General features: G+C 42.8%; 1 long non-coding RNA gene across 1 annotated transcript; it reads right to left on the bottom strand.

Moving 5' to 3' along the window:
- Positions 1-4,796: 4,796 nt before the first annotated feature.
- LOC117667733 (uncharacterized) lies at positions 4,797-60,261 on the bottom strand. Its single transcript, XR_004592117.3, has 5 exons — positions 60,120-60,261; positions 21,801-21,842; positions 20,414-20,465; positions 17,298-17,409; positions 4,797-4,951 (listed from the first exon to the last, which is right to left on the bottom strand). It is a non-coding gene; the product is annotated as an uncharacterized LOC117667733 (long non-coding RNA).
- Positions 60,262-72,089: the final 11,828 nt, after the last annotated feature.

A 72,089-nucleotide genomic window follows, 5' to 3' on the forward strand; every position in this document is an offset into this window, starting at 1 on the left:
TTTGGATTTATATACCGCCCTACTCCCGAAGGACTCAGGGCGATGAACAGCCAAAAGATAAAACACACATAATACAAAATTAAAAAAAAACAATGTAAAAGCACATTAAATAATTTGGCCCATACAGATTAAAACACCCCTATTGTTTTAAAACAAATTTAAAATTAACAATTAAAAGGAAGTTAGGCCAGGCCAGCCTGTTGAAATAAAAAGGTCTTGAGGGCATGGCGGAAAGTGCGTAAATCCAGGATCCTCTGTATCTCCAGGGGGAGCTCGTTCCAAATGGCAGGTGCCCCCACAGAGAAGGCTCTCCCCCTGGGGGCTGCCAGTCAACACTGTTTGGCCGACGGCACCCTGAGGAGCCCCTCTCTATGGGAGCGTACTGGCCAGTGAGAGGCTACTGATGGCAGAAGGCGGTCTTGTAAGTACCCAGGTCCTAAGCCATGGAGCGCTCTAAAGGTGGTAACCAAGACCTTGAAGCGCACCCGGAAGACCACCGGGAGCCAGTGCAGCTCGTGCAGGAAAAGTGTTACATGGGAACCACCCACACGGCCGCATTCTGGACCAGTTGGAGCCTCCGGGTGCTCCTCAAGGGGAGCCCCATGTAGAGAGCATTACAGTAGTCCAGGCGGGAAGTGATGAGGGCATGAGTGACCGTGCGTAAGGAGTCCCGATCCAGAATGGGACGCAACTGGCGGATCAGGCGAACCTGATAGAAAGTCCTCCCGGCCACAGCTGTCAAATGCTCTTCTAAAGACAGCCGTGAATCCAGGAGGACACCCAAGTTGCGAGCCCTCTCCGTGGGGGCCAACGACTCGCCCTCAATAGTTAGTGATGGCACCAACTGACTATATCGGGACACCAGAAACCACAGCCACTTGGTCTTGGATGGGTTGAGCCTGAGTCTGTTTCTCCCCATCCAGATCCGCATGGCCTCCAGGCACCGGGACATCACTTCAAGGGCATCATTGGGGTGGTCCGGGGTGGAGATGTATAGCTGAGTGTCATCAGTACAGTCTCTTGCATTCTAGTTCAGGGGTCTCCAACCTTGGCAACTTTAAGACTTGTGGACTTCAACTCCTTTAAATGGGTTGTTGAAGCACTTGGAGGTTTATCTGTATCCTCAGGGTCCAAGGTTGCAAATGACCAGGGGTCTGCAAGGAATATAAATCCTTCCATTCCCCACCATCCAGTCAGAGCTGAAGAAGCTTCTTGGATGAGAAACGAAACGTCTTCAAAGGAAAAAACAAGAAAGTCCAGTTGCCTCTTGAAAAAAAGCATCTTTGGGACAAGGTGACCCAACCTGGTGACATGACCTGGATGACTGAGAATCTCTACAGACTGTTGTCACTTTGAACTGCCTGAGGAGGGGTTGGACTAGAAGACCTCCAAGGTCCCTTCCAACTTTGTTATTCTGTTATTATACATAAGATTATGCTGTAGAGGAAGGAACCTCATCTTGTAGGTCTTGAATTGGTGGAGAAAAGGATCTCGGCCACAGTTCATTGTGAGCAGTTTATTTGTGTCAATCTATCTATTCGTTTTGAGTGATGGGAATGAGGTTCACCCAGGCATCAATGGATCATTTCTCGTCTAGCACTGGAATTATTAGGGAGGAGAAATGTTAGCTGTTGGAAACAAAAGAACCAGGGTCCTTTTGCATACAGATTTTATAGCACAGTTATTGATGTGTTATGAGTTATTCATAAGATGCACAGTTTCCACCTATATTCCTAGTTACAGCCATGCACTTGAAGATTCATCATTATGCTTATATTCCTCCAGGGTTTATAAGAGAACAGAAAATAATTTTCCTCCTCCTTAGTATTATTAGACCAATTGTTACTCCTGGCTTCTTCTGCAGACAAAGGAAAAGAAAACCCACAGACTAAAAAAATATATTAGCCTCCAAACTGCTTTCCTTCCAATCAGGAAATCTCCAAGCTTGATTTTTTAGCTGATGTGGATGGTGGATTAAAAAAATAATAATAATAAATATATGGAGTTGCTTTTCTAAATGTGTTCACATCTCATACAAATCCCGATTTATTTAACCATGGTTTGTTTATAAGACACAATGGGCTAGGTCCATACAATGTGCTAAGGTATACATCCTGCTCAGTGGTGGGTTTCAAATTTTTTTACTACCGGTTCTGTGGGTGTGGCTTGGTGGGTGTGGCATGGCATGGCTTAGTGGGCGTGGCTTAGTGGGCGTGACAGGGGAAGGTTACTGCAAAATCCCCATTTCCTCCCGATCATCTGGGACTTGGGAGGCAGAGAATAGATGGGGGCGGGGCCAGTCAGAATTTTTACTACCGGTTCTCTGAACTACTCAAAATTTCCGCTGCCGGTTCTCCAGAACTGGTCAGAACCTGCTGAAACCCACCTCTGATCCTGCTTTGCAAAACTGGAACACTTGTCACTCGATAAATAACAAATAATCCCTCCTGATCACATTTGGTGCAGCAGTCCTCGAATCCTATCAATTTGGTGAGGTTTTCAGTACAAGAAATTGCCCTCGAATGTCACAAATATCAATTCTCATCTGTCCAAGATATCACGACCAATTGGTAAGGGTCTCTTGGGATCTGTCATGCAAAACACTTGGAGGGTTTTATAGTAATTATAGCAATAGCAATAGCACTTAGACTTATATACCACTTAACAGTGCTTTACAGTAGTGGTGGGATTCAAATAATTTAACAACCGGTACTCTGCCCTAATGACCAACTGGGTAGCTGTGGCTCAGTGGTCATGTGACCATGTGGGTGTGGCCAACTCAACATCACTCACGTCGATGGGCGCTTCGCCTTAGCTGTTACAATGTAATAAGGGTTAACCAGAGAGGCAGTTTCTGTAAGCAAGGCAATAAAGTTTAGGCTAGAAACAACACCAGAATGTTTCCTTCCTGCCTTCCTTACAGGATTAGCCCTGTAAAGTGGAAAAAAACAAAATAAGATTTCTTCCAACAACCGGTTCTCCGAACTGCTTAGAAAGTTAACAACCGGTTCTCCTGAATAGGTGTGAACTGGCTGAATCCCACCACTGCTTTACAGCCCTGTCTAAGTGTTTTTTACAGAGTCAGCCTATTGCCCCCAACAATTTGGGTCCTCATTTTACCCACCTCGGAAGAATTGAAGGCTGAGTCAACCTTGAGCCTGGTGAGATTTGAACTGCCATATTCAAATCTGGCAGGCAGATTTGCAGTCAGCAGAAGTAGCCTGCAGTACTGCACTCTAACCACTGCACCACCGTGGCTCATTATGCCTGGATTATAAATTAGGCACTCTTTCATGACGATGATGACGATGATAATGATGACGACGATGATGACGACGATGATATCCTCCATTTTTTTTAAAAGAAAAAGCAAGTCTACATGAGAAGTTCAGTTCAACTGAACTGGGTTGATTCCTGGACTCCGTATGGAGAAATGCTCATTATTTTTGACTTGTAGTGCTGCTAATAATCTTTATGGCATGGACCAGGTTATCTGAGGAACCGACTCACCCCAATGGCCCACACACCACTTGGTTCTGCAGAAGGAGCCTGCTGAAAATCCCGTTTGTCAAGGAATTTCAGCTGATGGGGTCTAGGAGAAGAACCTTTTTCTGCCATGACCCCCAGCCTTTGGAACATCTTGCCATTGGAGGTGAGTTTACCACTACCCTTTTGGCTTTCCAGAAGGGCATTAAAACCTGACTCTGCTGGTTGTCTTGTGGCCCTGATGAGGGTACTGTATGCTGATGGATAATAAGATCTCACCACTATACTCTTGGTTTTCTAGTTTTTTCCTAATTCCTGCTAATTTTAATCTTTTTATATTTGTGGTTTTTTGTTTTTTGTTTTTTAATTTGATTTATATGCCGCCCTTCTCCGGAGACTCAGGGCGGCTTACAATGTGCTCAGCAATAGCCTTCATCCTTTTGTATATTTATACAAAGTCAGCTTATTGCCCCCACAAACTGGGTCCTCAATTTACCTACCTTAGAAAGGATGGAAGGCTGAGTCAACCTTGAGCCTTGGCGAGATTCGAACCTGCAGTAAGTGCAGGCAGCTGGTCCTAATAACCATCTTAATAACAGGGTGCCTTAGACCACTGTACTACCAAGGCTCGTTTTATTGTAAACCTCCCAGAATCACATTTGCTAGTGAGATGGGTGTCATACAAATTTAATAAATAAGTACATCTCCAAGATCTTGCCCATCTACTACATTTGTCATCATTGATTCTAGTCCATAATTTGCTTGTAACAATAGCTTCTGCTTCTGCTTCTTGAAGAACATCTCAAGGGAGCAGCCAATCTTCATTTGAGCCAGAACTGATTGACCGGCTCCTCTTATGATCTATTGTAGGGCCCATCTCCAAATTCATAATTCATCTACCTTTTCTTTCCTTTTGTTCTCAGTACGTTGCCACTGGGAATACATTGCTTTAACATGCTTTAACTGTATTGAATTTTGCTGTCATTAAAATACCCTCGGCTTTCATGATCTTTTCTAAATTTGTTTTTTATCTTCCTCCTTAGAGTTAATCATCTCTTCTCCAGCACAGGCTCCATCTTTATCTGCTGCCGAGCCCAAGAAAAATCAATCTATCTGCCGTGTTCACTTTTCTACCAATTTAATGAGAATGCCGGTTGACATTATCTTTGTATTTTTCCAAGGTAGTATTAGCCTGAATTTTCATTTTTTTTAAACTCTCAGTTTCCAATTATAAACTTGCTTTCTTTTGAGTTGACAAAATGATATTATCTGCATGTTTCAAATCATTAATGTGTCGAGCCTGAATCTGATCAGGTTGCGGGATTGTTTATTTCCTTGGTTACTCTAATATGAATTCAGTTTGACACAGCTTTGGTTGAAGGCTCCATCCTCCTCAGCTCTCCCCTCCCTTCAGCTCCAAACGGTGTCTTCAATTTTGATTTCAGTGCCATCTCTTTCAGTCCTGCTGTAACACAAGAATATAACACAAGTTATTGTAAATATAATATTCAGTGAAGATATGTTAGGGGAGACATGATAACAGTGTTCCAATATCTCAGGGGCTGCCACAAAGAAGAAAGAGTCAAGCTATTCTCCAAAGGGTAGGACAAGAAGCAACGGGTGGAAACTAATCAAGGAGAGAAGCAGTCTAGAACTAAGGAGAAATTTCCTGACAGTTAGAACAATTAATCAATGGAACAACTTGCCTCCAGAAGTTGTGAATGCTCCAACATTGGAAGTTCTTAAGATGATGTTGGACAACCATTAGTCTGAAGCAATGTAGGGTTTCCTGCCTAAGCGGGGGGTTGGACTAGAAGACCTCTATTCTATTCTATTCTATTCTATTCTATTCTATTCTATTCTATTCTATTCTATTCTATTCTATTCTATTCTATTCCATTCCATTCCATTCCATTCCATTCTTCTGCTCTATTCTATTCTATTCTATTCTATTCTATTCTATTCTATTCTATTCTATTCTATTCTATTCTATTCTATTCTATTCTATTCTATTCTAAATAACCAAACTTGTCTTACCCTCTTTTCTATTGTGAAAAATGTTGCTTCTCCATATCCCATCCTTATGGTTTCTTCTCTGTTAGTGCACTCCTCAGAAAAATAATCCGTTGTTCTTGTTTGCTATTTATTTATTTATTTTTTCATTTTGTGGCGTGATCGACCAGACCTTGCTGTAGTTACTGAAACATAAACTAAAACTACCTCTTATATTCTCTTGCTCTTTACATTTTTTTCATTATATGTTACTCCTCAAGCTCACATCCTTCTGCCTTTCATGAAATCTGCCTTTCATTTTGTGTTTCACTCTAGAGACGCAAGCAAAACTTTCCTTGCTTGAAGAATCGGTGCAATGGATGGTGATTTGACTATTCTCTTATATTTCCTTCATCAGTGGGCATGGCCAGCTCAACGTCACTTATGACAGGTGCTCCTGTGATGGCCCAGGTGCTCTTCCAGCGAAAATGGGGTCCCAAGCTCCATTTTCGGCTGCGATGGCCTCCTGCAACCCTGTGCCAGTGAAACAGAGCTCAGGAGGGTTGTGTGTGGCCCTCCCGAGCTCCGTTTTCACTGACAGAGGCACTGTGGGCCAGTCCTTCACTGTTTCCAGGGCAGATCCGCAAGCCAGATCTCAGTTTGACATCCCTGGTCTAGATGTATAGTATATGGCTACAAATGTTTGTTTGTTTTTTTTCATACTGTTTGTAAAGAGGTTTAGGATCGTTTTCATCTTCCTTTAATTTCTATCAGGTTGCTCCCATTATTAGTCTTGTATGTTCTTCTCTTAATTACATTTTTTCCCCCTATGACTTCACTGATCTTAAAATTATTTCTCATTTTCCCGCCCTTGCTATACTGCTCCGTTTGTTGGCGCTTTTCAAAACGTGGAGCGATTGCTTATTTCATTTAAAGGGAACAAAATTGTTCCGCTAATTTTAAGAAAATAATTCAGGGAAGGGCTGTGAGAGCAAGAGCTTATCGGGCCCCATACTGGTTCATAGGTTGCCCACCCCTATTTCTACACTCTACAGCTCCTAAGCATTACTCTGACATTTCCTGGTCTCCATTTATTAGAACTGCTGTTTTCTCAATGAGAAAATTATCGGAGAACAGCTCTGCTGTATACCATTAGCAGATTTTTCTGAACCGAACGTGAGCAAAATAGCTAAACAGGTGGCTCCTGGAGAGACCCAGTGAGGACAACAGATGGAAACCCAACCAGGAGACACTCACAGAATTCATTTGCATGATAAACCTATATCCTCCAGGCAATCGTTCCATACTGCAGCATGTATAATAAATATTTGGGCGCCTTGATTCTCCCCCTTCTAAGGAACTGAATTCCTCGGTTTAAAGAAGTACCAGGAATAGAGCTCAGTTATAGACCAGATGTTTTCAATGTGTTGGGTTCTGGTTGCAAACCGTGAAGGACAAAAGGCTACAGGATAGGAAGCAAAGAATCATTTGACAGAAGAGAAGATGTCTGGATGGCTTAGTTTGCATACCTGTTGTGAAAGTCTCCAGGGTAGCCTGTTTTGAAAGGTGGAATATTCATTTTCGTGAGAGAAAGTGAAAAAATGCTCAGTCCTGTTGTGTGTAAGGGGTGAGGTTGGGGTTAGATTTTGTTGTGACCTAGGCCCAAGTAGTTATTACCAGGCACAATTAGTCCTAAACAAACATATTTTATTAGAACAGCTGAGAATTACTTCATTCTCAGCTTAGTCCAAATTAAGTCCAAAACAAATTATGTTATGTTATGAATTAAGTTCATAAACAATCCTTCGGCCTTATCACCAACCTTTGTCTACTTTGGCATCCTGCCAAAGGCTTTTCTTGGCAGACATTCCGAAGCAAGAGACACCAACAAGAAACAAATGTAGCAAGACAAGAAACAAATGTAGCAATATTGCTTTCCTACAAAGATCCCAAGAGCTGTTGATGCTCTTTTAAGCCTTCTGGGAGGGGCCAATCATCTCTGGCCTTACTCCCGAGTTGTCCTTTTTGCTTTAGCTGCTCTTGCCTTCTGGCAGCTCTTTGCATGCATGTACTAGGAACCAGCTACTCCTGTTCCTCTGCCTCTCTGCTATCCGCCTCTGGAGGCAATGGAGTCCGTGCATCGCTCCCAGATGGCCCTTGCCCCATCTCTGCCTCTGACACAGAGCCCTCATCTGGGCCTTCCTCTGACTCCAGGACTGGCCCATTGTCCTCCCCAGCCTCCTCACTGTCCAACTCCACTGCCAGCTCTGCAGGCTGCTGGCAGACCACAGCAGATTTTTTATCCCGTTATTTTATAAATAATTCAAAGTTGCAAACATATCCAATACTCCTTCCTCTTCCTATTTGACCCACAACAACCACCCTGTGAAGTGAGTTGAGCTAGGAGAAGGCGAGTGCCCCAAAGTCATCCAGATGGCTTTCATGCCTAAAGTGAGACTAGAACTTTCAGTCTCCTGGTTTCTAGCCTGGTGCCTTAAGCGCTAGACCAAATTGGCAATTTTTTTCATGGCAGTTTGGCTAAGTGCATAAAATGAACAGTGAAATATTGGTCAAGTGGACCTCAGCGCAATGGACTGTGGATGCAACGGGATAAATTCTTGTTGCATTGACATCGTTTGCATTGCATCACGATGTCACAACACCAAATACACAGATGACATACCTTGCATCTTTTACATAATAATAACATTAGCTGCAGAAGACATAATCTCTGATTTAACAGACCATCTAGAATAACAGATACCCCTTCCCTTAGCTCAGAGGTGTCAAACTCAAGGGCCGCGGGGTGCTTAAATTTGGCCCATGGGGCCGGCCTGGAAATATCAAAGTACCAGCCTACAGTGCCTCTGCCAGCCAAAACGGGCCACGGGAGGCCTCTGCGTGGCCTGTTTTTGGCTGGTAGAGTGCTGCTGGAGGCCATCCAGGCCAAAAATGGGGCACAGGGGGGTGACACAGTTTAACACCCCTGCTTTAGCTGGTCCATTGTATCAAGCTTCCACTGTACCAAATTATGCTGAACCAGGTTTGGATAGTGTTTGGCTTGGTATATTATAAGAAGTAGAGGCAATCACAGGATATGATGGTTCAATCAGAATGACAAAGTAAATGTTGTGACTAGAACTTGGATCTCCTTACGGCTAATTCAGGGGTTTCCAAGCTTGGCAACTTTAAGACATGGACTTCAACTTCCAGAATTCCTCAGCCAGCATGGAATTCTGGGAGGTGAAGTCCACTCATTAAAGCATCCCCTTGTGGAACACCATGATGACTTAAGTAGGAGTGGGATTTGAAGTCTAGTTAAACTTCTAGTGATTTTATGTAGGTTACTTAAGTTGAGTGAAGAGAGATCAGAGGTGGTATTCAACCGATTTGGACCAGTTGGGGCATGCGTGGTGAACTGGTGGTAACAATATGTGAAACCCACTCCTGAGAGAGATGCAATGGAATCAAGGAAACACATATAACCACTTTCCATGATTGAATGAGCTGCATCAGTAGTGGTTTTCTAAAACACTAAAGTCCTCTAAATAGGAGACCCCAAAATCGGAAGCTTTGATAGGGAATGGCCTCCAGAAAACCATAAAAGACCAATTTCAACTGATGGCTAAATTTGACTAACTGTTGTGACCCAAGCCCAAGTAAGTAGTAGGAAAATCAGTCAGTGAAAAAACAAACAAACTTTATTCAAACAGCTGAGAATTACTTCATTTCCAGCCTCATTCAACTAAATTAAAGCAAATTCCTCCCAACACAAATTCCTTAGTCCTATCACAAACCTTAGTCCAATTAGGCAAACTGCCAAAGGCCTTTCTTGGCAAACGTTCAGAAGTCACAGATACAAAAATAAATACAAGACGTAGACGAAGAAGAAGACGAAGCTACCAATGTTGTTTTCCGGCAAAGCCCAAACGCCATTGCTGTTCTGTTTTAAGCCTTATGGGAGGGGCCAATCATCTCTTTGCCCTACTCCTGAGTCGTCCTCTTTGCTTGAGCTGCTCTTGCCTTTTGGCAGCTCTTCTCATGCGTGCATTAGGAACAGGCTCCTTCTGTTCCTCTGCCTCACTCCTATCAGGCTCTGGAGGCTCTGGAGTCTACACCTCACTCCCCGATGGCCCTGGCCCCATCTCTGCCTCTGACGCAGAGCTCTCATACGGGCCTTCCCCAGCCTCCAGAACTGGCCCATGTCCTTCCTCAGCCTCATCGCTGTCTGACTCCGCTGCCAGCTCCACAACACCAACTTTTTGAAATCAGTGAAGGAAATCAGGAACTTCCACAATCCTGCAAGGAATTATTTTGAGAGACTCGAGGCTTTCTGATATCTTCATGAAATAAATAACTGATATTAGTTACCTTCCATGTGTAAAGGATTACCTCTAAACAAACAGAATGTCATTCTTTTGAAGAAAGCTCTTTTAAAAAGATTAAAGCTCTTTTTTTTAAAAAAAAATACATAAACAAGCATGTCCCTAGTTTTTGAAATACAAAAATAAGAGTTGGGCTACTTTTATTTAAATGTCGCATCTCTTATTTAATTTTCATTTATAATAGCAATGGAACTTAGACTTATATACCGCTTCAAAGTGCTATTACAGGCCTTTCTAAGCAGTTTACAGAGTCAGCATCAGTGGTGAAATCTGAACCGGTTTGCTATTGGTTCGCTGGCTGCATATGTGTGCTACGCGCCAAGTGAGCGCTGCACGTTTAAAAAGCTACCACTAGCTTTTTTTTTTACTACCGGTTTGCCCAAACTGATAGTTTTTATCACTACCAATTCGCTCGAACTGGAGCGAACCAGTAGCATTTCATCCCTGGTCAGCATATTGCCCCCAACAATCTGGGTCTTCATTTTACCCACCTTGGAAGAATGGAAGGCTGAGTCAGCCTTGAGCCTGGTGAGATTTGATCTGCCAAATTGCAGGCAGCTGGCAGTCAGCAGAAGTATCCTTCATTCTAACAACTGCGGCACTGTGGTTCATAATGAAAGGTATTTGCTGCCCATCTAACATCCAATAACTTTTTTTTTTAACTTCTTCCTTCTCCTTAGTGCTCATAACAAGTTTTGAGTAGAAGAAAACTAAAAAAAAAATAAAAAAATTAAAGTGATGTGTTCCAAACTTCTTAATACCTCTGGGCAAGTTCATGTTTTATAATTACATCTGAAATATCCTCAAAGCGGGGAGGGAATGAAAGCAAATCCTCCTAATTTGAATGAATTTACTTGCAAATATTTGAGTCTATTTCCCTGCCGTTATTACACTGTACATATAAGAAGAAAAGGGAGGGAATGAAAAGGGCTCTGACTGTAAATTGAATAGCATGAATTAGAAAGGATTTAGGAAATGGTGTGTTATATCACCTGTCGGTAAATTCATTAACTTTGCTATTTGCCTGATATTAATTTGCAAAAGTGTTGTTTATTTGTTTATTTATTAAAAATTTAAGGCTCCCCAACTCCCTGGAAAGTCTAGGCAGCATACAGTAGTAAAACGATTTAAAGATACAAGTGAAAGAACAACAGGCAGCCAAGAAAAAAAAATGTTAACCCTCTTTTCAACATTACAAAAATTAAAAATCCAGAAGCAGAGATTATATTTATTATCTTCCTCTATCTTCCTGTAAAAATCTCCTCCTCTATACTTTAGCTTCGCAACAGGTAGAACAGGCCAAGACACAGAGGCTGGCTTGGAAAATTTTAAGCCATGGCTTGTTATAATCTTGGTTTCTCAAACAAGCCATAATTGCTTGGTTCCAACATAATGTTAACCATAAACCATAGATTACATGATGGTTGGTTTGTATGGTACACCTAGTTAAAAAGTAAAAGTTCCCCCTTCTCTCAAGTCATCAGTCGCATTGGCCAATCGAGATGCTGGCCTGTTGCTTGGTTACTTCACTCCTTCTCTCCCCAGCCACCTGTTGGAATGTCCTTGGTTCCCACAGGAAAACTTTTTGTTTTGACTACAAACCCCTGGCTAGTTATTTTCCCCCTCCCTGTCCTGTCTTCTTCCTTGTGGCAACCCTGAAGCCTCCAAGATGGCCTCAGCCAGGTTCGCTTCAGGATTGACAGTGACTGCATTTCAGACGCATTTTTTTTAAAAAAAAATTTGATTTATATGCCGCCCTTCTCCGGAGACTCAGGGCGGCTTACAATGCGTTAAGCAATAGCCTTCATACTTTTGTATATTTATACAAAGTCAGCTTATTGCCCCCACAAACTGGGTCCTCATTTCACCTACCTTAGAAAGGATGGAAGGCTGAGTCAACCTTGAGCCTTGGAGGGATTCGAACCAGCAGTAATTGCAGGCAGCTGTGTTAATAACAGGGTGCTTAGACCACTGTACTATCAAGGCTCTATTGCAATAGAGCTTGCAATTGGCTCGCCTTTATTTACTAGTTGCAGTGTCCCAGGGACACACGACCACCATTTGCGATGGTTTTTTTGCCAGCCTCCAGCAAATATACCCATTCAGAAGAATGGGGTCACACTTACAACCACAGCATTCACTTAGTGACCACAGATTGGCAATTTGTAATTTGCTTAACAACCGATGCAAAAAATGTTGTAAAATAGGGTCCTGTCACATGGGTGTCTCCACCTATGACAGGGATGGCTAACCTTTTTGCCATCGCGTGCCAAAAGCGGGGGAGGGAGCGCGGGGGTAATTCAATGTGCTCTGCCCCCAGGCATGCACGTGCAACACCCCCCCACCCGTGCTCCCCCCACTTTTGGCACGCAATGGCACAGTGGGCCCGGTAGGCCTGTTTTTTTGCCCTCCCCAGGCTCCAGAGGCTTTCTAGGGGCTGGAGAGGGCAAAAATGGACTCCCCACCCCCCAGAGGTCAGAAACAGCCCGTTTCCCGATTTCTGGTGGGCCCGAAAGACCCGAAAATCAGCTGGCTGGCATACGCGTACACGCTGGAGCTGAGCTAGAGCAACACTCACGTGTCCACAGATATGACTCCACGTGCCATAGGTTCGCCATCACGGATCTAGGACCATAATAACTTGTGAATGGAAATCTGGCCTCAACTGCAGTCATACACTGAAGACTATTTGTATTTACCTTTAACCAACTAGCTTCAGAGGTGGTATTCAGCCAGTTCAAACCAGTTCGGGCGAACCGGTAATGGAGATCTGGTAGCGGAAATTGCGGCCCGCCCACCCACCTACCTGTCCTGGCGCTATGCCATCCTATTTAGGCACGTTTTTGAGGCTGGGCACATGCATGGAAGGTACACACACGAGCAAAGCACATGCGCGGAAGGTGAGCATGTGCATGAAGTGAGCATGTGTGTGAAATGAGCATGCACGCATGGGGCAAACCAGTAGTAACCAAATGTGACCCCCCCCTCCGCTGACTAGCTTGTTTATGGCTATTGTGGAATGGGAATTAGCTTGGTCTTGCTTAACACTTGGATGGAAGACCATCAAGGAATCTGAATGTTGTAGGTTAGATGAGGGTTCAAAAACCAATAACAGAAGAAGACCATAACAAGCTCCTTGAATATGGTGCCTGATGTTCACAGAATCTGGAAACTACGAATAGATTTCCAGTACGGCATTAATAAGTTGCTAAAAGCTGCAAGCTACTTGTGTTATTCATATGCGCGGGATTATACTTGCAGATTCTCCCCCCCACCCCTCTGGGAGCAGAAAGGCTGGATGGATTTGTAGAATCGCTGTTTGTGAGGCCTTTCTCCACATAGATCTTGATTTGCCTTCAGAACAATGCAGTCGCCTCTTGAAACTGCCACATCTATGCACTGTCAAAGCTGCATAAGAATGAGATCGCCTGCAACTGCAACATGATGGAGATAGCATTTCGGCTTTAGATGCCACTTCTGAGAAGATGATAGTAAAAAAAGTAAAAAAAAAAAAAAGAAGAACCTTTTGATCAAAGGTTCAGCCTTGGTGGCGCAGCAGACTAAAGCACTGTTAAGTAACACCAGCTGCCTGCAATTACTGCAAGTGCAAATCTCACCAGGCTCAAGGTTGACTCAGCCTTCCATCCTTTCGAGGTAGATAAAATGAGGACCCGGTTTGTGGGGGCAATAAGCTGACTTTGTATAAAAAAGAACACCGCTTTGGGGGGGGGCGAAAGCCCTACTAAGCAGGTATATACAAAAGTATGAAGGCTATTGCTTAACGCGTTGTAAGCCGCCCTGAGTCTCCGGAAAAGGGCGGCATATAAATCGAACCAATAAACAAACAAACAAACAAACAAACAAACAAACAAACAAATAAATAAATAAATAAATAAGTGCACTTTATTCAGACATACCATTTCAGACAAATGGCTCTCCAATCTCTTCTTTAAAATCCTCCAGTGATGGAGCACCCACAACTTCTAAAGGCAACTTCTGTTCCACTGGTTCATTGTTCTCACTGTCAGAAAATTTCTCTTTAGTTCTAGGTTGGTTCTCTCTTTAATGATCTTCCACCTGTTCATGTGTGGTGGATCTTCTAGCAGATCTTCACCAGTTATTCAGGAAGGAAGAGGAGGAGAGCAAATGGTTTTTGAAGGATAGAAAACAAACGGGCTGAGGCAGGGGTGGGTTCTAATTTTTTTTACTAGCGGTTCTGTGGGTGTGGCTTATTTTGTGGGTGTGGCTTGGAGGTCATGTGACTAGGTGGGCGTGGCTAGCTGCTCAGAGTCATTTCTGGAAGGTCCTCGCACTTACAACCAGTCCTCGCACTTACGACCCAACTCATTTGTTTGCTTTTAACACTGATCAGCTGTAGGACGGCCCTTTGAAGCCCCATGGCAAGAGTTTAAACAGTTTTTTTTCCCTCTAGTCATCAGCTGGGACTCAGGAGGCAGCAATAGATTGGGGGTGAGACCAAATAAAAGGTAAGAATAACGTGGGGGGGTGGGAGGGCGGGGGGGGGGGAGAACCGGTTCGATGACATCATATCGTCACTGCTACCGGCTTGGCGGAACCGGACCGAACCAGGAGGAACCCACCACTGGGCTGAGGTGGTATATGATATAACACATGTGTCATGCGCCAGGACAAAACAAATCTGCTGTCAGGTTCCAACGGATGCCCTAATTCAATCATGAGCTTTGAGCCAAGCTTCAAAAGAAATTCAGTTATTTATTAGGAGCTTCATGTCAAGATAACAGTAACAGAGTTGGAAGGGAGCTTGGGGGTCATCTAGTCCAACCCCCTGCTCACGCAGGAGACCTATACTATGTCAGCACATTCCAGGTGAAGCCAACTCTGACCCCACGTAATTTACGGTCTCAATCATGACCCTGTTTTCCCCCTCCCCTCCGGGTGTGTCACCAATCACATTTGCCAACGGAGCAAGTTCATGGGTTGTAGAGATCACTCCCCTCTGGCCGCTGTGAGTAACCCTGGGAGACAGCCTTAAGAAAGATATGTCTGGAATGCACTCCTGTGTTTGGCTGCTGGCTGCTTCATCTGTTTCTCATCCCCCTTGCCTATGGCAACTTGAGAGCAGGCCAGGGATGCTTTGCGAGTTGACGTCTGCATTCTTGGCGAGCAAAGAAATTGCTTTCATTTTTTTTTTCTACCATGAAGGAGAAAAGATCATTGAAATTCTCTTTAGAATAGAATAACAAATTTGGAAGGGACCTTGGAGGTGTTCCAGTCCAACCCACTGCTCGAGCAGGAGACCTTATACCATTTCAGACAAATGGTTGTCTAGTCTCATTTTGAAAGCCTCCAGTGATGGAGCACTCACAACTTCTGAAGGCAAACCGTTCCACTAGTTGATTGCTCTCACTGTTAGGAATTTTCTCCTTAGTTCTAGGTTGCTTCTCTCTTTCTTGCATTTTGTTTAGTAAAAACATACACAATATTTGAGAAGTTAATGTGAGAAGTTGAGCCAGTGTTCGGTTTCTGCTGCCGCAATAATCTCTTCCAAAGTAGGAAATCTTTCAAGAACTTCAACCTCTGCTTAAAGAGATAAACCCATGGCCTTCCAAAAGCCATATATGAGAGCCAGTTTCATCTAATGGTTGAGATGTTGGATTTTGACCCATTCTGCGCCTCAACCACAGGATATGCTGCAAAGCACATTATGTGGAAATTTGTTTCTGAAAAGAAACAACGACTAATATTCTATTAAACCAAGTTGGCATAAAATGTACACTATAATGAAAACCAATACTTCCACAGACAAGAATGTAAATATATAAACAGCGGAAGAATACACATAAAATTAAACTAGATTTTTTAAAGAGAGTTTTTAAAGACTTCATTAAATGGATGAATGGCCAGTTAAATCAGTCTTGCAGTATATCATCTTAATGGTTCTCACACTATCCCAGAATGGAACATTATGTGGCAATATCATGGTCCATATATATTCCAATTCACATATCTCTGGATACGGCACAACATTTTCTTTTATTTTGCTTATATACTGCATGTAAACAGTTTTTGCAGAGTTTTCCCTAATATGTATGTTTAAATGGAACACTGCTTGGCCAAATTCAAAACACTGTGATTATTAAAGGATCATGGACTTCTAATTCAGAGAAGTGCAAAGAAGAGAAACTAAAGCCTGGAGACTAAAACATAGGAAGAACGGTTGCCGGACTTGGGTTTGGCTAGTCTAGAGAAAAGAAGGACTAGAGCTGACATGATAGCAATAGCCCTTAGACTTATATACAACTTCACAGTGCTTTACAGCCCTCTCTAAGCAGTTTCCAGAGTCAGCCTATTGCCCCCAACAATCTGGGTCCTCATTTTACCCACCTCAGAAGGATGGAAGGCTGAGTCAGCCTTGAGCCTAGTGAGATTCGATCTGCCAAACTGCTGGCAGCCAGGGATCAGCAGAAGTAGCCTGCAGTACTGCACTCTAACCACTGTGCCACCGTGGCTCTTATGATAGCAGTATTCTAGCATTTGAGAAGTTGCCACAAGGAAGAGGGGGTCGATTTATTTTCCTAATCAGCAGAGGGAAGGACAAGAAACAATGGATGGAAACTAATCAAGGAGAGAAACAACCTGGAATTCCCTGGGTATGGCCCAGTAGTGGATTCTAACTGGCTTTACTATCGTTTCTCTTCGTGTATGCGCTTCGCACGCAATCGCCGCATGAATGCTCGCTTTGCTCGCATGTGCGCCAAACTTGCGCTCAGCGCAAGCGCGTTAGGAATATGCCCAATTCACTCTGCCGCACCTATCAGCTGGGCTAAAAATAAAGAAATAAAAAGTAGGAATAACGCGGAGGCGGGCGGGAGAGCCCATCTCCCAGACAAAGAGAACCTGTTCGGTGACATCATATCATCACCGCTACCAGCTCATCCCAACTGGGAGGAACCAGTGGTGGGTTCCTCCCAGTTCGGTCCAGTTCGGCCGAGCCGGTAGCGGTGACGATATGACTTCACCGAACCGGTTGTCCCCCCCCCCCGTCCTCCCCCCCAACCCACCCACGTTATTCTTACCTTTTATTTGGTCCCACCCCCAATCTATTGCTGCCTCCTGAGTCCCAGCTGATGACTAGAGGGAAAAAAAACTGTTTAAACTCTTGCCGCGGGGCTTCAAAGGGCCGTCCTACAGCTGATCAGTGTTAAAAGCAAACAAATGAGTCCGGTCGTAAGTGTGAGGACTGGTCGTAACTGCGAGGACCTTCCAGAAATGACTGACCAGCTAGCCACGCCCACCTAGTCACATGACCTCCAAGCCACACCCACAAAATAAGCCACGCCCACAGAACCGGTAGTAAAAAAATTTAGAACCCACCCCTGGGAGGAAACCACCACTGGTATGGCCCCAGAAGGTGATACCAGTACCATAAAAGCAGAGGTGAGTTGTACTTACCTTTACTACCAGTTTGCAACAAGGCTGTGTAGAAGCTCCCTGATGATGTTGCGGTTGGTGGGCGGAGCCTCCTGCCAGTTTACTACAGGTCCGAACCGGGGGCAATCCACCACTGCATAAAAGAATCCACTAGAGTTAGGCAGCCAATGAATTTAAATAATAATTGCAAACAAACAAACAAAAGCTATTAACAAACAACAGCAAATGTTGCCTTAGGGATAAAATCACTAAGATAAGATCAAATAAGAGCCATAGTGGCAGTGGTTAGAATGCGGTACTGCAGGCTATTTCTGCTGATTGCCACCTGTCAGCAGTTTGGCAGTTCGATTCTGACTGGCTCAAGGTTGACTCAGCCTTCCACCCTTCCAAGGTCGGTAAAATGAGGACTCAGATTGTTGGGGGCCATATGCTGATTCTGTAAACCACTTAAAGAAGGCTGTAAAACACTGTGAAGTGATAAATAAGTCTAAGTCTAATTGCTATCAAACAGAATGGAGGTGGACGGGACCTTGGGGGCTTTTAGTCCAACCCTCTGCTCAAGCAGAAGATCATATACCATTTCAGACAAGTGACTGTCCAATCTCTTCTTAAAAATCTCCAGTGATGAAGCACCTACAACTTTTGAAGGCAAGCTGTTCCACAGGTTAACTGTCCTCACTGTTAGGGAGTTTCTCCTTAATTCCAGGTTGCTTCTCTCCTTGATTAGTTTCCATCCATTGTTTCTTGTCCTGCCCTCTGTTGCTTTGGAAAATAAGTTGATCCCCTCCTCTTTGTGGCAACCTCTCACATACTGGAATACCACTATCATGTCCCCGCTAATCCAGGGGTGAAATCCAGCAGGTTCTGACAAGTTTTGGAGAACCGCTAGCGGAAATTTTGAGTAGTTCGGGGAACCAGCAGATTCCACCTCTGGCCAGCCCCAGAGTGGGGTGGCAATATCCTTCTCCCAGGAATTGGGTGGGAATGGGGTTTTTGCAATATCCTTCCCCCAGGAATGGGGTGGGAATGGGGATTTTGCAATATCCTTCCCCCAGGAGTGGGGTGGGAATGGAGATTTTGCAATATCCTTCTCTCAGGAGTGGGGTGGGAATGGGGATCTTGCAATATCCTTCCCCCAGGAGTGGGGTGGGAATGGGGATTTTGCAATATCCTTCTCCCAGGAGTGGGGTGGGAATGGGGATTTTACAATATCCTTCTCCCAGGACTGGGGTGGGAATGAAGATTTTGCAGTATCCTTCCCATGCCACACCCACCAAGCCACACCCATCAAGCCACATCCACCAAGCCACACCATGTCCACCAAGCCATGCCCAGAGATCCAGTAGTAAAAAATTTTGAATTTCACCTCTGCCCTAATCCTTCTTTTTTTCCAGACTGATCAAACCCAAATCCTGCAACCATGTACACAATCATATAAGTGTAATCATGTACTGTATGTGGATAAAACAATTGACCATTTGATCAGTGGCTTTCACAAAATTTCACCGACGACAAGCAGCGTCAAGACCAAGTTGACAGAATTATTCATTGGAAGCTTGGCCAGAGGTTTGGATTTGAATCTAACAGGTAGTCCTTGGCCTCCAACCACCAGAATTTCCATTGCTAAGCAAGATGGTTGCTAAGAGAGTCATGCTCAATTTTACAAACATTTTAGTCAGGTTTGTAAAGCGAATCACTACAGTTAAGTGAATCATGTGGTCATTAAATGAATCCAGCTTCCCCCATTGACCGGCTGGGAACATAAGTAAGGAATTTGGTTGAATATTGGGAGGCGTTTTTAACAAGCCTGGGACATTCTACTTCATGATACTGTATGTTGTCTTCTCCTTCACTGCAAGTCTTCATACAGGCTAGATCAGGGGTCAGCAACCTGCGGCTCCAGAGCCCCATGCGGCTCTTTGGGCCCTCTGCTGTGGCTCCCTGTCAGGTGATCCCACCACTGGCTGGCCCCGCCCCTCACCCTCCCCTCCCAGTCACTCCTCACCTGGCGTGAGAAGGTAAGGGCAACGGCGGGAGATGGAGAAGCAGCCAGGGCGGAGAGGGGGTGGGGGAGAGAGGAAGGGAGGGAGGGGAGAGCGAGAGATGTCAAAAGGATTTTGTGTTTTTTAACAACTGGTTCTCTGCCCTAATGACCGGCTGGGTAGGCGTGGCTGGGGGTGTGTGTCATGTGACTGGTGGAAGTGAGTGACATCGAATTGGCCATGCCCATCCAGGTTTTGTGGCTCCTGGTGTTTTCTTTTCTGTGGAAAATGGGTCCAAATGGCTCTTTGAGTATTTAAGGTTGCAGACCCCTGGGCTAGAACATAGAATCAGATCATAGAATCTGATCATAGAGTCATAGGGCTGGAAAGCACCATGGAGGCAGTGGTGAAATCCAAATTTTTTTACTAACGGTTCTGTGGGTGTGGCTTGGTGGATGTGGGAGGGGAAGAATACTGCAAAATCTCCACTCCCACCCCACTCTGGGGCCAGCCAGAGGTGGTATTTTCCAGTTCTCCGAACTGCTCAAAATTTCCGCTACCAGTTCTCCAGAACCTGTCAGAACCTGCTGGATTTCACCCCTGCATGGAGTCATCTTGTCCAATCCCCTTCCCAATGTAGGAATTCACATACCATCCTGAACAATTGGCTGTCCAATCTTTTCTTCCATGCCTCCAGTGATGAAACATGCATCTGACCCATGTGCCAAAAATTAAAAGGGCCAGAGCTTCAGTCACCCAATTGCACCATAATTAACCTCCCTTGTGAGTCCCTCCGGTTAACCACATTAAATATATTATGCAATTACAGTTACCGAACCTCTTTTTTTTTGACTTTATGGAGTAAACCATGCCTGATCTTCATGACTGTGTCATAGCTAACCCGCTACACACTCCGCTCGCAACCAGATAACAAAAACAGGGAAAGGCGTGGGCAGGTTTGGAACATAAGAAAGGGGTTGGGAGGGAATTGTGGAATGCAAGGGAGCTGACGGTTGCCTGGCAACATCCTGGTCCCCAAGGTCAAATGATGGGGAAGTTCTAAGGCGCTTAGACCGTTTCCCAAAACAAATTGACTGTCGTTGATGGGTGGACAATGAACAGTGGGTGGCCCAGGGGAGAAAAGGGGATTTTTACCTATGCTGCTTCGTGCATGAAAACTTCAGAACCGGCTTTGCTTCTTCTCTGCCTATGTGGAATGATCAGTAAAGTTATATAGTAAAATAATGTCCCAGGAGTTTCCTTTGCTGCATATGTCAACGGGACGATTGACGTACCATTTTTTTTTTTTTAAAGCAGCATGTCCCACTGAAAGACAGGGTGGGGAAAAGGTGAGATTGCAGATAATTCCCCTAATCATTTGCTTTGCATCGCTATAACCCCCCCTCCCCAAAAAAATAAAGTATAAAAGACAAGAAGGATTATACGCCATCTTTTTGATAAGCTGTCCTTAAGGTATCATTATATGCGCATGAAAGCTGAGCATTAGAAAACCTGCAGGGAAAGATCCCAACCCATCAAATCCCTCCCAAGCTAAGCCGTATTCCCTCGCCAAAACTAATATCCAGCTCAGGACAAAAATAAAAGCTTTTTTTCCTCGTCTTATGCCTCGTTCATCATTATTAGGATGCTTGCCTGCTCATCTTAATTAAAACTTGTCTCTGAACATGTAATCAATGATTTGGCCATGCATTAGAGCTCAACCTACAAGGTTTAATTTTGGAACCTACCACTCTTATCTCCAGGATTTTCTTCCCTTGCCAAGCATGCCTTAAGGCAGTCTTTCTCAAACTTGGCAACTTCAAGACGTGCGGACTTCAATTCCCAGAACTGCCTAGCCGGCATGCCGCCTAGGGAATTCTGGGAGTTGAAGTCTGTAGATCTAAAGCTGCCAAGTTTGAGAAACATTGCTTTAAAGGATCAATCATCCGAAACAGCCATTTCCCACAGCAACCTCTCCAAGGGTTTCTGTGTTCCAGCCTTCTCTTCTGTCTTGCAAACTTTTTAATCGTAGTTTTTTGTAAAGAAAATTATTATTAGGAGGGGAAGCAGGGAAGGATAAAACAACGCAGCAAGATTCTGGACCTCTTGCTGTTTCTTCCTGGAATCTGAGGCCAGCTCATCTCCAGATCACAGCAGGTTTCATTCCTCTTCTCTCTCTCTCTCTCTCTCTCTCTCTCTCTCTCCCCTCCACCTCTCTCTCTCTCTCCTCCCTCCCTCCCTCCCTCTCTCTCTCCCCCCCCACACACATCAGTCTCTCCTTGCAAGCTTTCAATCACCTTCAGCTTTTCAATCTATGCTCATCAGGCTGTTGATGTGTTTGTCCAGCATCTACAACCTATCAGGTCAATGATTTTTTTTAAAAAAAATGGGTCACACTTTGAAAGAGATTTCTTTATCAGAGCTGGAAAGAACCTTGGAGGTCTTCTAGTCCAACCCCCTGCTCAGGCAGGAAACTCTATAACATTTTATACAAATGGTTGTCCAATCCCTTCTTAAAAACCTCCAGTGTTGGAGCACCCACCATTTCTGGAGGCATGTCATTCCGCTCATTCATTGTTCTTTCCTGCAAGAGGAAAAAAAAATGGTTTAAGAATGATAGAATCTCGGTTTGGTTGATGTGATTATCTGTGTTTCTTCCCTTTGCAGGCAAATGAAGAAAATAATTTCCTTCCTTTTTCAGAGAAGAGCTGAAAATCAGAGAATATCTCTTGATAGGAGATAGGAAGTAGGAACTTGTACCAAAAATGAAGAATTCTTGGAGGGTTTCAAGACAGATCAATAGCAATAGCACTTAGACTTATATACCGCTTCACAGTGCTTTACAGCCCTCTCTAAGCGGTTTACAGAGTCAACATATTGCCCCCAACAATCTGGGTCCTCATTTTACCTACATTGGAAGGATGGAAGGCTGAATCAACCTTGAACCTGTGAGATTTGAACTGCCGAACTGCAGCTAGCAGTCAGCTGAAGTAGCCTGCAGTGCTGCACTCTAACCACTGCACCACCTCAGCTCTATTGTGCCACCTCGGTTCTATGTAGATCAATATGTATTGATCTATTAACTCTCTATATGAGACTCTGATAGCAGCTGTAGATATGCTGGGAAGGGGGGCGGGATATCCTGGATTGGTTAATAAAAATGCTACTAATTTAACAATTTCAATGATTCACTTAACAACTGTGGCCAGAAAGGTTGTAAAATGGGACAAAACTCACTTCACGTCTCTTTTAGCAACTGAAATTTTGGGTACAATTGTGGTTGTAAGTCTAGGACTACCTGTAAATGAGCTTGCTTTTTACTTATCATAGAATCAATCAATCAGAATAGAGCTGGAAGGGCCCTTGGAGGTCTTTTACTCCAGCACCAGTGGTGGGTTCCTCCCGGTTTGGCCTGGTTCGGCCGAGTCGGTAGCGGTGACGATATAATGTCACCGAACCGGTTCTCTTTGTTCGGGAGCTGGGCCCTCCTGTTCCCCCCCCCCCCGGCGTTATTCTTATCTTTTATTTGGCCCCACCCCCAATTTTTCACTGCCTCCCGAGTCCCAGCTGATCAGCTGGAAGGAAAAAAACTGTTTAAACTCTTGCCGCAGGGCTTCAAAGGGCCGCCCTACAGCTGATCAGTGTTAAAAGGCAGTGTAGTGGTAGACCGGTGCCTCCAAAAACAAATGGGTAGACCGGGACGCTTGAAAAACAAATGAGTAGACTAGGACGCTCCAAAAACAAATGGGTAGACCAGGACGCTCGAAAAACAAATGGGTAGACCAGGACGCTCGAAAAACAAATGGGTAGACCGAGATACTCTAAAAATAAATGGGTAGACCGGTACAGCTCTACAAGCAGTTAAAAGCCTGGTAGACCAGTACCTCTGCTAAAGCCTAAAGAATTGTCACATGACCATCAAGCCACACCCACAAAATAAGCTACGCCCACAGAACCGGTAGTAAAAAATGTTAGAACCCACCCCTGTCCAGCACCCTGCTCAAGCAGGAGACCTTATACCATTTCAGACAGGTGGCTGTCCAGTCTCTTCTTAAAAACCTCCAGTGATGAAGCACCTACAACTTTTGAAGGCAAGCTGTTCTACTTGTTAATTGTCCTCACTTTTAGGAAGTTTCTCCTTAATTCCAGGTTGTTTCTCTCTTTCATTAGTTTCAATCCATTATTTTTTGTCTTGCCTTCTGATGCTTTGGAAAATAAGTTGACCCTCCTCTTCTTTGTGGCAGCCCCTCATGTCATCTCTAGTCCTTATTTTCTCTAGACTGGCCATATCCAATTCCTCATATGTTTTGGTCTCCAGGCCCTTAATCGTCTTAGTTGCGCTTCTTTGCACATTTTCCCCCCAAAGTCTCAACATCTTTTTTGTAATGTAGTGACCCAAGTTGGATGCAATATTCCAGGTGTGGTCTTACTAAGGATTTATAAAGTGGTACTAATACTTCATGTGATTTTGATTCCATGCCTCTGTTTATACAGCCAAGGATTGCATTAACTTTTTTGGCTGCTGCCACACACTGCTAGCTAACGTTTAAGTGGTTATTCACTAGGACTCCAAGGTCTCTCTCAAAGTTAATGTTTTTGAGCTAGGTTTCACCTAATCTGTACTTCTATCTTTGGTTTTTCCTGTCTAGCTGTAAAATCTTGCTTTTCTCCACATTAAATTTCATGTTGTTGGATAGGGCCCATTGTTCAAGTCTGTCAACATCCATTTGGATTCTGAGTTTGTCTTCTGGGGTGTTGGCTATTCCCATCAGATGTGTCATCTGCAAATTTGATGAGTTCCCCTTCAATTCCCTTCCCTTCCCTTTTATTATTTTGTCAAGGTGATAATTTAAGAGCTGACCAACTGATGCAATGATGGGAATGGGTCAGCAGGATCTTTGACTGTTATCCCTGTAAGAGCCTACCTATCCCCGGCCTAGCCTAAATGGTTTTTAAATTGGGATTTTAAATTTTATGGATTTGGGGGTTTTAAATTGGGAAGCTAGTGATTTAATTCTTTTTAATTATCTTAACTTTTGTATTTGTATGTTTTTTAATTTTGGCTGTTCACCGCCCTGAGTCCCTTCTGGGAGAAGGGCGGTATACAAATTAAATAAATAAATAAATAAATAAAAATAAAGAGCCTGAGTAATAAAAGGAGGCCCTACTAGAGTATTCATTCATTCGTTGAGTTTCTTCCCTGCTGTAATTGCTGTTTGTTTAAATAATGCTTGTATCACGTGTATGTATAGTATTTCTATATTCCTATTGTAGATAAAAACCACTATTTGAACCAAACCACTGTTGGCTGTACTTGTTCCTGGGTTGATACACATGAAAGACCTGTGCACACTCTGACAGCAATAGCAATAGCACTTAGACTTATATACCGCTTTACAGTGCTTTACAGTCTTCTCTAAGTGGCTTACAGAGTCAACATATTGCCCCCAACAATCTGGGTCCTCATTTTACCCACCTTGGAAGGATGGAAGGCTGAGTCAACCTTGAGCCTGGTGAGATTCGATCTGCCAAATTGCAGGCAGCCGGCAGTCAGCAGAAGTAGCCTGCAGTACTGCACTCTAACCACTGCGCCACCAAGGCTCAAGACATATAAATATAGTTATAATAACAATAATTCTATTGTTATTTGTTAATCCAGAAGCACACACACACAAGCACACCCCTACACGAACCATCGGCAATTCAGGCAAGCTATATTGTAATACCGGTGAGCGGAGTTTATGTGTATGTGTGTGAATGCCTGGGTGAATGTAAAAATGCACGTCCCATTCTTGTTTGATGTGAAGGGGGAGAGGGGGCGGTTAGAGCATCCATGCCTACACTTAGAGAACATTAACTGCGACATCTGGATGACTAGTACAGCTTGCAGCAATTTTCATACAATTGCTTTGAAAATCCCAGGAGCAAATAGCATCACATTTAATTTATACTGTAATAACATCTCCTATTGATTTTAATAAAATTGAAGAGGATTGTTTTGAATGAAATCCCTGAGGCATTTATTCCATTTTAAAAGCTGCAACAACCCAAATCCTTTCTTTGCTTTACCGTACTCTTTGGGCGTGTTACGATTCCTATTCTTCTAATGAGCACCAGCATCTATTGTTCTTTTTGAGAGTGAGTGAGTGAGAAAGAGAGAGGGAAAGAGAGAGGGAAAGAGAGAGAGACACACACACAGAGAGAGAGACAGGCAGAGAGAGAGAAACAAAGAGAGACAGAGAGAGAGATGAGAAAAAGTGCTTTAAAGAAAAAATAACCTGAACTTCAGAAAGTGCTTTTAAAGGAAGAAAATAAACAATATAACTAAATGCGGCGATGTTATTCTTCACAACTTATTTTCAGCAGGGTTTCCCTGGAAAGTCACACAAAACCTCTGGGCGCAAGTAGAAAGAAGGTGAATGAATGATTGCAGAGTGCGGTGGTGAAAATAGTGGAATAACGCTGAAGAGAACGGAGTTCAAATCTTCCTTTGACTGCAGAACTGAAGAAATCATGGATATCAGTTACAGGAAGGCAGATTCTGAGGGAATGTTAGAAAAATTGTCAGGGACAGTTCAACAAGGAAACCAATTATCCAAAGAAGGTGTTGACACTCATTTCCTGAATAGGTGGGAGTAGGGAGTAGAAAGCCCTCTATCAAGATTGCTTGATTTTGGATTCCTTCGTTGAGCAGGACTTTGGGCTCAACAGCCCTTCTCCACTCTAGCATTCTGGGCGTGCAAGCGAAAAGAAAATGAAATTTGTCAACTGTACAAGATAGACAGAGCCATGGTGGCGCCGTGTTTAGAATGCAGTATTGCAGGCTGACTCTGATCACTGCCATGAGTTCGATCCTGATCGGCTCAAGGTTAGCTCAGCCTTCCATCCTTCCAAGGTTGGTAAAATGAACATTATGCTGACATAGTAAACCACTTACAGGGGGCTGTAAAGCATTATAGACCTTAGTATATATAGTATACTTATAGTATATAGGTCTAAGTGCTATTGCTATAGTTAAACTGACTCCCCTGGATTACTAGAACTATACTCTTTTGAGATTGTCTGTAGAAACTCGGTTGAGAGAATCAGAGAAGAGCCAATCTAAGTCTAATGCTTCCTCACCTCCATCACCCCAGGCTTAATGGATGTGTGTTCTGCACCAGTTGTTGTCCTGACAGCTTCTGGATGCTTTCTCCAAGGTCATTTTCATGACTCTCTACATGATTGCAGAATGTGTTGGTGAAAGCAGTAGGTTAAAGAAAACTGGGTTCAAATCTTCATTTATAGTAGTTTGATGTCTATAGAGATTCTCAATCATCCAGGTCATGGTTGTTCTATAGATGCTTTTCTAGAAGGCAATTGGACTTTCTTGGGTTTTTTCTTCTTCTTGAAAACATCTCACTTCTCAGCCAAGAGAACCGATGAAGCTTCTTGGAGTAAAAAGCGAAATGTTTTCAAAGGGGAACCCGCCCGCCCCCTCAAGAAAATCCAGTTGCCTTTTGGAAAAAAAGCATCTTTGGAATTTCCTTTGGTTTCAGTGCTATAGAGAAGTGTTTCTTAAGCTTGCGAACTTTAAGAGGGCTGGATTTCAACTTCAACTGGCTGCCTGGGGAATTCTGGGAGTTGAAGTCCAGACCCATTAAAGTGCCAAAGGTTGAGAAACACTGCTATAGAGAGAATGGATGTAAGCAGGGGTGGGATTCAGCCGGTTCAGACCGGTTCGGGTGAACTGGGTGTTAATTTTACATCCAGTTCAGCGAACCAGTAGTTCCAATGACCGGGTAGCCCCGCCCCATCCCGCGCCTCCCAGGAATCCCCACGTGGCCCATTTTGGATCCCAGGTAAGTGCAGGGGCGTGGACCATGGGGAGGTGAAAAACGGGCCTCCCAGAGGCTCATGGAAGTGGAAAACGGGCCTATTTCCGACCTCCAGACAGCCTCCGGAGCCCAGGGAGGTGGAAAACGAGCCCTCTACAGCCCATTTTTGCTCCCAAAAGGCTGCAGGGAGGCTCCTAGGCCCAAAATTAGTACCTTCCAGCTAAGTGAGAAGCCTTGCAGTCCCTCCTTTATTCAGCTCTGTCTGCTAGAGAAAAAACAAATCAATTCTGCCTTCATTTGCTCTTCTTTAAGCTCCCCGAAGGAATGATAGCTCATGCATACACAAGTGCAAAAGTGTTAAAAAACTTTTGTTTTAAGTGCCCCCCCCACCCCCCGTGGCCTGTTTTTGCTCCCAGGGGGCTGCAGGAGGCTGAGTGCTGCCTGTCACACCCCGATCACGCCCACCATAGCCACGCCCACCCAGCCTGTCATTAAGACAGAGAACAGGTTGTTAATGTATTTGAATCCTACCACTGGATGTCAGATACTGGAAGGCAGATTCTGAGGCCATGTTACCAACATTGGCAACAGCGGTTTGATAATGGAACCAATTATCTAAAGAAGAGGTTCCTTCTCGTTCCCAGGATGAATTCAAGCAGAGGATAGACAGCAAACCTAAAGACTCAATTTGGATTCCTTCACTGAACGGTTGAATCCAATTCTGCGGCTGCCCCCTGCGGTAATTTCATCATGCTTCTTGGTTAGCTTTGATCCATTTGATAAGAATGTTAAAAGTTCTATGCCTTAGATAAGGAAAAAAAAAAACCCTCATAACTTTGGGATTTGCTGATTAAACTTCTTGGTTGTTATAGAAATGGCTAGCGGTTACTAAATACATAAGAGTAAAAAGTTGAGGCTGCAATTTTATTTTGTATTTTACTGAGTGGGAAAAAAAAGTTGGAAAAATGCTTTTTCCCCCCTCTTTTCCATTTTACCCTACACTTCCCCCCCTTCTTAGCCATCACCATTTCCCTATTATCTTTATTTTCATTTGTATTGGATGTATTATTTATTTTTATTTTTTTATTTGTAACCCACCTTTAATATTTTTTCTAAATAATTCTAGGCAACAAACATATCCAACGCACATTCCTCCTCTCAACAACAACCCTGTGAGGTGGATTAGGTTGAGAGAAAGTGACTGGCCCAAAGTCACCCAACTGGCTTTCATGGCCAAGGTGGGATTTGAACTCAAGGTTTCTTGTAACTTCGAACAGTCACTAAACGAATGGTTGAAAGTCAAGAACTACCTTTTTACATCTATCTTTGCACCCTCGGGAGCTGTGCTATTCTACTCTACTTTAACTATCTGACCCCAGATAGTTAAAGTTCAGGGGAATGAACTAGACACCTCTGAGATACCTTCAAATCCTATCCTACCTTATCCTATTCTTATTCAATTTCATTCTTCTATTCTATTCTGTTCTGTTCTGTTCTGTTCTGTTCTGTTATGTTCTGTTCTGTTCTGTTCCGTTCCGTTCCATTCCGTTCCTCTATTCTATTCTATTCTATTCTATTCTATTCTATTCTATTCTATTCTATTCTATTCTATTCTATTCTATTCTATTCTCCCATCCCATTCCATGAGCTGTGATGGCATGGTAGTTAGAATGCAGTACTGCAGCCTAATTCTGACCACGCGGGAGTTCGATCCTGACCAGCTCAAGGTTGACTCAGCCTTCTTAGGTGAGTAAAATGAGGACCCAGATTGTTTGGGGTAATATGCTGACATCGTAAACAGCTCAGAGAGTGCTGTAAAAGCTCTGTGGGAGTGGGGGGGTATATAAGTCTAAATGCTATTGTTATTCCATTCCTTTCCATTTGGTATAGTGGTTAAGGCACTGACCTAGAAACCAGGAGACTGTGAGTTCTAGTCCCACTTAGGAATGAAAGCCAGCTGGCTGACTTTGGAGCAGTCGCTCTCTCTCAGCCCAGTCTACCTCACAGGGTTGTTTTTGATGTTGGGAAGAGAAGAGAAGCGGAGTTGGCTGACTGTGAGACCAGCCGTAAAGTTTAAAGAATAGTTGGTATTACACTTTCTCTGTGCCCTATATCTGTTTCAGCATTAGGCAAGCTGTTTTCTCTTTATCAAATTACAAGCAAAGTGCTCAGCCTAAGTGAAAAAATTGGCTCACATTTCCAATTGCAATTTTAACCATCCTTGAGAGGCTTCAGCGCCTATGACGCTATGACATACAATGCTATTAAACACTCTTTCTCACTGGGGTTTATGAGCCAAAATGAGATTTCAGAGTGTTTTATATTGCAACAATCATGGGCTTCCTCCAGCTGATATTTACTTGCATCAAAATTCAACAACAAGGTTACCGTCGTGCCAAATATAGGAATGTGCTATAGGGCTGGGGGTCCCTTACATGCCATTTATTTTCCAGGAACGGATTTAATCCATTGGCACATTGCTTAGATTACCATATTTAAAAAAGATTTCTCAAGCCATGTGCAATAAAAATTTGGAAAGCAAACTAATGGTAAAAAAAGAAAAAGAAATAGACAACAGGCACCAACAGCTGTCAACAATGCAAACATTGAAAACCTGACTGTGGAAAGAAGCTCATATAGACGACTTTGGAAAAAATGCAAACTCTTCTTTCCATGTTGCACACATGTTGATTTGAAGGGGTATCTGTCAAAGATATAGCCCTTTCTCCCCTCTGGTTATTATTTATATAGAATAGAATAGAATAGAATAGAATAGAATAGAATAGAATAGAATAGAATAGAATAGAATAGAATAGAATAGAATAGAATGATAACTTTATTGTCAGTTTGAATGTACACTAATCAGCATACATTAAAATGAAATTTTGTTGCATATAGCTGTCAAAGGGTCCATCTTCAATATATACTACATAAACATGACTAAATCAATCAATAAATAATATTAAATTATGTATATACCTATATATATATTTTATGACATAGAGAAACAACACAGTCTAGTTCAGATGTATACATGTACATGGTGAGAAAAACAAATCTTGTGAGTTTACCAGACAGATGGCACAGGGAACAAAGCTGTTACAGAATCTGGAAGTCCTGCTAGAAATACTTTGAAACCTCCTCCCAGAGGGGAGCAACAGAAACAGACTGTAAAGTGGGTGTGTGGGGTCTCTAACAATGCTTCGAGCTCTAAGCACATAGTGCTTATAAGCAGTATCCTGAATAACGGGAAGGGAGCTTCCTATAATCTTCTTGGCTGTCCTTACCACTCTCTGTAGGGACTTTCTATCTGAGGCACTGCTGCCACCAAACCAAACAGTGATGCAGTTTGTTAATTTAGCATTTAGGAGCCATGGTGGTGCAATGGTTAGAATGCAGTATTGCAGGTTAATGAGGACCTAGATTGTTGGGGGCAATATGCTGATTGTGCTGTAAAGCATTGTGGAGTGGTATATAAGTCTAAGTGCTATAAAACCATAATAAAATCATCAAAATATGACACCATAGAGTTGAAATAGGATATATGCTGTAGTTCAATACTGTGTTTCCCTGAAAATAAGACTCTGTCTTATATATTTTTTTGCCACCAAATAAGGCACCGGGGCGTATTTTCAGGGGGGGGATGTTATCCATTGACTCACCTCACTTGCACGCGTTGCCCCGGGCCTCCTTTTCACTGTTAGAGGCCTTCAGGAACGTTTTCTGCAACCAGCAAGGCTTTCCTGAAGGCCTCTGCAGCCGATAACAGAGTTCCGGATCGATCCGGACCTCTGTTATCAGCTGCAGAGGCCTTCAGAAAAGCCTTGCCAGCCTTGCCAGCTGCAGAAGAAATGGGCCGGCAAGGTAGGTATTGGGGTGTGCGGGGCCTGGCTAGGTCAGATTAGGTCATATTTTTGGGAAAAAACGGCATCTAAGAAAGGTAATAATCTAACTGCTTCTGGTATGGCTGCAAGGAGATCATCCCTGATGCCTTGAAATTTCCTGAGGAGACATTCCTGAGAAATTTCCTGAGGAGACATTCATATATAGTTTGTTCCAGAGCAACACAGTTGCATTGTTGGCTTTTGGCTATTCCCCACTGAAAGACCTTTCTTTTAGTTCTGGCATAGCCTATCCTGATTCTGTTGAAGTGGCTCCATATTTTTCAAGGCAACTTGCATTCCTAGAAGTGGTTTTGTTGGATCTGCGTGATCTGTTTGGTTGTGGCTATTAAAAGTCGCCCATCTTAACTGCCATTCTTCATCTAGATTTCAACACTGTGGTAAATTATCCCAATTTGTCCCAAAACTGCTTTTTCAAGAGGCAACTGTGCACGTTGATTTGAAGGGATGTCTTCCTTCAAATGGCTTCATTTGTTTTTATTTTTCCTTGAAGACATTTCGCTTTCCATCCAAGAAGCTTCTTCAGTTCTGACTGAGTGGCAGAGAATGGAAGGATGTATATTCTTTGCAGCTCTTCCATTCCCCTTCCAATAGCCATCATTCAGTCAGAACTGAAGAAGCTTCTTGGATGAGAAGCGAAACGTCTTCAAGGAAAAACACACTCCAATTTCCTTTCCTGTCACCTTCAGGACAACCATCACCTGGATGATAAGAGAATCTCCATAGGCAATTTATTCCAAATTGGTTTCCCCTCTGGTTAGATGCCAAGACAGAATTTTTGGAAGATGCAAAGTCAGTAGAGTAATTTCATAACTGTTCTCAAAAATGTCAGAATTTTTCAACGTGCCAGACATTTAATTAATAATAGGGCTGTGGCAGATTCAAGAGGAATGGAGGAAGAATTGTAAGTTGCCATGTGTGAAGACTTCACTTATATTATAAGAGTGAATATATGAACTTATATAAAAATTTATATGAGCTCTAGTGGCACTGTGATTAAGTGCAATTTTGCAGGCAAACTCCCAGCCTAGAGCTCAATCCCGATGGGGTTCAAGGTTGATTCAGCCTTCCATCCTTCAGGAAAACGAAGACCCAGATTGTTGGGGGCAATGTGCAAATAATACTTACATTGTAAACAGCCCAGAAAGTGCTGTAAAGTGCTCTGGATCAGAGGTGGGTTTCGGCAGGTTCTGTCCAGTTCTGGAGAACCAGTAGCAGAAATTTTGAGTAGTTCGGAGAACCACCTCTGACTGGCCCCACTCCTATCTATTCTCTGCCTCCTGAGTCGCAGCTGATCGGGAGGAAATGGGCATTTTGCAGTATCCTTCCCTTGGATTGGGGAGGGAATGGAGATTTTACAGTATCCTTCCCCTGTCATGCCCACCAAGCCACACCCACCAAGCCACACCCACAGAACCTGTAGTAAAAATTTTTGAAACCTACCACTGCTGTGGATGGTATGTAAGCCTAAATATTATGCTATTGCTTTATTGCAAGGAAAAAGCAAGAATCTTGGAAGAAGAGAATTGGAGCAGCCAGGAGGAGGAGGAGGAGGAGGAGGAAGAGGAGGAGGAGGAGGAGGAGGAGGATAATAATAGTAACAATGACAACTTTATTGTCATTGTACGTGTATACACATTATACCCATACAACGAAATTCACTTAGCACCCAAAGACCAGGTTTAACACACATAACAATCCCCAAACACAGCCCCACCCACCACAAATTCTCCACCCCTAAACCACCCAAACATCCACACAACAGACCAAGTAATGCTGTCCAACAGCTCACTGATGGTGGCCCTTTAGTTCATTGTTGAGTGCAATTATAGCTCTGGAATAAAAACTATTCAGAAAACGTGTGGTCCGAGTTTTAATTGTTCTGTATCTTCTGCCAGAAGGCAACAGTCTTCTGTTGTAGCAGTAGCTTAACATGATGGGACGGAGGAAAAACCAAGCAGAGGTAGCTGAAGGCCTCTACTAGGCAAAGAGAAAAACAGACGTGCCACAGAAGAATCCACAAAGGCAGAAGAAACAGTCTGTAGAAGATATAAATAAACTCTCTGTAAATAAGGCTAAAGCACTACCAGTGTGGAAGAAATAAATAAAACCCTGTCAGATAAAGTATCATCCTGCTTATCATTCCTGCTTGTCCCCAACCCATCCAAATTCAATCCATGACACTGATCCAGATTAATTTACAAACACTCAAAAAGAGGAAGTGTCCAGATGAAGAAAGATGGCTTCAACGGACACCTTGAGATGCTACTGTGGGGGATTCTTAAATTGTCGCTTGAAAACCCAGAAGGAATTACACTTTTTGACTGGGTTTTTACAACAGGCTAAACGAGGCAACAGAAGAAATAGATGGGTGGTGGGAACTCAAACACTGTTTTAGCAAGCTGTTGAATAAGGCCATCTCAACATAACTGATACGTTTGACCAGGCAAGGAATGTAGCACATTTTACATGAATGTATCATATCTACTATGAGCCGTGGTGGCACAATGGTTAGAAGAATGCAGTATTGCAGGCTAATTCTGCCGACTGCCAGCAGTTCGATCCTGACCGGCTCAAAGTTGACTCAGCCTTTCATCTTTCTAAAGTCCATAAAATGAGGAGCCAGATTGCTGGGGGCAATATGCTGACTCTGAAAACCGCTTAGAGAATGCTGTAAAACAATGTGAAGTGGTACATAAGTCTAAGTGCTATTGCTACTTTCTAAATTTAAAAAACTCCCTTTTTACGATCCTATAATCCCTTAATTTGGTGTAGAATCAGGGCAACTGGATGGAGCTGATGAGAGTTTACTGGCCCTTCCTGATACCACATGGACTTTGCAGCAAATATTTTTTCTTTGTGCCCTAGGAGGGAAACATCTACTGCCACCAAGGATTGAACAGTGGTGGGTTGCCCCCGGTTCACACCGGTTCTATAGAACCAGTAGTAAAACCAGCAGGAGGCTCCGCCCACCAACCCCGATGTCATCAGAATGCTTCTGCGCATGTGCAGAAGAGTGCGCACGCGCGGCCCCGCTGCAAACCGGTAGTAAAAGTAAGTAGAACCCACCCCTGGGATTGAACTCTCAACCTTCTGAGTGGGAGGCAAGTGTCTTCACCATTAGGCCACCAAGCCGTTCAATGTACTTTCTAAATTAGACTTTGGCATATTGTGTGAAGCCAATGTTTCATCTCTTCTAATCTTTGGGTTTCATGGTTGAGCTCTACTTAGCAGCTGCGGGTGGGGCTACAACCACAGTGGGTCGGGCATGAATGAAAAGTGGGTGGGGCCTTCAGCATGTGGGCGGGGTGACAATTTTCTGACGGTTCCTTCTGCTTTCCAATCAGCCTCCAGCCTCCATTTTGTCTGCAGTGCCTTTCTCCCGGATTGGAACTGAACCAGATGAATATTTCTTCCCACATGACCATTAGGGGTAGGAGCAGCCATTTTGACTTCAAAATCGGGTCAGAAGTAGTGAGGAAGTCTGTTGTAACTTTGAACAGTTGCTAAGTAAGAACTACCTGCGGGTTCTATGGCCTCAGAAAGTTTTTAAATCATGATCTATGTTGATTTAATTAATCTTTGCAGTATTTTTAGAGCAGATCTTTAATCCCTCAATACCACAATGGATTCATTTCTCATCTGACTAACCTCAACTAAGTTAGTCATATATAGCTAAACATTTTCATATCTCACCAAGAAACTTTTCATAGACATATTCATGCAAAGTAGTTTAGCTTTTTAAAACAGAAAATGAAGCGACGGCATCAGTTTCTCATTAAAAATAAAACAAAATCTGTACTGAGCATTTCGTATCCACCATTTGTCTACTACAGGATATATTGGTACTTTTCTGTGTGATTTTCCCCTGATACAAGCCACTATTAAGGTGTGAACATCACATTTAGAAGCCTTGGTAGCGCAGTGGACTAAAGTGCTGTTAAGTAGCACTTAGCTGCCAGCTGCCTGCAATTACTGCAAGTTCAAATCTCACCAGGCTCAAGGTTGACTAGCCTTTCATCCTTCCGAGGTAGGTAAAATGAGGACCCGGATTGTGGGGGCAATAAGATGACTTTGTATAAAAAAGAACACCGCTTAGGGGGGCCCCCGAAAGCCCTACTAAGCAAGTATATACAAAAGTATGAAGGCTATTGCTTAAAAGCATTGTAAGCCACCCTGAGTCTCCGGAGGAGGGCGGCATATAAATCAAACCAATAAATAAATAAATAAATAAATAAATAAATAAATTAATTAATTTAGTTAAATCCCAAATCCCAGGCTGAATTAGGCCACCCTGGACTAATTCTGTAGCTTCAGAAGGCAAAGGGAGATTTCTCTGAAGCAAACAGAGCAGATCAAATAACCAGAAACTCTACAGAGCAGTGGGCCAGTTAGAGACCATCTGCATCCATCTTAGCTTCATCACTGGAGGGTTTGAGAAGTTGCCAGTATGGAACAGCTGTGTCCTTTTTAGTTCCATGGCATACAGTGATGTGAAGACCTGGGGGTGCACCAGGAAAATGATCTTGTCTCCCAAAATATAAAAGCCTACATTTGATAGGTGCTGCAAAGCATCCTCATGTTATCCTAGAAATGTTGCTCCAGAGAGGTATCATCTGGTACAAAGTATTGCCTTGCGAATAAACTGATGGACTTGGTCTGATGCAAATTGCTAGAGTCTGACATAGGATTGAACCTAGTTGAAAAGGATTTGAATCCGTTACTAGAAGTTGGCTGCTGCTGTTAAAATAAATCCAGGAAATAGGATCCTTGGAGATGAAGCATATGTAGATGGAGATCAGAGGAAGAGATCAAGTCTTGCTTTTAGGCAAGAAGGGAGGGGAGGAAGGAAATAAAGAATAGAATAGAATAGAATAACAGAGTTGGAAGGGACATTGGAGGTCTTCTAATCCAACCCCCTGCTTAGGCAGGAAACCCTACACCACTTCAGACAAATGGTTATCTAACATCTTCTTAAAAACTTCCAGTGTTGGAGCATTCACAACTTCTGGAGGCAAGTTCAAATGATTAATTGTTCTAACTGTCAGGAAATTTCTCCTTAGTTCTAAGTTGCTTCTCTCCTTGATTAGTTTCCACCCATGGTTCCTCCATGGAAGGAAGGAAGGAAGGAAGGAAGGAAGGAAGGAAGGAAGGAAGGAAGGAAGGAAGGAAGGAAGGAAGGAAGGAAGGAAGGGCTTTGATGGTCAGAATGCCAGAATAACAGAATTGGAAGGGAACTTGGAGGTCTTCTAGTGCAACCCCCAGCTCAAGCAGAAAACCCTATACCATTTCAGACATGATTGTCCAGTCTCTTCTTAAAAAATTTCCACTGTTGGAGCACCCACAACTTCTGTAGGCAATTGGATCCATTGTTTCTTGTCCTGCCTTTAGGTGTTTTGGAGAATAGGTTACTCCCTCTTCTTTGTGGTAGCCCTTCAAATATTGGAACACAGCTATCAGGTCACCTGTAGTCCTTCTTTTCATTGAACTAGAATTCTTCTTCTTCTTCCTAGAGTATTCCCGCAGGTGCAGGGTCTGCTTTTTGGATCATTGAATGCCACTTTGCATGGTCAGCTGTGTTTCCAGGGCTCAGGCCCATGGCTTGCATATCTTTGTAGATGGAGTCTTGCCATCTCTGTTTTGGACGCCTGCGAGGTCGTCAACCATTGACTTCTAGTTGGTAGGCATTCTTGGCCACAGTGGAAGATGCTGTTCTTAGGACATGTCCGTACCAGCGGAGTTGATTTCTCTCATCTTCTCTATAATTTAATCTAATTCCTGCAACCGTTCTTCATATGTTTTAGCCTCCAGTCCCCTAATCATCTTTGTTGCTCTTCTCTGCATTCTTTCTAGACTCTCAATATCTTTTTTACATGGTAGCAACCAAAACTGGTGTCGGGTCTCCGAAGCGGTCACCCCTGTATCCTGCCAAGATTGGACTTCCGTAAGTCTTAATAGGGTTTGGGAAGGTGCAATTAGAGGTTCTATCACTTCCTCTTGTTTGCTATTATACTGTGGCATCCGGGACAGCGCATCAGCCAGGAAGTTTTTCCCAGCAGGAACATACCGCAACCGGAAAGAGAAACGCTGGACATATTGTGCCCACCTTATCTGTTTGGGAGATAGTCGCCTGGGCGTTTGTAAGGCTTCTAAGTTTTTATGGTCCGTCCATACCTCAAAAGGATGAGACGCCCCCTCCAAGAGATGTCGCCATGTCATCAACGCCCAACGGACCGCGAATGCCTCTTTTTCCCAGATCGCCCATGCCCGCTCTGTCGTGGTTAACTTTTTTAGATGTATAGGCACAAGGTTGTAACCCTCCCTGCTGTGTTCTTTGTAGGAGTACTGCTCCTACAGCCACGTCGCTAGCATCTGCCTGGACTACGGATGCCTGCGTTGGGTCTGGATGTTTGAGTACTGGTTCTTGAGCAAAGAGTGTTTTTAACTGCTCGAAAGCCATTTGACACGCTGACGACCACGTGGCCGGTTTGGTCCGTAACAAATCCGTTAGTGGTAGGGCTATTTCAGCAAATCTGGGAATGAACTGCCGATAGAAGTTGGCAGAGCCAAGAAAGCTCTGTAATTGCTTTCTAGTTCTAGGGGCCTGCCATTCAAGCACTGCCTGGACTTTTCTGGGATCCATCTCTACCCCGCTCTCTGATATTCTATAGCCTAGATAGTCTATCCTCTTTTTGTGAAACTCACATTTGGATCGTTTCACGTACAGCCTAGCAGCTAATAACTTGTTTAAGACCTGTCGGACCAGAGATATATGTTCCTCTTCAGTTTGCGTGTAAATCAAGATGTCATCTAAATATACAAGGACACCCCTGTACAGATGTTCATGCAGCACTTCATTGATGAACTGCATGAACACCGCAGGGGCGCCCTGTAGTCTGAACGGCATGACCTGGAACTGATAGCTTCCTAAGGGACAATTGAATGTTGTTTTCCACTCATCCCCTGGTTTGATTCGTATCCTATAATACGCTTCGCGTAGGTCGAGTTTCGTAAAGATACGACCGGTGGCTAGGGCAGCTAACAGGTCCTTCATTAAGGGAAGTGGATAGAGGGGCTCCACACACACTGCATTGATACCCCTGAAGTCAACGCATAAGCGTAAACCACCGTCTTTCTTCCCCCGAAACAGGACAGGGGCAGCCATCTTTGATCGACTAGGTGTGATAAAACCCCGGGCCAAATTCTTGTCTATATATTTTCTTAATTCTTTTAGTTCGGGTTGTGTCATTGAATACATTCCGAATACATTCTGAACGAACGACAAGCCGAGAACTGGATGCATTATTCAAAGGTGGTATTTTTGTTATTGTTAGTTGCGAAGTGGTGTCTGACTCATCGCGACCCGATGGACAATGTTCATCCTGGCCTTTCTGTCCTCTACCATCCCCCGGAATCAGATGTGGGTTTCACATAATTTTACCACTGGTTCACCGCACACCGAAAATGCACGCATGCGCGCAGCTTAGAAAATGTGGCTAAATAGGATGGCATAGCTCTGTTCTGTCCCCGTACCCCACACGCACCCCCAGAGACGGCCCAGAGTTAATAAGCCACACAACAAAACTCTTTGAAGATAAAGCTGGCAGCAACCCAGTGGCTAGCTGCCAATTCAGACTTTACTCACACAAAACAAAGATAAGACTGCAAGCATTCCGATAAAACAGGCAGAGTGTCAACAATACAAGGATTAATCCAAATGCAGTCCGATAAAGCAGGCAAAGTCCAGTAATACAAAGATCATGGAGCATTTCCAGTTTTTGCTCGTCACAAACTGAACCGGCCACCACACCCACATTTATACCCTGTGGGGTGTGGTCCAGTGACTCAGCTAATCTCTGGCACGCCTTCCCCTCTGCTGTGCACGCTTCTCCCTGCACCTCTGTCGCGGGTCCATCCAGCACTTATCTTCTTCAACGCTGTCCACCTGTGGCTGTGGGGACGTGCTTGGCTCTGAGCCTATCATTTGGCCTTCGGTGTCCTCCGGAGGCATTGCCAGAGAGGAGGGTCCTGGAGAGGGAGGCCTTGCCAACTCCTCTCCCCCACTCTGTCGATAGCCCAGGCTCAGGCAACGGAGCCACAACAAGCACAGGTCGCCACTACCGGTTCACCCAAATCGGTCTGAACCGGCTGAATACCATCATTGTCCAGAATCCATTTAAGCTCACGCTGACTGCTTCAGTGACTCCATCCAGCCACCTCGTTCTCTGTCATCCCCTTCTTGTTTTGCCTACAGTCATTCCCAGCATTAGGCTCCTCTCCAGTGAGTCCTTCCTTCTCATTAGGTGGCCAAAGTATTTGAGCTAAGGTGGTCTTACCAAGGCCTTATATAAAGTGGTATTAACACTTCGTGTGATCTTAATTCTTTTTTTTAAATAAATATTTTATTGATTTTCAACAATTAAAATACAAAAAGAAGAACGTTTGTGCATAACTGTGACCATTTACAGTACATGACATATTACTATATTTCACTTCTACTCTATACCTTCTAACTAAATTCAATCCTACCTTATCTAATTTTTTTCTATTCTCAATCTCTTTGTACCGCTTCTCCCATGTTATATAATATTCCAAATCCATCAATGCTTTCAGCTCAAGTGTCATTTTGTCCATTTCAGCACAGTCAAAGACTTTTTTAATTATTAAGTCTTCCAAGGATATATTTGTGTTTCTCCAACAATGTGCAAAGGCTAGTCTTGCCGCCGTTATTATATGCAGAATAATGTACGTTGCTTTTTTGTCGTATTTCTTTTTCGTTATCCACAGAAGATATTCTATTTGGACGCCACTTAATTCCTGTAACCAGGGGAGATATATTTTTTTTGAACCCAGAAATAAGCATTTGGCCTTATTGCCATGCACTCAAAAGCTTATTATCAGGGGATGTCTTATTTTGGGGAAAACAGGGTACCATTGCAGATAAATGGTTTATTTATTATTTATTTATTAGTTCGATTTATATGTCGCCCTTCTCCGGAGACTCTGGGCAGCTTACAATGCGTTAAGCAATAGCCTTCATATTTTTGTATATACCTGCTTAGTAGGGCTTTCGGGCCCCCCTAAGCGGTGTTCTTTTTTATACAAAGTCAGTTTATTGCCCCCACAATCCAGGTCCTCATTTTACCTACCTCGAAAGGATGGAAGGCTGAGTCAACCTTGAGCCTGGTGAGATTTGAACTCGCAGTAATTGCAGGCAGCTGGCAACTAAGTGCTACTTTAACAGCACTTAGTCCACTGCGCCACCAGGCTCTTGGCTTGGTTGTCCAATCTCTTCTTAAGATCCTTCATTGTTGGCGCACCCTCAACTTCTAGAATAGATGACCTACAAAGTCCCTTCCAACTCTGTTAATCTGTCACTACAGATTGCTGTAGAAGCTGGTTCAAATCTTGAGGCAAGTAGTCATTCCACTGATTAAGTGTTCTCATTGTCAGGAAATGTCTCCTTAGTTCTAGGTTGCTTCTCTCCTTGATTAGATGGAAACATGTTCTGCCTTCAGGTGCTTTGGGAATTGGTTGACTCTCTCTTCTTTGTGGCAACCCCTTACATATTGCATTCGGAGGTGGTATTCAGCCAGTTCGGATTGGTTCACCCAAACCAATAGTGGAAATTGCCTTGGCTCTATGCCATTCGATTTTTGAGGCCGGGTGCATACACAGAAGGTGTGCACACGAGGAAAGTGCATGTGTAGAAGGCCAGGTGCATATGCGGAAGGCAGGCGGGCGCACAAACTGGGTGCGCCCACATACACACACAGCGAGCATGTGTGCAGTGAACCAGTAGTAATATAATCTGAAACCCACTGCTGATTGCATTCAAGTGAATTTTCATCTGAATGCATGAGAGGCTAAAAGGGGTAAGGGATAAGACATGCATACAAGCCTGTTCTATATTCATCCTGGACTTCTATGTACTCAGTCAGTTATATCCACTCTCAGAATAAACGTAGCCTGAAAATTAGGAGTGACAATAAAGCAAATCATCCCAATGGATCTCCACTCTCTTTAGAAAGGCAGAAAGCAACATCTGTATGTGTTCCACAATCCAAACAGTTAGTGACAAGCAGCTGGTATTAGCGAAAATAAATCAGTTGGCAATCCTTTAGAACAGAGGTGTTCAACCTTGGCAACTTGTGGACATCAGAATTCGAAGGGAGTTGAAGTCCATAAGTCTTAAAGCTGCCAAGATTGGACACCCCTGCTTTAGAATCTGTTTTCTGATTATCAAACACATGCAAAACATTGGCCCTTAAAAAGAGAATTCCAATCAATCTGTGTCTCTTTGGGGTTTTGTTGGGTGTCATTCAGTGGTGAAATCCAAATTTGTTTTACCACTGGTTCTGTGGATGTGGCTTGGTGGACGTGGTGTGGCTTGCTGGGCGTGGCAGGGGAAGGATACTGCAAAATCCCCATTCCCTCCCCACTCCTGGGGGAAGGATATTGCAAAATCCCCATTCCCTCCCCACTCTGGGGCCAGCCAGAGGTGGTGTTTGCCAGTTCTCCGAAATGCTCAAAATTTCCGCTACCGGTTCTCCAGAACCTGTCAGAATCTTCTGGATTTCATCCCTGGTGTCATTCCTTCACTTTAATCAGGCAAGAGGGATTCATAAAAGCTTCAGTAAATGTTGAAGCAGAACAAACCACTGCTGTTCTTGTGAGTTTGGGGAGGGGAAGCAGAGGTGGGTTTCCCATAATTTTACCATTGGTTCGCCACGCACCGAAAATGTGAGTGTCCGCGTGTGCACGTCAGCTTCACTCGTGCATGCACCTTCTGCGCATGTGTGCAGCCTTCCACGCATGTACTTTGCTCGCAGGTGGGGCTTGCACACATGCATGCAGCCTAGAAAACGTGGCTAAATAGGATGGCATAGTGCCAGGAGGGCCCACCCATAGGCTGCAGGTTGCCACTACCGGTTTGCCCGAGCCGGCCTGAACCGTTTTGAACCGGCTGAATACCAGCACTGGTGGAAAAGCATTCATTTTTCTTAATTGTCAAAAAAAAAAAAGTACTCTGACAACACACTGATTATTTCTGGCTCATGGCTGTATTTTTATTACGTGACAGCGTTGAAGACGAAAAGATGATCCCTCCTAAACATATATTAGACCTGGATGATTGAGAATCTCTACAAACATATATTAGAGAAACAATAGGGACTTTTTTTTTGCATAGGGGAAAAAGATTGTTTCCACGGCGTGTATTGAAACGACAATTTGAGATAAATGTCATTGCAATCTGTGGCGTGGTGCTCACCCCATGGGGAACATCTCAGGAAAACATCAAGAGTGTTTCATAAATTAAAAGGGAGGGAATTAAAGTGGCAACGGGTGGAGGACCAGTCAGAAGGTGGGATGCCCTGACAATTGATTTCCTGTGGTTTTGAGGGATAAATGCACTGTTAATTTTTTTTAAGAGGACAGATTCCCATGGTTTCTGATGAAATGGTTACTGCTTTGACTTTTGATGATGGCAATTATATCTAGAACACAGATGAGCTTGATAATGAGGGGTCTTTGGTGCTGTAGGAAGTTAGCACCCACCCCTCTCCTAGGAAAATGACATATTTTAGGGAATATTAAAAGGGCAGAATATTTTCCCTAAAAGGGAGGCAGAAACTCAGCCCCCCCACCCCCCTTGTCAATGGGCCATTAAGGCCTGGGCCAGTCTATTCTACATAACAAAGACCTACCTCCTTTAGGCAGAACCATAGTAGGAATTGCCCAAAGCTTTTTCATTACATCATCACTCAGCAAGGCTCAACCAAGCCTGGGACACAGACAACTTACAAAGTTACCCCTGCATGGCCCCATGGGAGTCTGACAACCAATCAGAATACAAGCTCAAATTCAAAGCCCAACAAAGGGTATAAATCTCTCTCACCCATGTGCCTTTTTTGCCTGGGATCTCAAGCCATGTGATCCTGTCCACCATTAAACCATCTTTCCAAACAGCCACCATGAATCCAGTGTCTTTCCCCCCACTTGGAACTGAACCCAGATGGACATTTCTTCCAACAGTGCTCTCAGAGCTTGGTTGTGTTCTTGCAGGCGTTTCATTACCCGAACTAGGTAACTTCATCAGTGCTGAGCACTGAACTCAGTAAAGTTTTTAAAATTTTGTATGCTCTGTTTTATCTCGGCTGTTCACCACCCTGAGTCCTGCTGGAGAAGGGCGGTATACAAATCAAATAAAATAAAAATAAAGAATATAGAGTAAAGAATAAAGAAAGCTTGTTGCAGGTCCTAATGTCAACCCTGAAGTTGGCCTAATTGTGGCCATTTTCTCCTTGTAGCTTTTCTCTAGGGAGGTTTCTCTTCTCTCTGCTTCAGGGCTGGAGCTGAGGGACCAGGGAGAAGGGTATAGAGATAGCTGGGGTGTTGCAGCCTAAATAAAATTCTTACCCCTGGGAATCAAGGATGTTGGTGCAGATGTTCGAAAGGTGGAGACTGAGGTCACCTAGCAATTGGACTACATGGTGATTGGAACCTGTGACTAGAGACTCTGGGGGGAAGTGACAAAGTTTTACTTTTAATTGGGTGAAAAACCGGCAGGAATTTAGAGCCGGTTTTCCACCAAGAAGGTGCCAATTTGATATGTCCCAATAAAATGTTCTTTGAGGAAATTGCCTGCCTTGGAGAAGTCCTTCAGGATAATCACCAATCCCCCTTGACAGGCTGCCAAAGACCTAATTGGCAAAGCCACACAGTCCAGAATCAAACAGAGCTTCAGGCTTTAAGATGAACTGAATGAACAAACGTTGCTTCCTGCAAAGGCCCACATGCCTTTGCTCCTTTTTAAAGTCTTATTGAATGGGATGTATTACTTGGAACCTTGACACCCAACCTCTGTGAACTGTTGCCATAACATACTCTGAGGTGAGCCTTCTTCAAGGAAGCCCTCCTCCTCTGAAGCAATACAGGTAGTCCTCGACATACAGCCATTTGTTTAGTGACCTTTTGAAGTTACAACGGCACTGAAAAAAGTGACTTATGACCTTTGTTCACATATACGACTGTTGTGGCATCCTCATGGTCACGTGATCAAAATTTGGATGCTTGTCAACTGACTCTTATTTATGACGGTGGCAGTGTCCCGGGGTCATGTGATCCCCTTTTGCGACCTTCTGATGAGCAAAGTCAATGGCGAAGTCAGATTCACTTAACAACCATGTTACTAATTTAACAACCGCAGCAATACACTTAACAACTGTGGCAAGAAAGTGTTCTGACCTAGGCTTCCTGAATCATTAAAACACATAAATAGTCCCAAAAACCTCTTTTATTGCAACAGCTGTGAATTCTGTTCATTCACAGAGGAGTCCCAATTAGTTGTAAATAGTCCTTTAGGAGAAGTCCTTCAGGATAATCACCAATCCACCTTGACAGGCTGCCAAAGGCAAAGCCACACAGTCCAGAATCAAACAGAGCTTCAGGCTTTAAGCTGAACTGAACGAACCAATGTTGCTTCCTGCAAAGGCCCACATACCTTTGCTCCTCTTTTAAGTCTTATGGGAGGGGCCAATCATCTCCCAGCCCTACTCCCGAGTCAGCACGCACTGGAAACAGGTTCCTCTGCCTCGCTGAGGTCCAACTCTGGAGGCTCCGGAGGCAGCACATAACTCCCAGATGGCCCTTTCTCCGCCTCCGACGCAGAGCCCTCATCCGAGCCTTCCCCAGACTCCAGAACTGGCCCATGGTCCTCCCCAGCCTCCTCACTGTCCGACTCTGCTGCCAGCTCCACAGGCTGCTGGTAGACCACAACAGAAAGGTAAAATGAAGCAAAGCTCACTTAACAAATGTCGTATTCAGCAACCAAAATGTTGGGTTCAATTGTGGTCGTAAATCGAGGACCACCTGTATTTCCCAGAGAGAAGGATGGTCCTATTCTTGCTCGTGTTCTAGAAGGCAATCAAGACCTGTCTCCTCTGAAGCACCTTTGGGAATAAGAGAATCCTGAATTGTTCCTCAGCAACTACACCAGTTAACTGTTGAGTATTGTGATGAACATGACTCCATGGTAGTCCATGATCATGATTTTATTGCTGTCATTAGTCATTTTAATTTTTGATTCATGCATCTTTTAATTGTAGTTGTTGAGGAGTCATGTAAGCAGCTCAGAATTATTTTCTGGTGAGAGTGGCGTATAAGCCTTTGTACATGAATGCATAAATGCTGGCCGAGATAGGCTGATGAGGGCTTTTGTTATGATAATTGTTTCTAAAATAAATACAAATGTAATGCTAGAGATTTAATTCAAGTGAGGCAATTAGTTGTTCCTATAATGGTCTACCATTTACTTATTTCTTTGGCACAGAAATGTGGCGGATGGTTTTTATAAGGTATTTCCATTAATACTTTCAAATATTGCGTTGTTGGATTTCATTTTAATACTCTTATGAGTTACATTGGAAAACTGATGCATTGTCCCATTAAGAGGCTGGTTTAATGGATTTAGGGAAAATCACTGTCACTTACTCTACTTTCTACTTGACTTGACTTGACTTGACTTGACTTTTTACTTTACTTTACTTTACTTTACTTTACTTTACTTTACTTTACTTTACTTTACTTTACTTTACTTTACTTTACTTTACTTTACTTTACTTTACTTTACTGTTGACTTGACTTGACTTGACTTGACTTCCCATATCCAAAACAACTCTGGTCAGCTTCCAACTAAGATCCAAAATATAGAAGTATATTTTGTACGTATATAGAAGCATAAAAGAAAGAATTGACCAGAAGAGCAAAGTATTTAAAATAGAATCACAACAAGCAAAAGGACAAAAGCAATAGCACTTAGACTTATATACCACTTCATAGTGCTTTACAGCACATTCTGAGCAGTTTAGAGAGTCAGCCTTTTGCCCACAACAATCTGGGTCCTCATTTTACTGACCTCAGAAGGATGGGAGGTAGAGTCAACCTTGAGTCGATCAGAATCGAACTCCTGACAGCGAGCAGTGAGTTAGCCTGCGATACTTCATTCTAACCACTGTGCCACCATGGCTCCTTCGGGGGGCATCCTTTGAGGGACTGGAACCCATCAAAAAAAAGTTCCAGTCCCCCAAATCTTGGGGAACAACATTTTCCTAATAGCATAAGAGTGGAAGCCACACAAATCTCTGGGGAGGGGAAATCATTCCAGAGAGCAGGAATTGCAACACAATAGGCATAGTTCCTGAGTTCTGATAAGTTGCTTGTTGTTGTTAGTTGCGAAATCGTGTCCAACCCATCGCAACCCCATGGACAACGATAAGGTGCTAAATATTGCTAAATTGATGGGATCCAGAGTGCATTCACTCTAATTTACTGAATTGGATGGGCAAAAACAATTAGAGAGTGGCAGTCCTTCAGTTCACCTCCATTCACCCAATCATATGCTTTGAAAGGCTTTAAAAGTGAGAGCCAGTACCTCAGGTTGCACCCAGAAACATTACTAGTAACCTACTGGTAATCAATGTATCTCACAAAACAGTGGGATAACGTGTTCATGTTGCATTCTGTCACTAACAGAGTGTTGTGGCCCACCAGCGGCCTGCACGGATCGTAGCTGATCCCAACGAAGAGGAGGCTGGTGTGGTGTCACGCCAGCAGCCTGCGCAGCTGGCGCTCGCGTCGGACAGCGAGGAGGTCGAAGACGATGTGGTGCCAGAGGCAGAGACTCAGCCAGGGCCTTCAGAACCTCCAGAGGCTCCTTCAAGTGGAGAGAGCGAAGTGGAGGAGCCTCTCCTCAATGCTCGAGCATGCAGGGCTGCCAAAAGGCAGGAGTGGCTACTCAGGAGGAGGAGGTCTCCTCGAGAGTAGGGCTTGAGGATAATTGGCCACTCCCTTAGCCTATTTAAGTCACACGCAGTTAATAAGTTTCTTGCTGGAAACCACTTGTAATTATCATCAGAGCATTTTTGGAAAAGTCTTATCGTATCTTGTTTTCTGGGCTGGTTGCCAACCTTTGCCGGACTTTGGTTTATTCTTGCTACTTAATAAATTTGATAAGGACCGTTAGTGTGTGTCAATATCCTCGGGAATCTGGAGCTGGGGCAGAACACAGAGTAACAGAATTGGAAGGGACCTTCAAAGTCTTCTAGTCTAACCTCCTGTTCAAGCAGGAGACCCTATATCAGTGATGGCAAATGTTTTCGGCACTGAGTGCCGAAAAGGGAGCACGCACCGGTGAGTGTGCAGCACCAAATGCCGAAAAGAGAGCACTTCGCTTATCAAGGCCGCGACCAGGAAGAGGGTGCCGGATAAGGTACTTCTGGTTTCCGGCGTGCACTTGCGCGCCGGCCAGCAAGTTTTCTGGTTACTGCTGTGCATGCATGCAGACGAACAGCTGGTCGGCATGCATGCTCACGCCGGAAAACAGAATACCAGCTCTTCCGGTTTCTGGCACTGCCATATGCACAAAGGCTAGCTGATCATTGTGTGTGCAGAAATCTGGGAGAGGAACGGATGCCGCCGTGTGTGCCAGGCAACATGGCTCCGTGTGCCACTTCAAGCACGCATGCCATAGGTTCGCCATCATGGCCCTTATACCATTTTAGACAAGTGCTGTCCTGTCGTTTCTTAAGTGATGGAGTACCCACAACTTCTGAAGGCAAGCGGTTCCACTGTTTAATTGTTCTGTCTGGAAATTTCTCCTTAGTTCTAGGTTGCTTCTCTCCTTGATTGGTTTCCATCCATTGCTTCTTGTCCTGCTCTCAGGTGCTTTGGAGAATAGCTTGACTCCTTCTTCTTTGTGGCAACCCTTTAAATATTGGAACACTGCTGTTGTGTCACTGCTAGTCTTTCTTTTCATTAAACTAGACTTACCCAATTCCAATTTTTAACCAACTGTAGCTTCTGGATGGTCTTCAAGGCCAACCCCATATTGAGCAAAGTACACTAATTTTCCATTGATTTCCATAATCCATGAACATTTTCAGGGAGTAAAAGGTGCAGGCTGAGGAAAGCAGAGAAAGCTCCATTCTATAATTTCTTTTTTCTTTTTTTCTTTTTTCTTTTTTCTTTTATAGGAGGAAAATTAAAGCAATGCTGTGAAAAGTGAATCCTCAGCATTGTAGAGATATCACCACTCAATGCTGGAGCACAGATTTTGCTTACGTAAGATCAGAATTAGGGATGCATGCAGTATTGATTCAGAGATTTGATTGTAAAATGTCTAAATTTAATCAGCCTTCCCCATGGATGAATAACTGGGGTCAGTTCAGAAGCTTGGGGATCCAATTATTGATACAGAAAGCCTTTTGATATTCAGGCAATCAGATCAAACTGACCCGATTTTCCACATTAATTCTGGTAATCTAATTGGATTGAATTGATGATTTAGAGCAAACTGGAGCTGATCCGAGCACCTTCCTCCAAATGCTAACACCACTTTCCTAGAAAGAGGCTCTTGTTCTGCCACAACTCAGCAGTAAGACCCAAAGGTGCTTTTTCAAAAGACAACTGGACTTTGGTTTTCCTCGAAGACATTTTGCTGCTCATCCAAGAAGCTTCTTCAGTTCTGACTGAATGGCGGAGGATGGAAGGATTTGTATTCCTTGCAGTTGTCTGGTTGTTATTACTCTTTCTGAGAGCCATTGAGGCCACTTGGGAGTTTATCTGTGCCCTCAGGGTAACTTGAATAGTGCAAATGGGTGTGGAATCTTCTTGGAACGACTGAAAGGACTTTGTTGTAGACAGGAGATAGATGGTGTTGTATCCCTTCCACTCTTGATGTAAATGGACTCTTTGACTGCAAGGAATATAAATCCTTCCATCCTCCACCGTTCAGTCCGAACTGAAGAAGCTTCTGGGATGAGAAATGAAACGTCTTCAAGGAAAAACAAAGTCCAGTTGCCTTTTGAAAAAAGCACCTTTGGGATAACTATGACCTGAATGACTGAGAATCGGCATAGACCAGAGGTCTTCACACTTGGCAGCTTTAAGACTTGTGGACTTCAACTCCCAGAATTCTCCAACCATCTATGCTGGATGTCTCTGGATGTCTCTGCCATAGACATTCAGTAGGAAGGCCTATTCAGTTATTTATTTATTTATTTATTTATTTATTTATTTATTTATTTATTTATTTATTTATTTATTTAAATTTGTATGCCGCCCTCTCTCCCAAAGGACTCAGGGCGGCTCACAATGATAAAAACACATAAAATTCAATATACAAATATAAAAACCAATAAAATCCCTTTAAAAAACCCCTTCAGTCCAATCTGGCCAGGCCAAATAGCCATGTTTTGAGGTCACGGCGGAAAGAGCGAAGGTCAGGGGCAATCTGGAGCTCCAGGGGGAGCTGATTCCATAGAGTAGACGCACCCACAGAGAAGGCCCGCTCCCTGGGAGTCGCCAGTCAACACTGTCTGGCCGAAGGGACCCCAAGGAGGCCCTCCCTGTGAGAGCGCACCGGGCGAAGGGGAGCTGTCGCTGGCTGCAGATGGTCCACCAGGTACCCCGGGCCTAAGCCATATTATCAGCCTTCTTAAGATGTCCAGACAAGCAGCATGCCCAGATGAACTCTTTCTTCATTGTAAGGTGACATTGACACAATTTTACAAATCTGAAAGTATATTTTTCTTCCATTACCTTTTCAGTCCAATAAACCAGGCAAGGTCCCTGCTGAAACATTTGCCACATCCCATTCTTTCTGTGGACTCAGCTGCCTCTTATCCAACCATTTCCCTCTCTATGGCTCTTCCCTCTGTCTCCCAAGGTCCTTCCCCCACACACCGTTACATACAGGGCTGTGAAAATATCTACAGACCCCTCACATCCTGGACATAAACTGTTTCAACTCCTACCCTCAAAACAACACTATAGAGCACTGCACACCAGAACAACTAGACACAAGAACAGTTTTTTCCCAAACGCCATCACTCTGCTAAACAAATAATTCCCTCAACACTGTCAAACTATTTACTAAGTCTGCACTGCTATTAATCTTGTCATGGTTCCTATCACCCATCTCCTCCCACTTAAGACTGTATGACTGTAACCTTGTTGCTTACAATTTATATTGATATTGTTTCCTAGTATGATTTGATTGCTTATTTGTACTCTATGACTATCATTAAGTGTTGTACTTTATGATTCTTGACGAGCGTATCTTGTCTTCTATGTTCACTGAGAGCATATGCACCAAAGACAAATTCCTTGTGTGTTCAATCACACTTGGCCAATAAAAAATTCTATTCTATTCTATTCTACAGAGGTGGGCTTCACATAATTTAAAAACTGGTTCGCCCAGCACCAAAAATGTGAGCGCTCTCGCGTGCCCCTTCCGTGCATGCACTTTGCCCGCGCACACAGCTTGCACATATGCACTTGGCTTAGAAAATGTGGATAAATAGGATGACATAGCACTGAGGCAGGTGGGTGGGTGGGCTTGCAGGTCACTACTACTGGTTCACCCAAACCGGTCCGAACCGGCTGAATCCAACCGCTGGTTACATATATTAAACTTGGACTGGGGATTTAAACTTTTGAAAAGGCCATATGACCTGGATTTAACATCCATGAACCTCAGCCTCACAACCAATTTCCTGATCCTGGCACACTAAGTAGTTATCCTTTCCATTGCAACTCACAGCACTGTCACATTTTGCAGCCTGGCAAAGGGTCAAGTATAAAAATTGCTTTAAAGGCCAATCAAGTTTCAAGAGACCATTTTGTAACTGGACATTAGCAAGCTTCTCTGTTATCAACAAAAAAAAAAACCCCAGCTTGCTTGCCAGGTTTCAGGAAGGCTGATACGAAAAAAAAAGTTCCCACTATAGTAATAGCAATAGCACTTAAATTTAAATACCACTTCACAGTGCTTTACAACCCTCTCTAAGTGGTTTATAGAGTCAGCATATGGCCCCCCAACAATCTGGGTCCTCATTTTACCCAACTTGAAAGGATGGAAGGCTGAGTCAACCTTGAGCCAGTGACAATCGAACTGCTGGCAGTTGGCAGAAATAGCCTGCAATACTGCATTCTAACCACTGCGCCACCACGGCTGGTGTCTTTAATGTAGATAGGGATACAGTGATTCTAAATAGTCAATAATTCAATTGCTGGAATACTTGCTTCTTCGTGCCTTTCTTCACAATAAATCTTGCTAAGAAGAACTTTGTGAGTATCCTGCATAAAAAAAACCCCATCACTTTCAGTTTGAGCTCTGAAAAAGCTTGACACCAGCAAGGGGTTCTCTAACTACTCCTCTAATTTTGCACCCCACCTCTTGATGCATTTAAGAGCGCCAAAGAACCAGTGGTGGAATGCTGCCGGTTTCACAACCAGTTCGGTGAGTGCACATTTTGTTTAAGATGCTTGCGCACAGCACTGAAAATGGAGCATATAGAAGCTCAGCTGCTTATCTTCCACGTCGGCAATGGTAAGTAGAACAACGGGGGGGGGAATCAGCTGTGCCGTGCAATTGAGATGAGCTACAAAGCAGGGAATAAAGGACAGGATGAAGCGGGAGCGGGTGGGTGGAGCCAACTGATCGTTGGCGCTACCGGTTTGCCCAAACCGGCTGAATTCCACCTCTGCAAAGAACCTTTTCCCATTTTTTCCCTTCCTTTCTCAAACCTAGTTTCACTTTCTAATCATGGAATAAACTGACACTATGAGGAAAACATTTGCTTGAAATGCAAAAGATGACATTCGGAAGAGAAGAAAATGGCAGATTGAATAGGTCAGATAAGGTGCTGGAGTCTCCTGGCATCTCTGCCCGAAGAAAAATTATACGGGGAATTTCGTCAATGTTCTTTTTTTTTTAAAGTCTAGTGACAATAGTGACCTTTCTAACTGCTTTGGCAAATCAACTTGGGAATGCAAAGGTTTAAAAGCTTGAGAACAAATGTCCAAGGTTAAGAAACTTGTCAGATACTCCTTTCACTCTGGGGTTGGCCGTTTTAAGAAGAAGCTGTCAGGGTTCACCATTCAACGTCCATTGCATCCATTTCTACTGCAGGTGGTGCCAAGAATGACTTTTTTACCCAGAAGAATAAAATGCTCTGTAATATGCTGTTCTAATTTTCTTTTTTCTTTGTTTTAATAAAAAAAAATATTGTTGGTTATTCAGTCAATCAGATGTTGAGACTGGATCATATGTGATGGACATGTGTAGAAGCAAAAAAATATTGGGCAAGAATTCGTATGTGGTTGGAGAAGATGATGCAGCAGCATATTGATTTAAAACCTGAGATATTCCTGTTGGGGATTTTACCAGAAACTTATAGTAAAGAAAATGTATATTTGATTATCCATGTAATAACTGCAGATAGAATTTATTTCCACAGAATTGGAAAGGTGAAGAGATCCCCACAGATGAAAATGTGATTAAGAAGATATGTTCACCTATCAGGTTCTGCCCAAGGACTTGTCAGGCTTGCCCCTGCTATGTCCCTAAGAAAGAAAGACTCTCGACTCCTTGGAAGTGATGAGTTCTTTTACTAGAGATTACTGGTTCAGCAAAAGCAGGCTAGAACTAAAGTTCCCATGCAAAAGGTTCCAAACCTTTTCTGGAATGTGTTGTCCTGGAAATTATTACTCATTCATTAGAATATGTTTCTCACTTTTTTAAGCTGTTTACAAAATCTGTAGGGGGTTCAACCCCACATTTCAAACCTGAGCTTCAAATGTTCTCCTTTATTGGTACAAAATTAATAAATGTAGGATATGAATAAAATAAAATAAAATAATAAAACCAAGCAATGATAACATGGGGCAACTAATAATCCATCTAACCTGAGCCTAGGTCCAAGGGGGAAAAAAACATTCTCAGTTTACCATCAAACCAGCATTAAAGTGAATTCATTAACTACCTAGTAGAGCTTATTTAACAGACTGTCCTAAAGGCCCAAGGAAGCATCTCCAATGAAACTAATCAAGGAGAGAAGCAACTTAGAACTAAGGAGAACTTTCCTGACAGTTAGAACAATTAATCAGTGGAACAACTTGCCTCCAGAAGTTTTTGGTGCTCCAGCACTGGAGGTTTTTAAGAAGAGGTTGGATAACCATTTGTCTGAAGTGGTGTAGGGTTTCCTGCCTAAGCAGGGGGTTGGACTAGAAGACCTCCAAGGTCCCTTCCCACTCTATTATTCTATTCTAAGATGCTTTTCTGCTTATTTTTCGTAAAAAGTTACCGATTCATAATCATTTCCCTGGGTGCACTTGGAAAGCAAGATGTCACCATTGTGAGAGACAGACTGAACTAGAAATCACTAAGAATCATTTCCTTTTAAGAATTATTAATCTTCCCTGACAGTTAATACCACTACTAAGCCAACAATTAATTAATCAGAAATTTATACTGAAAAGAGGGTATTGATCGGCTATTACCTATGAAGCCGGAATGTTAGACAGATCTGAAAAACAAGGAGAGATAGAATCTCTCTTTCCGTGAATCATAGGAGAAGGGCTTGTTGTGTTGACTGCAGAGGATATCTTCCTAAGGAAATGTTTAAAACATGAGCTGTTGGTCCCACATGTTCCCTCATACATATTCTAAACAAGTCATCAAATTTGTATTATAGGCCTGGAGTCCCCACTGTAAATCTTTTGATATAAATATCAAAAGATTCCCCTTGGTGCCTGTCATGCACTTTATCTATTTTTATAACAGTGGTGGTTGTAGTAATAGCAACAACAATAACAACAACAACAACTCCTGACATGTTGCAGAGCCAACTGTGAACTTCCAGCATGATTTGACTCTGGATTTCAAATTTATCTGCTGACAAAGTTCAACCAGATAAGATCCATCATGATATTCAGCCTTAAGGTTGAAATCCTAGGAGAAAGGGAGGCTATTGGACTGAGACAAACTGTTCACATATCTAGGTTAGCTCATATCTGCATTTCTCTGCTATCAAACTGAATGAGATTTGGGGAAGGGGGCTGCCAAGACAGTTGTCTCTAAACCAGTGGTGGGATTTCATTTCTTTTACTTCCAGTTCTGTGGGTGTGGCTTGCTGGGCGTGGCTTGCTGGGCGTGGCAGGAGAAGGATACTGTAAAATCTCCATTCCCTCCCCACTCCAGGGGAAGGATACTGTAAAATCTCCATTCCCTCCCCACTCCAGGGGAAGGTTACTGCAAAATCCCCATTTCCTCCCGATCAGCTGGGACTTGGGAGGCAGAGAATAAATGGGGGCGGGGCCAGTCAGAAGTGATATTTACTGGTTCTCTGAACTACTCAAAATTTCTGCTACCGGTTTTCCAGAACTGGTCAGAACCTGCTGAATACCACCTCTGCTCTAAACCACCGTGGTTTGATTCAGGGAAAGTGAGATTCTATCTCCCGTTTTTTTCAGATCTGTCTAATATTCCGGCTTCCTAGATAATAGCTGATAGATATCTTTTTTTTCCAGTATAAATTTCTGATTAGTTAATTGTTGGCATGGTAATTGTATAGCTGGCAGGGAAGATTAATAATTCTTAAAGGGAAATGTTGCTTCGTGATTTCTAGATCAGTCTGTCACTCACAATGGTATAACCGTGCTTTCCGTTGCAAAAAGGTATCACGTTCACCCAGAGAAATGATCGTGAATCTGTACTTTTTAAAGAAATTTCCGCCAGAAAAGCATCTTTGAAGATGCTTCCTTAAGCGTTTAGGACAGGCTGTTAATAGAATAACAGAGTTGAAAGACCTTGGAGGTCTTCTAATCTAATTCCCTGCTCAAGCAAGAAACCCGATACCATTCCAGAAAAGTGGCTGTCCAGTCTCTTCTTAAAAGCTTCCAGTGATAGAGCAGCCACAACTTCTGAAGTTCCACTGATTAATTGTTTTCACTGTTATGACATTTCTCCTTATTTCTAGGTTGTTTCTCTCTTTGATTAGTTTCCATTGGTTGCTTCCTGTCCTACCCTCAGATGCTTTGGAGAATAGCTTGACTCCCTCTTCTTTGTGGCAGCCCCTGAGATATTGGAACACTGCTATCATGTCTCCCCTAGTCCTTCTCTTCATTAAACTAGACATACCCAGTTCCTGCAACTGTTCTTCATATGTTTTAGCCTCCAGTCCCCTAATCCTCTTTGTTGCTGTTCTCTGCTCTCTTTCTAGATTCACTGTTAAATAAGCACTCCTATATATTTAGTTGATTTACTTTAATGTTGGTTTTGTGATAAATTGAGATTTTTTTTTTTTATCTTAGGCTCTGGTTATGTGGGTTATTAGCTATTCAGTGTCATCATCTTTGGTATTTGTATATTTGTAGCTCAGGCTTGAAATATGAAGTTGAGCCCCATATTAATTTTGTAAATAGCTTAAAGTGAAAAAAAAACATATCTAATACTTCTTCCTCTTCTATTTTCCAAACAACAATGACCTTGTGAAGTCCAAGCAAAACACTGCAGTCATTAAATGAGTCCCATGGCTGTTAAGTGAATCCGGCTTCTCTTCTCTCATTGACTTTACATGTTGGAAGCCAGCTGGGAAAGGGTGCAAATGGTGATAACGTGTTCCCAAGATACTGCAACAATCATACATACATGCCAGTTGCTAAGTGCACAAATTTTGTTCACCTAACGTCAGGGATGCGGTAACACTTGTAATTATAGGACCAGTGGTAAGTTTGAGGAATTCAAATGCCCTCAGAGTCTTGCTTGCAATGGATTTATTACTTGGGACCCTGACATTAAGTCACTTTTTTCCAGTGCCATTGTAACTTTGAAGGATTGCTAAATGAATGGTCATAAGTTGAGAACTACCTGTAGTCAATTTAAGGGAGATAAGAGAATGAGTAATCATTTCCAGGACATCCGATTCCAGGACTTGTATGTTTTATTATAAATTTTATGGGGGGGGGTTGTTTTGGTTTTAAACAAAAGATGCATAAGTATATATATGCCTATGTTTTTACACTTTTTATTTTAACATTTGTATGCTGCTGTCTGGAAACACATTTGATTAGAACAGCTTACAAATGTATTTAAATCAATCAATCAATCATTTACACAACGCTATTGTCAGATGTGGAAGCCATCTTTTACAGTTGGGCCTTCAGGCCAGGGGTGAAATCTACTTACCTTCCCTACTGGTTCGGAAGTGTGCGTGCACCTCCCGTGCAATTTTGGACCCTCTGCGCATGCACAAAGCCTTCCGCGCATGCGCAGAGGGTAAAAACCAGGTTACTTCCTGGTTAAAACCAGGAAGTAAGGATGTCTGGGTAGGTGGGTGGAGCCTCGTGCTGCCGCCGCTACCAGTTCTCTGAACCACCCGCCGCCACTACCAGTTCGCCCGGACCAGTGCGAACCAGTAGCTTTTCACCCCTGCTTCAGGCCTGCCACATTTTCTACTGTGGGAAAATGGGAGGGGCGTATTGCATAGAGTATAGGTGACATGTAGTCAAAATAACATTCCTTTCTCAGAGAGTCAAGGACGCCTTGCCCTGGCACCTGGAATCGGATGACTGCGAGGTATCTCCAATTTGAATGGTGGATGATTGGACGATGTGATGGACACCTTCCATCGCACGCTTAAAACGTTTTTATTTCATCAAGCTGGCCTGGCCTAAATCTTCTCCTTTTTTAAATTTAAATTTTAAACACAAATTTTAATCTGTTTAATTATGGGGTATTTTAAAATTCAGCCAAATTATTTAATCCGTTTTAATCTATTTTAAATTTTGTATCTCTGTGTTTTATCTTCTGGCTGTTCACCGCCCTGAGTCCTTCGGGAGAAGGGCGGTATAGAAATTTAATAAAATAAATAAATAATAAATAATAAATAAGTGGGTGCTGGGCAGGGACTTGAACTTTCACTTGGGTGGGGAATACCTGGAAGCTTTCTGATTCAGGTTTTCCCAGATGTGCCAATATGACATCTCTAATAAAATGGACCTTTGAGAAATCTCAAGCCTCGGAGTTTTCTTTCATTGGGGGTGTTAATTTGAACCCTGACCCTATTTTCCAGGCAGATTTTTTTTCCTGTTTAGCAAGAGGGACCTTTGAGAGCCCTTCCCCACAGAGATCCACCTGGATCCAACCCTAATTATATTCTGAAAGTCTTTCAAACACTGGCTGTTTTCCCGAGCCTTGGAGGCGAGATGGCTGTTGAATACCTGTCAGTTGTTTTTTCAGTCCGCTATGTATGCTTTTAATCCCAAACATACATGATTTATTTTCTAGCTTTTATTGTTCTTGCTTTTAAAAGGGTAAGTCATCCCGGGGGGCGGGGGAATGTTCTACATTCAAATAAATAAACGTTAGCACCTCTTCAAATTCTCCTTAGGAATACAGGATGTGCCACTGAGTTGGCCAAATAATTTATTTCCCCTTCAAATGTATCTGCAATAGATCAGATGGGCAGATTGCGAGATGGATGAAATGGGGGAACATTTAAATTGATTTGAAAAGCAATTTCCCTTTTTTAATGTAGGTTAAGGGCATACGTGGCTCTTGAGTCCAGCCCCGGTCCTATAGGTAGCTTCTGCTTTAGTTGTGATCAAAGGAGCTATGAGGCCCCAAGAATCAAGAACAACACATCAGTTTGGTGGGATTCAAAAAATTTTACTACCAGTTCTGTGGGCGTGGCTTGGTGGACATGGAATGGTTTTGTGGGCATGACTTGGTGGGCATAGTAGGGGAAGGATACTGTAAAATCTCCATTCCCACCCCACTCCAGGGGAAGGTTACTGCAAAATCCCTATTTCTTCCCGATCAGCTGGGACTTGAGAGGCAGAGAATAGATGGGGGCGGGGCCAGTCAGAGGTGGTATTTACTGGTTCTCCAAACTACTCAAAAGTTCCGCTACCGGTTTTCCAGAACTGGTCAGAACCTGCTGAATACCATCTCTGCAACACATGGAGTTACTTTGGAGTACTTTTCTTTATTATTCTTCACCTATAGACAGAATCTTGCCAGATTAAAGTAACTGTTTGCATAACTATAGATATATCCTGAGAAATGTAGGCAGGAGCTACTTTAACCCTCTTCATGCCAACCAAACTTTTCAAGTTCCACTGCCGCTTTGCCCTCTGGGAAGCACCCCCTCCCTCCTGGTAATCCAGACTATATTCCACACCACAGAAACCTGTTTCCTCACTTCAACCTGGAACCAGGTTTTGTAGACAAAAATAGCAAAAGTTGTGCAATTCAGCACAAGGACAAGCCACAATAAAGCCATGCGTGCAAGCAATGCAAATTGCATTCTCCACATCGTTTGAGTGAAGATGTCATGACAGGTGTGATGTTATTTGTCCTCATGGACACCCATGCCTTCACTAGGAAACCAAAGATGAAATTTCTAATCTCCATGTGGCCTTATATTAAACCAGAAAAAAAGTGGAAAAAAAGAAAATCCCCTTTTTGTTTTTGATATAGTTCAGCCTTTAGCTCAGCAGGCACTGGACATGCTTCACCTTTGAAGTGCATGGTGAAACTTCCCTCTGATATAGGACCTCCTGAGCAGAGGTGGTATTCAGCTGGTTCATACCAGTAAGGGTGAACCGGTAGCGGAGATCGCGGGCGGGCCCAACCCTCTACCCCGTCTCTATGCCATCCTATTTAGACACGGTTTTGAGGCCGGGCGCATGTGCAGAAGATGGGCGCGTGAGCAAAGCGCATGCACAGAAGGCCAGGCGCCAGAGGTGAGTTTCAGCAGGTTCTGACCAGTTCTGGAGAACCGGTAGTGGAAATTTTGAGTAGTTCGGAGAACCGGTAGTAAAAATTTTGACTGGCCCCGCCCCCATCTATTCTCTGCCTCCCAAATCCCAGCTGATCAGGAGGAAATGGGGATTTTGCAGTAACCTTCCCCCGGATTGGGGAGGGAATGGAGATTTTACAGTATCCTTCCCCTGCCACGCCCACCAAGCCATGCCCACAGAACCGCTAGTAAAAAAAAATTGAAACCCACCACTGCCGGGCGCATGCGCAGAAGGTGCACACACACACAAAGTGAGCGTGCTCGAGCGTGGTGAACCAGTAGCAACAAAATGTGAAACACACCGCTGCTCCTGAGGTCTTTGACACACACAGTATTTATCTTCAAATGATTCTCTGAGGCAAAATGTGTCTTTCTCTCTTTTTACTAAAGCAGCAATCCAGCACAAATTAAAAACAAGCAACAAAAAAAAAAGTATCAAAAGATTCCTGAGTTAATTTAGCATGGCTCAACATTCGCAAAATTAAGTGACGAACTCATTTCTACATCAAGGCCTGTAAAGTAAATTGCTTAGCTAGTCTATGTGAAGCACACACTAATCAGAGACAACTGCATTTTCCGTGTCAGGTGAAAAGACTTCTCCTTTTATATCCTTTTTTCATCTATGATTTACATAATAATTCATATCTCACCTGTAATAAATATTTATGAAAAAATGTTTCTTCTGTTCTTACATTCCCATGCTTTTCACATGTCTGGCATGCCAAAACACATTCCCAAGACTGTTTGTATAAATGTGGGTGCATGCTGAAGTCCCAAGGAAGAACTTACATTTGCTCTAATCATTTCAATAACCATGCGGGAAAATATAGCACAAAGTTTTCAGAGAATTTGACAGTCAGCCAGAAAGATAATTGGCACCTTTCTGTGATTTGAGCCCATGTATACCAAAAGACATTTCAAATTGTTAACTACCAAAACCCTAAAGACAAGCTGATTGAAGCTAGTTAGCCTAGATTTGAGCCTCTTCTCAGAGATAATTCTATTGGCAATTCTATTCAAAATAACATTTCCAAATTGGAAATTGAATGTTAGCAGAAACTGGCTTCCTACAACATGCTAAATATATATTTCCATCTCTACCTATATACATACAAATACATCGTCGTCTTTTAATAACCCCATAATCCCTTGCAGGGTGGAGTTTGGGCGACTGAATGGAGTCGAGTGTTTAGTGGTCGGATGCCCTTCCTGTTGCCAATGTATAGTAATCTTCAGCAGATATATGCTCATCATGCCCAGAGAGAGAAATATCTGCCTCTACCTAGGATCAAACTCACAGACTCCTGATTATGAGGCAAGAGCTCCCACTTCTAGGCCACCGCACCACTCATATATACATACAAATACATCTCAGATGGAAAGCTAATGTCCCAGGTTCAAGACTCAAGCACCACACAATGGGGTGAACTCCTGTTACTTGCCCCAGTTTCTTAGCTGTTTGAAAGCATGCACATGTGACTAGATAAATAGGTACCATTTCAGTAGGAAGGTAACTGAGTTCCAGGCATCTGAGCATAGAGTTGTGCTGGCCATGTGACTATGGAATCATCTTTGGACAATGTTGGCTCCCTCAGCTAGGAAACATAGATGAGCAATGCCCCCTAGAGTTGGTCATGACTAGTGAAGGGAAACCTTTACCTTTTAACAAGATGAAAAACCTCAAGATTCCATCCTCAATTAGGAACACGCCCCCCATTGTCTCAATATTCCATCTCATAACAATGGACTTCCCCAGCTCTGCTGCCCCCCTGAAAGGCCAATGCAGCTTCATAATAGAACTAAGCTCAGAACTAAACTTGTGAAGAAGGCACAGAAGAGGCTGTACTTCCTGAAAATGTTCAGGAAGATAAATCTATCTCAGCATCTACTTCTGTCCTACTATCGCAGCACCATTGAGAGTGTCCTGACATACGGCATTCTTGCATGGTATGGGAGCAGCTCTGTAGAGGACAAAAAAGCTCTACAGAGAATCATTAAAACTGCCCAGAATATTATTGGACTCTAGCTACCAGCCCTGGACAACATCTTCGAATCTCGCTGTTTGAGGAAGTTGCATAACATTCTCAGGGACTCTTAGATTTTTAGATTTAGATTTTATTGAACTTCCATAACGCTCTTCTCCCAAAGGACTCAGGGCAGTGTACAGCCATATTAAAACACATATAAACCACAAAATTTAAGAACAATTTAAAAACAAATATATAAAATTTGGCCCACAAAATTAAAAACTAACAAACACCCAATTTAAAAATTCCTATTAGGCCAGCCTGGCTTGTTGGAATAAAAGAGTCTTCAGGGCACGGCGAAAGGTACGCAGGTCGGGGATCATACCTCTAGGGGCAGCTCATTCCAGAGGGCTGGTGCCCCCACAGAGAAGGCTCTCCCCCTGGGTGTCGCCAGTCGACATTGTTTGGCCGACGGCACCCTGAGGAGCCCCTCTCTGTGGGAGCGTATTGGCTGGTGGGAGGCTATCGGTGGCAGAAGGCGATCTTGTATATACCCCGGTCCTAAGCCATGGAGTGCTTTAAAGTGGTAATCAAGACCTTGAATCGCACCCGGAAGACCACCGGGAGCCAGTGCAGCTCGTGTAGGAGAGGTGTTACATGGGTGCGCCATGTCGCCCCCATAATCACCCACGCGGCTGCATTCTGGACCAGTTGGAGCCTCCGAGTGCTCTTCAAGGGGAGCCCCATGTAGAGAGCGTTACAGTAGTCCAGACGGGACGTGACGAGGGCATGAGTGACCGTGCGCAAGGCATCCCAGTCCAGAAAGGGATGCAACTGGTGTATCAGGCGAACCTGATAAAAAGCTCCCTTGGCCACAGCTGTCATATGATCTTCCAAAGACAGCCATGCATCCAGGAGAATACCCAAATTGCGAGCCCTCTCTGAGGGGGCCAAGATCTCACCCCCAATAGTCAGTGATGGAACCAGCTGACTATACTGGGACGCTGGGAGCCACAGCCACTCGGTCTTGGAAGGGTTGAGTCTGAGCTTGTTTCTCCCGATCCAGATCCACATGGCCTCCAGGCACCGGGACATGACATCAAGGGCATCATTGGTATGGTCCGGGATGGAGATGTACAGCTGGTTGTCATCAGCGTACTGTTGGAACTTCACCCCGAAACCATGGATTATCTCACCCAGCAGCTTCACATAAATGTTGAACAGAAGGGGTGAGAGGACTGACCCTTGCGGCACCCCACAAACAAGGCGCCTCGAGGTCGACCTCTGTCCCCCTGCCAACACAAACTGCGTATGGTCAGAGAGGAAGGAGGAGAACCACAGCAAAACGGTGCCCCCCACTCCTAACCCCTCCAATCGTCGCAGCATGATACCATGGTCGATGGTATCAAAAGCCGCTGAGAGGTCTAATAGGACCAGGACAGAAGAACAGCCCCTGTCCCGAGCCCTCCAGAGATCATCAACCAATGCGACCAATGCCATTTCCGTGCTTCCCATCCTGCTTACAATCTTTTTGGTCTGTTGCCTTCTGGCAGAAGATACAGAACAATTAAAACTCGAACCACACATTTTCTGAATAGTTTTTATCCCAGAGTTATAATTGCACTCAACAATGAACTACCACCAATAGCTTCCCACCGGCTATTACGCTCTCATAGAGAGGGACTCCTCCGGGTGCCGTCAGCCAAACAGTGTCGACTGGCAGCCCCTAGGAGGAGAGCCTTCTCTGTGGGGGCACCTACCATCTGGAATGAGCTCCCCCCGGAGATATGGAGGATCCCAGATCTGCGCACCTTCTGCCGCGCTGTGAAGACCTTTTTATTCCATCAGGCGGGCTTGGCCTAATCTCTTCCCTTTTTTAAATATGTAAATTTTAATCTGTTTTTAAATTATTGGGGTGTTTTAATCTGTCTGGGCCAAAATGATTTAATTTGATTTTATCTGGTTTTTAAATTTTTTGTATCTATGTATTTTATTGTTTGGCTGTTCACCGCCCTGAGTCCTTCGGGAGTAGGGTGGTATACAAATCAAATAAACTAAACTAAATAAACTAAACTAAACTAAAGGGTGAGCTGTTGGACAGTATTACTTGGTCTTTTGTGTGGATGTCTCGGTGGTTTAGGGGTGGGGAATTGTGGTGGGTGGGAGTGTGTTTGGGGATTACGTGTGTGGGACCTGGTCTTTGGGTGTTAAGTAAATTTTGTTGTATGTGTATACTGTGTATACACATACAATGACAATAAAGTTTATGTTTTTATTATTATTATTATTATTATTATTATTATTATTATTATTATTATTATTATTATTATTATTATTATTATTATTATATGCAGACACAAGGACCTGCCCCGTTTCCCCCAAACTATTTCACTTAGCAACCATCACACTTAGCAATGGAAATTCTGCTCCCAATTGTGGATGTAAGTCGAGGACTAGCCATATAAATAATGTGTGGAATGTATACCAAAAGAGGCTTTAGTTATTTGGCTGCCATCTTGATTTTTTGTTTGTTTGTTTTAAATAGCCTTTATTCAACCTTTTTTAGTTTTAAAAACACATTTCCATTTTTAGAGCTTTCAATTATCGGTATCAATTCAAATTTCATAATTCCAATTTATGGCCTATTATTCTATACATTATGTACACCTTTAAATTTGATTTTTTTTGACACAGAAATTGTGTTTGATCATCTGCCTTAACTCATACAACAAACACATTTATTAAAGAAAATAAACCAATAATAAACAACAACATTAAAACACCCTTGAAGGCAGCGCTTAGAATGATATATAGAACAAAATTATAATATGCAGGGCCTAAAGTAAACTCGTACATAACCGTATCCCTGCTGGAAAACTCAATTATTTTAAAGGTTTTCCTAAAAGTCTTGGGGAGATGCAGAATATAACCATTATACCATCGCACCATACTGATGGAGCACAATTTTGATTCTGTAGCTGGAACCTTTGTAATTAGGTAATAAATCTTGCGTGGCAGAGTAAGGGCTTTACACAGTTGTGTGTGCACATCACATAACTGGTGAGCCATTACACTCTGAACATTGTAATTCATCCGTCAGCAGAATATGAGATTTTGCAACAGCCCACATTCGAGGATACCATCACCTTATATCTGCAATGTCCTAACAGCAGCCTTTCCATAAATGTCCATTTCTCTGCAGAGGTCTTTTCCACAACTTTGCAGCCCCCCCCTCTTTGTAGAGAAGAACTTATGTAATTAATGCAATAATGACATTGTCCGCTGGCATTCCCACCTTACCGTTGATGGAATTGTTTACTTGGGGGTGTGCTAATCGTTTATTGACTTTGCACAGCTTCTGCACTGGGGTTAAACACATTGTGCAAAGGAAAGGATGCACAAAATTAACTTTTTGCAGCTGGGGAAATTGCATGTTTATTCTTTCAGCATTTTGAACCTCAGTTAACAGCTTTCTCCTCCGTTTTTCTTTTTTTTTTTTTATCATGAGGAAAATGAATTGAAACCTGGCCAAGGGAAAAGCAATTAGGCCACATCATTTCAGGTCATTAGGTCTTATCTCATCATTTAGGGCTTTTCCTCAGCTTCAAGGAACATCTTTGCATCGTGGGTTGTTGGGGATCATGTACTGGATCACTGTGGCTATCATCGATATTGATTCCTGGGCTCTTGGACAACTGCCGAAGGTATGGTCTTGTCTCTCTTTTTAATGGTTCTTCTAAAATGTCCTTCAGAAGTAACTCTGCAGGTTGCCAAGCCAGAAAATTTCCAACCCTATTTAGAAACATAATGTCAGGTATAAGCAACCCAGAGCCACTCATAGATAGCTAGAGTTGTTGTTAGTTGCGAAGTTGTGTCCGACCCATCGTGACCCCATGGTCAACGTTCCTCCAGGCCTTCCTATCTTCTACCATCCTCTGGAGTCCATTTAAGCTCACACCTACTGCTTCAGTGACTCCATCCAGCCACCTCGTTCTCTGTCGTCTCCTTCTTCTTTTGCTCTCAATCGTTCCCAGCATTAGGCTCTTCTCCAGGGAATCCTTCCTTCTCATTAGGTGGCCAAAGTATTTGAGTTTCATCTTCAGGATCTGGCCTTCTAAAGAGCAGTCAGGGTTGATCTCCTCTAGGACTGACCGGTTTGATCGCCTTGCAGTCCAAGGGACTCGCAGGAGTCTTCTCCAGCACCAGAGTTCGAAGGCCTCGATTCTTTGGCGCTCAGCCTTATCGTCCAACTTTTATAGTCATACATTGCAACTGGGAAAACCATAGCCTTGACTATATAAACTTTTGTTGGCAGGGTGATGTCTCTGCTTTTAGTAAGCTGTCTAGCTTTGTCATGGTTTTCCTCCCCAGGAGCAAGCATCTTTTAATTTCTTAGCTAGAATAAGCAACTTTATTGATTTCTACCTAAATTACAAAACTCTCCCCAAATTACTTGCCTTTGGTAGAAATGACCAGATAAGGCTTCATGGATCTTTGGGGAGGGCAAGATTATGCCTCTTGTGGCTGCACAGACTCTAAACAAAGTCCTTGCTTGACTCCTCCTTTCAGCCTATCTGACAGTTACCCAACAATAATGGATAAAACGCAATTGCAAACAATCCAATCAGGGCTTAAAATAGAGCATAGCAGAAGAACTGAAGACGATTGCACATAATATGTAATAAATTTGTGAAAGAAAACAAGTATCAACTAACTCATAATTTACCAAACTATAAAGGAAATGATCATGAGGCATTCTTTTATTTTGCATCATTTTGCATGTGCTTATGAAAAAGTTAAATCAAGAGGAACAAATCATTATAAAATTTCTCAAAAACATTTGAGGTAAGGAATTGAGGTAATCCTCAATTTATGAGCGAAATTGTGACTGGAATTCATAAGTCATTGTGGTTGTAAATGGAGTCAGAGCCTATTTTAGGACAAATTTTACATCAGCCATTAAGTAAATAATGTGGTTGTTAAGTGAATCGTGTGCTTATTAAGCAGATCCAGTTTCCCCAATGAGCATTTTTTTTTTTTTTGCTATAAATTGGCAAAACAGGTAGCAAATTGAGTTGTCAAGTGTCCAAATTGGAATTATGTGATTTCAGGGATGGTATCAGAGGTGGTATTCAGCCCAAGGGTAAAATGCTCCCGGTTCGGACCAGATCACCTGATCTGGTAGCGATGGTGGCGGGTGGTTCAGAGAACCGGTAGCAAAAATCCCTGCCTGCCCCCCCATGCCCTGCTGAGCCACGCGATCATCAGAGGCTTTTTTTTTTTTTACTTTTAAAAACATTTTTTCTAAAACCTCTTTGGCCGAAAAAATGCTTTTAAAAGTTTTTTTAAAAAAGCCTCTGATGATTGCATGGCTCAGCTGGGATCATCAGAGGCTTTTAAAAGCATTTTTTCTACAACCACTTCGGCCGAAGAGGTTGTAGAAAAAATGCTTTTAAAAGTTAAAAAAAAAAAGTTGGCCACGCCCACCCAGTCACATTACCCCGCCCACCCCCCACCAAGCCATGCCCACAGAACCGGTAGTAACAAATTTTACATTTCACCACTGATTCAGCCGGTTTGGACCGGTTCAGGCGAACTGGTAATGGCAACCCGCCCACCCACCCGGGCACAATCCTGTCCTATATTGCTGTGTTTTTGACAGTGCATGCATGTGCGGATGGCATACATGAGAAAATTGCCATGTTGTTTGACATCACACACATGTGCAGATTTCACATGGGAGCGAATTGCTGTGTTTTGTGATGCCGCACACATGCACTTGCTCCCATTTCCGGTGCTGGGCGAACTGGTTGCTACAGTATGTGAATCCCACCTCTGGATGGTATGTTGGTCATAGGTGTGAGTACAAAGTTTAAGACAATATTTCAAAGCTCTTGTAACTTTGAACCATTAAACAAATGGTCATAAATCAAAGACTACCTGTAATTATGTATAAACACTAGGCTTCTGCCAGTCAGGTCAAATTTCATTTGGAATAATTAATTTTATTCAAAAAACTATTTTCTCTGATCTGTATAGCTTATAAATTGAATACCTTGATCTATAGAACTCTGCCAATTCAATTTGGTTTGAACAAGTTCAGAAATTGAAGCACAGGTGTGTAGATTTGAAATGTCTCTGATTCAAATAATCTCAATTTGGAAATCAGATCAGATGAAATCACTTTTGAAGTGAATCTCCAAACTGAATATTTCCACAATTCAAACTATCATTAACGGTGATAAAGATTTTTGTTTGTAACTTTGCCAACACTATCATGGAACTGTTGTCATTTATATGTATAGTAATTTTGGTGGAATACTGGATTAATGCTTTTAGAACTTTAACGTTACTTTCAATGTCAATCTTGATAAATTTCTAAAATGGGTTTAAAAGGTATTTGATGCTGCAAAGTTCTAATATGATTTCTCAAGGTCAAATTCTAACAGATCTTAAAGACACAGTGTTTAATATGAGAGTTATATATAATGTTGAAGACATTCCCTTGATTTTAAATAAAGACTTATTTCATTTTTCAATTTTTGTCTATAGTCTATGGTCATAGCTGGTAATATATAGTACATATGTGAAGGGATAATTAGAGTAGACTTCTCTGTTATGACCATAAGCACAAATTGAACAATGGAATAGAATCAAGGGAATGTCTTCAACATTATATATAACTCTCATATTAAGCATTGTGAGTTTTCTTTAAGATCTGTTAAATTTGAACTTAAGAAATTATATTAAAACTTTATGGGTAGCGATATGCTATCATGTTCTAATATATATACCATCCATATCACTATCCAAAGTGATGTCAAGCACAGAGGAAATCAGGAGATTCAGGCAGTTCAAATGAGTTTAAAGATTTATTGCAATCCTAAACTCTCTACAAAAATCTGAGCTACTAATGGTTAAGGGGAATGGGCAGGAATTCAGTAGGCATTCAAGGTAGGTTGGATTTAGGTACCATATTTTTTGGAGTATAAGACGCACCTTTTTCCTCCCTAAAAGGGGGTGAAAATTTAGGTGTGTTTTATACACCAAATGTAGCCCCGCCCACCCACTGGCCCCCACCCTTTGGCCTCTGCCTCCCAGCAGTTACCTCCTTGCAGCAAGCAGCAAGAAGAAACAGCTCCTTTCAGCTTCAGCACAGCCTAATTAGCACAAGTTGATTGGATCGGCCTCCCGACTCTCAGCTGTTTTGCACGGGCCTCTGCTGCTTGCTGCAAGGAGGTAAATTGCTGGAGCAGATTTTTTTTCCTTGTGCTAATCAAGCTATGCTGAAAACAAAAATGAAAGTAAAGCAGGCTGTTTGCTGTTTGCTGCAATGAGGCAAAATTGCTGGGAAGCAAAGGCAGATTTCTTTTTCTTGTTTTCCTCACCAAAAAATGTAGGTGGGTCTTATAGTCCGGTGCATCTTATACTCCGAAAAATACGGTATCTTGTGAGCATGTAAGGAATCATGATTTATGATGTGTTTGACTCCTCCCTCGGGCTCAGTCAGGTCATCTTCTACAAGTGACTCTAGACTAGACTTGACTAGACTAGACTAGACCTGTTAGCTAGGCAAACTGAGGACTCAGTTTGAGGACCCAGTTTGTGGGGGCAATAAGCTGACTTTGTATAAATATACAAAAGTATGAAGGCTATTGCTTAACGCATTGTAAGCCGCCCTGAGTCTCCGGAGAAGGGCGGCATATAAATCAAATTAAAAAAAAAAAAAAGTAGGGTAAAACATTCTTTAAACCCTGATAATATTTGGAAGCAGATCAGGCAGATACCTCTTTGATTCACTACAGTATAAGAAGCGTAGGAGATACAGCACAATCAGACTTACAAGATTCTGTTATAATAGCTTGCCTGGGGTGGAATCTGGCACTGAGCTATGAGAGGGAGGACTAAAAAAAAACCATCAGCCTTAAATCACTGTTATGCAGGAAGTGGTACAGAAGAGATTCTTCCTATTCTTCTCTCAGCATTTATCAGATAGTTAGTCTGGTAAGATTTTGTCTATAGGCAAATAGTAATAAAGAAACTGCTTGTAGCTTTTACACATGTTGTTCTTGGCTTCCTGCATCTGACACTATTGAAATAAAATATGTATTATGGTCATTCTATGTAGTTGATTTTCTGGTTTGGTCAACCTGATCGGCTGGCAATGCCAGACACACACATACACATATACAATATATGCCCTTCTTTCCTGAAATGGAGAAAATGGTAAAATCAGTATGCATTTTTCTGTGATAGCTTCAATTAATGGCAGGAAATATAACTCTCACCCTAGTTTTGGCCTAAACCAAAGTCAACATTCTTTCATTTTATCATTTGACTCATTAAAGTAATTTGGAGTTGAGTAGTGTGGTGATGATATTGATGAGGATGATGATGATCACCATCATCATCTTCTTCTTCATCATCATCAACAACAACTGGGCCTGGTGACTCAGCAGACTGATAGCATTGTGATTAACACCAGCTGTCTACAATTACTGTAAGTTCGAATCTCACCAGGCTCAAGGTTGACTCAGCCTTCCATCCTTTCTAAGGTAGGTAAATTGAGGACCCAGTTTGTGGGGGCAATAAGCTGACTTTGTATAAATATACAAAAGTATGAAGGCTAACGCATTGTAAGCCGCCCTGAGTCTCCGGAGAAGGGCGGCATATAAATCAAATTAAAAAAAAAACAACATTCTGAAACCAAAAGAGTGAAGGAACTGCAAAAGCCATGGGCAGCATTGGCTTTAAAATTGTCATCAGTCCTTAAAAATTTTCATAAAGAACAACAACAACAACAAAATATTCCTGACTGTTCTTGAATTCAACAGTGACTCTCTTTGAAAACATTTAAAGTGTAGGAAAATACAAGTAGTTGCTACCTCTCCTTTCCCCCCTGTTTCTCTTAAGGTCACCATGTCTGCTTACTTGCAAATGTGATCATTAGGCTGAACATTGCATGGAGAAGGCCCAGCTGAGCTTCTAACTGTATGTCATTTCTGATGCTGAGAGCAGCCATAAGAGTTGGCATCCCAGCTCTAGGCTGAAAGAGACACTTGCATGAACAATGAGATATCATGGCTCATGGATTCTACCTGGAATATGTTTCAAAAAGAAACCTTCATATTTGAGAAAAGGAAAATAGAAAAACTAGACCAGACTCTTTTTTTTATATATATATATAATTTTTATTAATATATAATAATATAATATAATATATTCTATACACTAATACACAAATAAAATATACAATCCTGCCACCATGGTATAATATGATTACATTGTCCATAAGTGTAAAATCATTCCTTTATACATACATATTTGCCACCATATATATATACATCATCATATATCTATTCTATCCCACCTTTTCTGGACCCAATCGTACCATACTTTCCAACTGTTATAAAATTCTGAATCTTTTTTACCATTGATCAATCTAGTTAGTCTATCTGATTCCGCACACTCATTAATTTTATATATTATTTTCAAATCTATCGGTAAGTATTGATTTTTCCACTCCTGCGCATACGCTAATCTTGCTGCAGACCAGACTCTTAAGGCTGAAGTAGAGTTGCTCGCAGCTGCCCATGGGTATCACTGTATACCGTACCTACACTGAGAAGGGATCAATGGGTAAGAGGAGGTTGCAGAGAGATACAGATGGACTGATGCAAATACCTCCCAAATCCCAACTGCACATTGTGCGGTGGTGTGCACCCTGCTTGCTGATTGGTTGTTCCGGCTTCCTCTTCTGTGCTTTGATCTTTGAAAGCCCCTTGGTCATAATGTTAAAAGTTGCTGACATATAAAAAAGAACACCTATGCAACCATCTCTGAATGACAGACACATATATTCCTTCAGGAGCAGTGCCATAGATCTCTGTTTTGCTCCTTAGTAGGTAGGTATGTTTTCAGTTAGATGTTTCCCAGGTTCATAATTATCTAGTATGGAATACAAAGGACTCAGTTCACCAATCAATCAATCAATCAATCAATCAATCAATCAATCAGAACAGAGCTGGAAGAGACCTTTGAGGTCTTCTAGTCCAACCCCCTGATCAAGCAGGAGACTCTATACCATTTCAGACAAGTGACTGTCCAGTCTCTTCTTAAAAAACCACCAGTGATGAAGCACCCACAATTTCTGAAGGCAAGCTGTTCCACTGGTTAATTGTCCTCATTGTTAGTAAGTTTCTCCTTAATTCCAGGGTGCTTCTCTCCTTGATTAGTTTCCATCCATTGTTTCTTGTCCTGCCCTCAGGTGCTTTGGAAAATAACTTGACCCCCTCCTCTTTGTGGCAGCCTCTCAAATACTGGAATACTGTTATCATGTACCCCCTAGTCCTTCTTTTTTCTAAACCAGCCAAATCCAAATCTCTCCGAAGATCCAGGGCGGCTCACAATACACTCAAAAAATCACTATAAAAACACTTAAAAATTAAAAACATTAAAGACATTAAAACCCATTCACACCATTCATGGCCGGATCTCGTCAGATCGCAAAGCGAGATCAACGGCCCCAGGCCTGCCGGAAAAGCCAGGTCTTCACCGCTTTTCAGAAGGCCAATAGGGTGGGGATGGTCCAGATCTCAGGAGGTAAGTGGTTCCAGAGAGCTGGGGCAGCCCCAGAGAAGGCCCTCCCCCGCGGGCCCGCTTAGCTTCCTTTTACCTTCCTTTTCAAAATCATCATTATGAGTGTTTCATTACGTTTCTGTGATATTCTTATGTTATGATGTTATCCATTCAGTCATGTCTGATTCTTGGCAATTCTATGGGCCATGTCTCTCCACAGCTTCTGGTCTTTTTCTTATTCTTCTATATATAGTAGTGGCCAAAATTGTGGAAACCTTTTGGGAAAAGTGTATTTTTGAGGCTATAACACCACTTTTTTTGGAGTTTCAAGATAATCATATTCCATTGCTGGAATGGCCTGGGAATAGCTCAGACCTTAACCCAATTGAAAATCTATGGAGCAGCCAACTAAAGAAACTTGTTAGTCAGAAGCGACCCAGCAATAAAACCCAGTTAATAGAAGCAATCATTAAATCTTGGTCTCACATTATAACAGCTGCAGAACTAAAAGACTTGATTCACTACATGGGAAGACATTGTAAAACCATAATTCATGCTGAAGGATACCCAACTAAGTATTAACTGATGTGATAATTTTTGTATATCTCGTTTTTTCTATGGTGATAATTTTTGTATATCTCATTTTTTCTACATGTTTCACTTTTCTTCTTTATACTGTAACTGCTATTCTAATAGCAAATCCTACATTCTTGACTGAATTATCTTTCTATTGATATATAATTTTATGGTAGTACTCCCAAAAAAGTGGCGTTATTAGCTAGTTTTAGAAAATACACTTTCCCCAAAAGGTTTCCACAATTTTGGCCACTACTGTAGTTCTTAAGACCATGAATTCAGCCTATGAATTTTGTTAAATACAGATTTATTTATTTACTTATTTATTTTTATTTATTAAACAT

This window comes from Pantherophis guttatus, chromosome 1 (assembly GCF_059756535.1).
Source record: "Pantherophis guttatus breed Tessera chromosome 1, ASM5975653v1, whole genome shotgun sequence".
Taxonomy (NCBI): Eukaryota; Metazoa; Chordata; class Lepidosauria; order Squamata; family Colubridae; genus Pantherophis; species Pantherophis guttatus.